The sequence below is a fragment of the Chenopodium quinoa genome, unplaced genomic scaffold (assembly GCF_001683475.1).
Source record: "Chenopodium quinoa cultivar QQ74 unplaced genomic scaffold, ASM168347v1, whole genome shotgun sequence".
Taxonomy (NCBI): domain Eukaryota; kingdom Viridiplantae; phylum Streptophyta; class Magnoliopsida; order Caryophyllales; family Amaranthaceae; genus Chenopodium; species Chenopodium quinoa.
In genome coordinates, this window is record NW_018744593.1 from 4,950,748 (window position 1) to 5,022,836 (window position 72,089).

General features: G+C 35.9%; 2 protein-coding genes and 1 long non-coding RNA gene across 3 annotated transcripts; 1 reads left to right on the forward strand and 2 right to left on the reverse strand.

Annotated features, from left to right (window-relative positions):
- Positions 1 to 20,419: 20,419 nt before the first annotated feature.
- LOC110699713 (peroxidase P7-like) lies at positions 20,420 to 22,972 on the reverse strand. The gene is made up of 3 exons (XM_021877240.1): positions 22,601 to 22,972; positions 22,305 to 22,496; positions 20,420 to 21,189 (listed from the first exon to the last, which is right to left on the reverse strand). Exons 1-3 carry the CDS (start codon positions 22,811 to 22,813, stop codon positions 20,629 to 20,631), a joined length of 966 nt encoding a protein of 321 aa, XP_021732932.1. The 5' UTR covers positions 22,814 to 22,972; the 3' UTR covers positions 20,420 to 20,628.
- Positions 22,973 to 39,870: 16,898 nt separating this feature from the next.
- LOC110699714 (peroxidase P7-like) lies at positions 39,871 to 42,267 on the reverse strand. Its single transcript, XM_021877241.1, has 3 exons — positions 42,001 to 42,267; positions 41,696 to 41,887; positions 39,871 to 40,628 (listed from the first exon to the last, which is right to left on the reverse strand). Exons 1-3 carry the CDS (start codon positions 42,208 to 42,210, stop codon positions 40,068 to 40,070), a joined length of 963 nt encoding a protein of 320 aa, XP_021732933.1. The 5' UTR covers positions 42,211 to 42,267; the 3' UTR covers positions 39,871 to 40,067.
- Positions 42,268 to 60,279: 18,012 nt separating this feature from the next.
- On the forward strand, positions 60,280 to 63,089 carry LOC110699717. Its single transcript, XR_002506970.1, has 2 exons — positions 60,280 to 60,903; positions 61,901 to 63,089. It is a non-coding gene; the product is annotated as an uncharacterized LOC110699717 (long non-coding RNA).
- The last annotated feature ends 9,000 nt before the right edge of the window (positions 63,090 to 72,089 follow it).

The following is a 72,089-nucleotide window of genomic DNA, read 5'->3' on the forward strand; positions in this document are numbered from 1 at the left end:
TAATTTTCGGAAATTACCTATCAATTACCCTATAAAAGCTATCAACAATATTATCTGATAAGCTTTGTCGAAGGGTAATTTAGTAATTCCTTACTTTCATCGCTGGATTTCCAATTAATAAATTGAGCCCTAAAACACTACGTTTAAGGTTGTGAAACTCAATTTTAATTAGGAATTGTCTGCCAAACCACTCGGATTGTTTTGTATCTGAACAAAATCAAACGACATAATTTAACTAACTCTCCAACGCTTGGAAAAAAACCATAAAAACCTTCGAAGAGTCCTTCACCCAACCTCATCACCAATTCACTCTCTAATCTTCAAACTTTTAACCTTCTATTCTTCGAACTTTGTGAAGTACAAAATGACTTCTCTTCCTTAGAAAAAAGTGCTCAAATCATTTATGGTAAAAGATTATTCAATTGAGGCTCATGAATTGTGGGAATTGATAAGAAAATACCCTCAGAACATCATATCTGACTTCCTATGGCATATCTCATCTTCAACCACTAAAGAAGGTGTTTTGAAAGGCACTGCCTCTATAGGCTAGCGTTTCACTTTGACCTTTCATCTTCATATGCTCTACGAGATTTACAAAAGGAAATTCAGCCCAAATTAACCAAGTGTTTTCTTGGTAAAGGTGCGCCTTGCCTTGCTGTATTCAATGAATTGCATCCAAACAACAATTGGGTTTTAAACAAGAATCCAATTAAAGGTTGGGTACAAAACCTGACAGTCAGGGGTTGGTTTATGTGACTTTCCAAGTTCCACTCCTCATGAGAGAAGAAGAGAATTTTTGGCTTCCTCAGACTGGCAACATATGGAAAAATTCCATTTAACGAATCACTGACATGTGCCCTTATATCGCTCTGGGACCCCGTGTTAAATTGTTATCATCCTGCGCCAAGGTTGCATGACTGTTACCCTTGCTGATATGGCTTTCTTTACTGGTTTATCACCTTATGATGATAAAGGTTAGCAAATCAGAGTGTTTAGCCTAATTAAAGGCGCTGGACCCTTATATAACAAAAGTCATAACCTTTTAAAGCAAACGCTGGCGACGTCCAAAAGCAACAAAATTGGCTTTAATGCCTATATTTCATACTTTGCGTCGTCATCATATTCTACCAAAGTATCGTAGAAGGAAGAGGTACTTTTTATTTTATTCGCTCTTACTCGTTTGATGATGTGCAAGTCAGGTGGCATCTCTGCGCTATTATTGCTACTTGCAGTGAACATTTCCTATAGCAAGTCTTTTGTAGCACTAGGTCCAATCTTACTAGGATAATTATACAGATGTCTGTTTAGATGTAGGGAAGCTCTTAACGGAGGTTAGAGCTTAGAGAATATAGGTGGACCTCTATGGTTCGTCACCTGTTAGGGTCATCTCTACACTATTCTATGCATGGAGAAAATCAAGGAAGAGGTAAAGAACGAGATGGCAGCTGATTAAAAAGCTTTGTATGCGTCAAAACTTACTTTAAAAGTGGATTGTTGTTCATATGCAGAAATATGCTTCAACTATTTTGACCTCCAAATAGTTCCTAAACCTAATCTCGTTATGCATTGTCTGTTGGAGTTAGACCCTTTTCCGGTTAGTTGGTACATTATGAGATAGAAGGACAATATGGATCCTAACAATATATTGGTTTTTGATGCAACTCCAAAATGGCTTAAAACAGTAGGTATGAGGGAAACCTTTGAGAAGGATTCCTTATTCTGGTGTTTTGTGTTAACTTCTAGGGATTTGCCTACAGGAGAGCCAGAACACTTTGGTTTTGAAGCCTACAATCCTAAAATGGTAGCCAGAAAATTTGGTTTATGTCAATATCTCGTTATCCCCTTGATCACCACATGTAACGTTCCTTGGGATCTTCGTCCAAAATTTTATGAAGAAGATGTTTGGAAGAGTGACTCCCTTACATAGCCTAAAGTCGTCTTGCATCCCAGGAAGTTAAGAAATATGGTTTCTTTGAGTTACCTTGAATGGTGGTATCATAGACCACTTCAAGCTCATGTTGTTGAAGATGTCAAGGCACACTTTGCTGTGAGTGTTGGCGATTATAAAGGTATGAATCCCTCTAAATGTTTACTTCACTTGCTTCTTATCCTCCACTCACAATCTACTTTTCAGGCAAGAAGAAGACTATTGTATCTTCAATCAAGATGAAAGGCAAATATGCTTATCAACAAATTGATCGCTCAACTGAGATTGCTGCAGAGTTCAATTATGAACCCACGGCCATAGAGGATTCATACAAGAGTATCATTCATTCCCACTATGATAGAGTTGGATTGAGAATGTAATACTCTGTATATTTATAATATTTTTATATTTATAATTTATTTATTTTATTTATTTTTATAAATTAAAATGATTCATTCATTTTTAAAAGAAATTAATTATTAAAATATTATGTAAGTGTGCATAAAATAACATGGGTCATTTGATTGAGGCAATAAAAGTGTTTTGAATTGGGTCTTCTTTGTTTTAATAGTTGGATCAACTTGTTAGGGAATTGAGGGCACTTAAAAACCCAACAAGTTGGCTCCAAAGGAAGAAGTCAAGAGGGAGTAGGATTTAGTAATGACAGTTTTGTAATTATGAATTTTTGTTTTAAAAGGGGAGCATAAATACTTCAAGACCTCAAGATTTTTCACTCTAAATTCATAATTGTCAGATTTCACAAAAATTCCAAGGTTTTCTCTTTATTTTCTCTCTCCTTTCCCCCCCCCCTTTTTCCTCTCTTTTTCTTCTTCTTTTTTCCTCTACTCTCTCTCTCCCTCTTCTCCTCCCCTCACGTCGGCAAACACCGGCGCCACCACCACCACCGACGGCAGCAGCAGCAGCCGACAGCCTGCTGGCCACCTTTTTCTTCTCTCTCTCCTTTGTTTTTCGGTTGTTTTGGTATTATTATAAAAAAAAAAAACTCTTTTCTCTTCCTACTTTAATTCTATTGTTTTTATTAATTTAAAGCATGATTTTGATTATGTTTTGGTATTGATTTTGGGTATTTGATGTTGTTAAATTATTTATATAATTTTCAGATTTTTATTCAATCAAAAACCCCAATTACAAACCCTAGAATTTGGGAATTTAATTTTGATGGTTAGGGTTTGATCCTAGGTTGATGTTGTTGTTTAATTAATTGTTTAAACATGTTTTTAATGAGTTTAAAGCCCTCAAATTAATGCTGAAATTTATTTACACACTACTTTTTAATTATTGAGTTAGGGTTTGATTACCCATAAAGGAAAAAAGGTTTTAATGATTTAATATGATTTCTAGTCTATTAGTGATGTTTTATATTAAATTAGTATGTTGAAATTTTATTTAAGTCATAAAATTTAAGTCTTTTTGAAAGGATTTGAAGTACCACTTAAAGAAAATATTTTATGGCTTTTATGTCATTAAATTGGGTTGATTAGTAAGGTTTAAAGTGTATTATAGTTTCTGGAAATTTGTGAGAATAGTAGATTAATTATAGTTATGTATTCTTATTTGTAGGAAGCTTCAAGCTAGGTGATTTCTAGCGAGCGTGGCCGAGTTTAGGCATTATTCAAGGTACGTATGTACATATGTGCACAAGAATATTTGTGTATGCGTAGTATCATGCTAGGATTGTAAAGTATGATTTAAGTGATGAATTAGTAGCATGTTTGGTTGATTATATGCCTGGAATTGATGTTGGTTGAGCATGAATTGCTATGCAAGCATGTGAATATATTATTTGAGGCATGATACAAGTTGAGTTTGTATGAGTCATGAAAGTATGTTTTATTTTCAAGTATCAAGAAAGCATGTAATTAATAAGCATAGCTTATATATGAGTTAAAGAGCTGAAGTTAGAATTATTATCATGATTCATGAATTTATTTCTCACCCATTTTTTATTGGTGTTGAGTCAAGGAGTTAGTTTATTTATTTACTCACTCAAGTAAGTTGAGTTTGAGTCAAGGATGTTTAGTAGTGCATCTTATGCACGAAGGTAATAATCGTGCAATTTTGTGTACAAAACTAGGCAAGGAACCTTAATTAAAATAAATAGTATGTGCTCACTAATTAATTCAAGAATGAATTGGAAATTTGTGTTGATTGTTATTATGTTTGTTCTTGATTGATTGATTGGAGTCATCACATGTTAAATTGATAAATCACGTAAAGTGTAAGAGGATACGCACCAAAACTCTTATAACGTATATACCTTGAATATGAACATATGGGGGATATTATGGGATTTATATTTAACCATAGCTTCTACACGGGTACAAGACGCTTTACTTTCTTTTATTATTAAGGCGCTGGAATTCCGTCACCAAGTGTGACATAGTAGGTGCCAATTGGGGTAGCTCCCTGATTGGAAGCTCAATATTTAAATGGGCTATTTTCAAGGAAGGAAACCCGTTTGATGCGTAATCCAAAATTATTATCAATAATGATATTGCTAGTTATGAGTCAAAGGTAAATTGATTTGTGATTATGTGGGGAGCATGTTTTAATTATTATTCTTATTTTGATGCTAGGATATTCATGTTAGTGTGGTGCATATGTACTCAGCTTTGCTGATTCGTACTTTTGTGTTTGTGTTTGGCTTTCCTTTGGACTGACCCTACTATGACCCATTTATATGATGAGTAGAGGGTTGAATAAAGACGAAGTAACAGGTGCTTGAAGCATGAAGAGCTTGATGGGATAGAGTGCAGAGAGTTACTTGTTATGTTTCTTAGTTTTAATGTTTTTGAATTATTGGCTATTGTTTATGGACTAAATTATTATGTTTGTTTTTAATTGGTTTTTAAGAAGGGCCATATGTTTAAATTGGTTCCGACTTGTGAATGTTTTATTTTACGTTTATTTTGAGGTTGTGAACTTAAGTTTTATTTTCGAAAGTTAGTTTTTGTTTTTAGACTTCTGCTGTGAGACTTTGAAAACTAGCCTTAGCCGTTATCACGGTGGCGGTAATATTGTGGTTATTTCCTAAAAAGGGTTTTATTTAGAGTAAAAAAAGAGTACTTTAAAGGAAGGAAATTTCCAAGGTATTACAGAGAAAGATGGTTTCTCTTTTGAGTCCTGGTTCCTTACAGAAATCAAGGAGTAATAGGCATAGGAACATCCCCATGTCAAGTCCCAGCACAAGGTCTCAATCTGTGTTCAAAACAAATCCAAAGCTAGAAACTACTGATATCTCTCTTACCAGTAAGTGCATTAGCTATAATTTGTCCAAGCTTCTTGTACCTTGTTACTCACTATGATTTCCTTCATGTCACGTCTGACTCCGAACACTAAAGAGAAACAAAAGTCTCCAGAAAAGACTATGCCTTCCAACCCTGTTTCGATTGATAGTGATGAAGAAGAGTTAGGGAATACAATAAGCATTCCAAATCTCTTAGAGAAAACTGCTACTTCAACCCTGTTGTCACTAGAGAAATAACCACCCCGCGATTCTATACCTTCTCCTCCAACAAGTCAAGGTCCTGATAAGAAGAAGAGAAAAGGTAGTGATGACCGTATTAAGGACCAGAGTGCTGCTTTAGATAAACAGTAATTGGGAAAAAAATTCATCATCTGGTAGTGAACCATAAGCATCTGGTGGTGAATTAAAGGCTTCGTAAATTGAAAATGATGTGGGTGTGCAAGAAAGTCCTGGCCAATCAAATGTCAAGACTTCTGTTTCAAGAACATTTTTGGTTTTTTCTCAACAATCAAAAACCCCTGCCACTTTGTAAACAGACCGGCCTGCTCAGACTATCGATGCTAATGCTAATGCTAATGTTGATGCCCCCCTAGTATTTGACCCATCGCCTGTGACTTCAAAGTCTACACCCAAGCCAAAACAACCTTCTGTTGTAGTTCCTAGAAAGGGCACATCTGTCCAGGATGGTGTTGAACAAGGGAAGATCGACCTTGTATCCATTCCAACTCTCAAATCTTTACCTGGATCAACACAACCTCTCGTGACGATTCAAGATTAGGAAGTGGGGATCCATGATGATATTGCATCAAGAACCATAGGGTCCATTCTTGAAATGGACAATGACACCACAAGTGTCCAAATTAAGGGTGCTGAGCCTCAGATTGATACTATCAAGTCAAATCTTCGTGAAGAGGCCAGGCTTTAGTTGTACAATGTGCATCTCCAGATTTAGGTGAGTAACATATGTCTTCCTTTCATATCTCTTTATTGGTATCTAACATGCCTATTATTTCCAACATTGACAACCATCGACCAAGGACGTCAGGGCAATAAAGTTTCAACCATACAAGCGTCAAATGAAAGTAAGCATCCTAACCTTATAGAGTTAGAGTTATGATGTTTATTAAATCTTTATCAATATTTGATTGTTACACACATGTATCCCGGCATCTACATCTCTAGAAATTAAACTTCTTGAGGAAGTCATAACTCTTTGTGAGAGACTAGAGTTGCAAGAGGCACTAAGCTCACAGATTAAACTATCTTTGGAACTCATGACTTAAGTTCGTCTGTTGAGAAACAATGATCCAGTTAAATGGGAAGATCTATCTGTCGGCTGTCAAGCATGTGCTACTGAATTAGCCAAGAAAAGATCATCTCTTCACCCTTTAATGATTCCTGATATATCTTAGCAAGTGTCCCAAGTCTTCCAACAACGAGATCTTTTAAAGAAGAAATATCTGGAGCTAGATGTTAAAATGGACCACCTGCAGACTAAGATCGACGAGATCATATAGAAAAAGAGAAGAAACTTCAAGCCAAGAGGTCTATGGCTAAAAAAAAACTTCAAGATTGTAGAAAAGAGAAGAAACAATTGAAGCGCCATATTTCTGAGAGTGCTCCAATAATTCAAGAAACTTTGTCTCAATTTGATCGTCACGGTGAACGGATGGCGTTGATGAACAAATGCAAAATCCTTCTTTCTGTGGTTAAACGTAAAACAATGGCTGAAAAGTCCCTTCGCCTATAAATAGTACACTTTATTTGTCAAAAGCCTCTAACGATGGATGGTTTCGTTGTAAATTTTTATACTTCTCCCATATGCTTTGGTTGTACTGTTTTAAGAACTTTCCATTAAGCGCCTTTGGAAACATTTTCCCTTCTAACTCTTGCAACAAATAGGCATTCCCAGACATGACTTTGTGAACTCTAAATGGACCCTCCCATTTAGAAGACCATTTACCAAAGATTTGATCGTTATAGTCATGCTCGGAAAGCTTCATCTTCAACACCAAATCTCCTTCCAAAAATATTCAATGTTTCACTTTTTTGTTGTAAGACTTTGCTACTTGTTTTTTATGAGCTTCGATTTTAGCTAGCGCTTGGAGTCTTTCACCCTCAACGTCCATTAGTTCAATGGACATCGATTACCGGTAGTCTTCTTGGCTTACCCCCATTTGTTTGCTACCTTAGCAGACTTAGAGCTTAGCTTTGCTGGTATAATAGGTTCGTGCCCATATACTAATTGATAAGGGGTAGTCCTTATTGCATCTCTCTTTGATGTTATATATGTCCAAGTAGCATAGTGTAAAAGAACATGCCAATTTTAAGGATTTTCATCCACCATCTTAGCAATTCCTTTAGAGATTACTTTATTACTGGCTTCGACTTGTCCATTGGCCTGAACGAAGAAAGGGGTTGAATGAATCTACTGGATTTCAAATTCCTTGAGATAAGAATTGAACTCGTGTCCTTGCTTGGTCTACAGTTATAGATTCTAGAATCCCGTACCGTATAAAGATTTTCTCTTCCTAGAACAAGATCACCGCCCTTGCATCTAAGTTTTTGAAAGTCTGAACTTCAATCCACTTTGTGAAGTAATCTATAGCTATCAGAATGTATTCATAATGAGCACGTGAGGGAGGTTTAATCGGTCCAATTGCATCCATCGCCCAACTTCTGAAAGGCCAAGGTTTAATAATGGGGTGCAACTCTATTGCCGGTGCCCTACTTATTGGTCTAAAGCGTTGACATTGTTTACAACCCTTTGCATACTGCAAACAATCTTATCTAACTGAAGGCCAATAAAAACCCATGTGATGGATTAACCACCTCATCTTCGTTCTTGCTTGATGAAACCCACAAATTCCATGATGAACCTCTGCTAAAATGGTTAACACTTTCTTTGTGCTAACGCACCTTAGTAAAATACCTTAGGATCCTTTCTGTACAACTTACTTCCCATAAGAAAGTATCTAGTAGCTGCTAGCCTAACTTTTGCTGGCACCTTCCCTTTTAAGGGGTCTTTCAAGTACTCCTTAATCTCCTTTCTCCAGTCTATGTCTTGGGTGAGGATACTATATTTATGTACCTCTGCCTTCACTTTTTCATCTAAAGGTTTCAATTTGTATGTTTTTATGTGAATCACTGATTCATCGAAACCTTCAATATCGGGCAACGAAGCTTGTTGTGCCAAAGAGTCAGCCTCTCTATTTTCTTCTATTGGGATATGAGAGACTTGGATGAATTCAAAAGCATTAACTAGCTCTTGAACGTAGATGAAAAGGTCATCGCCAGAGGTGATATTCCTTTGTATTCTTTGTTTACTCGAATCGCCTAACACCTTAACCCTTGTAACCCCCATGTCTTTCAGAGTCCTCAAACCAATCACCAAGGCTTTAAACTTTGCTTTATTATTTGTGCATTGACTTGAGAAAGTGATCGCCATTTTAGTCACCACACCAGAAGGTGAATAGATCACAATTCCGGCTCCAACTGATTCTTTCCTGCTAGATCCATCAAAGAACATTGTCCATGGTTTTTCCTACTAGACCATGACATACTTCGTGGGTGGATGGTCGGCCAGAAAGTCAACCAAAGCCTGTCTTTTAACAGCCTTCTAAGGCACATAAGTCAGTTCGAATTGTGATAGATGCATACTCCATTTACACAACCTTCCTTTGATGAAAGGGTGATTCAATAAGTATTTGAGTACATTTTTTGGTGAACTAATCTCCACGGGAAAGCCATAAAATAATGATTAAGTTTGATGGAAGCATCATACAAACTCAAACACCATTTTCCAGCATTGGTGTATCTAGTCTCAGTATCATGTAGGATTCTACTTAAATAGAAAATTTCCTGTTCATGACCCTATACGTTCTCTTGGGTTAACATGCTTGCAATTGAATCCTTAGTAGCTGAAAGATATAATCTCAAAGGCTTTCCACTTTGTTTAGGAGGAATTAGTACTGGTGGAGTCACCAGCATCTTCTTGATTTGTTCAAATGCATCCTGATGTTCGAGCTCCCACTTGAACTCTTCTCCTTGTTTAAGTTTAAGAAGAGGAGAAAACACTTTTATTTTCCCAGCTAAGTTAGTGATCTTCGAACATAATTAATTTTCCCTAAAAACTTCTGGAGTTCCTTTTTATTGGTCAGAGGTGATGTTTCAAGAACTTCTTTAGCCTTGTTTTGGTCAACCTCTATGTCGTTCTTGTGAACCAGGAATCCCAGAAAGTTACTAGCTTTAACCCCGAAGGCACATTTAAGGGGTTCATCTTTAGATTGAACTTCCTTATCCTTTCAAATGCTAGAATGAGGTGTTCCAAATGCTTTGATAAGTCATGGAATTTTACCAAAACATCATCTATGTAAACGTCCAAAAAGTCGCTAATCATTTCATTAAATATGAGATTCATAGCTCTCTAATACGTTGCCCTTGCATTCTTAAATCCAAATGGCATCGCCATATTCATAGAGTCCCAAAGAGCCTGGGCACCTAAATGCCGTCTTTGAGCGATCATCTTCAGCGATCCTTATCTAGTGATACACAGTGAAGCCATCTAGTGTTGACACAAACTTGTGTCTTGATGAGGCATCTATTAACATATCTACTACAGGCATGGGGTATTGATCCTTTAGGGATGCACTGTTGATATCTCGATAATCTATGCATATCCTAATTTTGCCATTCTTCTTAATTTCAAGAACAATGTTAGCTATCCACTCTACATATTTGGTGGGTTGTATGAATCCTGCCTCCAATAGTTTGGCAATCTCTTCCTTTATTTTAGGAATCAATTCTGGCGATAAACGTCTCGGATTCTTGACTATAGGATTGTAACCAGGTTTAATAGGGAGGCTTGCTGGATAATAGAAGGATCTATACTAGGCATCTCGTGATGCTCCCATGCGAAACAATCCTTATATTTGTGAAGTATATCAATCAATAATGACTTGTCCTTTATGAGTAATTCCTTACTTATGTAAGTGAATCTAGGACAGTCATTAGTTCCGAGATTGACTTCTTCTAGATGATCATGGACTTCTTGTTTGATATCTTTACTCTTAGCCCATACCTTTTTTCATTCTCTTCTCCACCACAGAACTCTTTGTCCGAGTTTGGCGATGATCGGGTATGGTCATCAGAGTTTGAGTAGTCAAATAAACATTCAGGAGCCTTCATGTTTGTGTTAACCTCTATATTATGTTGCGAGTAATAACTTACATATAAATTTTGAAGAGCTAATAAAGTACCAGATCTAAATTTGCTTTTTATGTAATTATCCATAATATTTATTCAAACTACAAATGTACAAAGAAAAAATACTAAACATATCCAATCCTAAGTACTTCAAACTCAGAACTAGACTCTGTAGGTGAATTGTGTTTATCTTCATCTACATCTGCCTCTTCTATCTTGGCGATCGCACTTGACACTACTTTCAGTTTAGGAACTGACTAGGAATCAAGTTTGAGTACAATCTCATCTGTCTTTGGTGTTAACTTCACAAGAACCCTACAACTTCTGCCTAATCAACTTCTTCTGCCCATGAACTGGTACCAGGCTTCACCACTTGAGCTCTAAACTCCACTAGATGGTAAAGTCACGACATTGCAATCTACCTCGCAATCCTCCTCTGAGTACTTTGACAGAAATTCTAGATTTGATCTTGAAACTTCCAAATCAAGACCTTCTAGGTCATATTCTACTAACTCATATACTGGTTGATCTGTGGCCATCAGATCTTCATCTAATATTTCTTCCTTATGATACTCTAGAGTTAGGTCCTTTTCCGGAATTTTTTCCATCAGCTCCTTCACTATGGGACGATTCTGGATATCATCGCTAGGCAATTCAATAGACTTTCCACCATCCATTGATTGTTCAATCATTGTGTCAACTTCAGGTTAGATAATTTGTGATGGAATGGTTCTAAGGACACCTTTCTTTAAAGCATCTTCATCTAGTTGAACTGCCATCGCTTGAATCTGGCTGCTTAAACTCCTTTTAACTGATTTTACGTTTTTTATGGATTTCCTTTTTTCCTTGAGCTTCAAATTATCATTCTTTGTAACTTTATCCTTCAACACTCCTTCTGTTCTCTTTTTTCACGCTCACATAGTTGTCCCTTTTGGTCGTAGATAAAAGTTTTTCTTTCCTTCATTCACCTTATGGAAACTCAACCTGTTTTTTTATAGAAGGAGTCAGATTGTTAATGTTTGTCTTCTTCTTATGGTGAATTCTTTGGTGTTTGGGTATCTAATTGGGATCATTTGGAATGGCCTCAGTCCTAACCAATTCAAATTGCAACAAATTAGCACAAGAAAGAAAAAGATTGTGTCGCAAATTCTTAAGTCCCTTTACTGCTTTGGTTTGCAAGGGGAATAACTGAATTGCCTCTTTTTAAGACTGTGCCTTTTGTTTATGATTGCTTATCTTGCCAAGTGACTTATTAGTCTTTTGACCATTCCCAATGGGTTAGCTTTGTCCTTCTTCCCTTTAGGATTGAATTCAGCAAGTTTCATGCATTCATTTTGATTTTCTTATTCAGAAACCCTTTGAAGGCCAAACACTCACTGGTAGCATGAGCAGAACTAAAGTGCCATCTATATATCATCATATCTTCATAGTCATCGTCCTGGCATTAAGGTGACACAATTACTCCTTCCTTGACTAGCCTTTCATACAATCTAACTGCAACATTAACCTCTTTCAGTCTTTGTATTTCACCCTGCATAATATTCATGTCAGCACTTACCATAAAACAATTCATTTCATAGACTTCAGACTCTAAGGCATACTCTGACTCTACTTCACAAGAGCTAACTTTTTCATCAGGGAAATTTATGTGTTTTTTTTTATCAATTTCATCATAAATATTATTCTTGAATATTATGCAATCGCTAGTTTTATGAGTAAAAGCAACTTGTCATTTACAGTAATTTTTTCCTTTAACCTCATCAGGACCTCTTGTTTTATGTCTCCTTGTTAATTTGATCTTTTTATGACTTAGAAGCCAATCAAAGATTTCATCGCATCTTCTAATATTGAAGGTGTATTCCCTCTTTTGATCAGACCTCAAATCTTTCTTATAAGTGATCTTTTTGTTAGTTAAAGGAGGACACTTAAATGAAGGACCCTGTACAAACTCAGTTATCGCTACTTCATACATGTCATCTTCTTGATTACACTCTTTAGCCACACTAGCATAGTATTTATGTTTAGACTTGGACTCCTCTTCTAAACACCTTTCATAAGCCATTACAACACTAGATAAAGCAAAAAATCAGAGAAATACTGTCCTTCAAACTTTTTCCTAAAAGGAAAAGACAAACCCTTTTGGACAATAGACACGAATTCTGACTCACGTATATATTTAAGTGACATCTAATCTTAGCGTTCTTAAATCTGTGAATGTAGTCTCCTACGGGTTCTCCGTTTTCCTACACTATCTTGGCTAGATCACCTATAGTGACCCCTGCTTCAATTCTAGTGAATGGCGAAGGAATTGTGTTTGCATATCTTGCCAATTTTTAATTGAATTTGGTGGTAAGTGAGTAAACCAAGAAAAGGTAGTACTAGTAAGAGAATTGGAAAACATTCTAAGCTTAAGGAATTCATTATCAGTTGCCTCCCTACACTGGCAGTTGAATCTGACCAAGTGTTCCTCAATAGACATTATACTATCGCAGAGAAGAGAGGTGAGAATTTAGGAACTTTGAATCCCCTTGGGAAAGGATGCATCCTATCAATCCATTCAGGGTATGGACTGTAGGTTCCCCTTCTAGCATATCCACCATTCTAACCCATAGCCCTCTGGATCATCTCCTCCACTTGTCTGAGCAGGTGTTCCTATCCCATTTGTGGAAGTTGACTTTGCATTGGGTCATTAGGTTGTTGGACTGGTGTATCTTACACGTGAAAAGGATTATATTGGTTCCCTTGAGGATTGTGGAAACCCCTATATCCAACGTTTGTCCCTCCTAAAGTATTAGGATTGGGTTGAGACATCGCTGGAAACCTGTCTCTAAATGGACCACTAGCCTGACCCTGATTCCATGAGGAACTTTGTGTAGGGTGGATAGTGTTTGAGTACCCATATGGATAATGGTTATAATTCCCAGGTTGTGTGGATAATTGTTGACCGTTCATGCCAATAGTGTAACACCCCCAAATCTCCCTCTACGGAAATACCAGTATAATACATATAATTATATCGTAGAGATAGACTTAGGTGCAGTACCACCGCGTGATTACGCAAGGCTACTCAAAACTACTAACTCAAACCAAAAGTTTGCAGTGAAAACTCAACTCTTTCTTTCTTAATAACTAATATAAATAGAAACCATTGTCATGAGTACTCAAAATAGAAACAAAGACCAACATTCCTAGATCTAGGTGAAGCATATCCCAGGACTCCCAAATGCTCATTTATTGACTCTACCGGAAAATAGTCAACACTGCTTACCATTAAGGTAAACAAGGAGAAGCAAAACAAATAGGAAATACGGATTAGTAAAATATGCTAAGTACGATAAGTGCAAGATAAGTAAACTCAATTTAATTGCAAACATGCATTTAAAACCAATTCCAATAATTAATCCAATAATTCCAAACTCATTATTCTTAACCAATTCCAATAACTCAGTAATTCAATAAAACGATTAATAAAACCAACTCCTCACCCAAGTGTGCACACCCCCCAAGTTAGTGTCTTTATATTGAAAGGCTATCTTTGAGGAAAGACTCGGTCGTACAAAGTCTAAAGTCTTATCAACCAAATCCGCATAGTGGGAGCTATAATCATGCTTGTAAAGCTAAATAATAATTCAATAAAACCTCTTTAATTCAATAATTTCAATCTTTATAATAAATAACTCAAAACTCCTTTTTATTTAATTCAACATGCTTTCAAAATCAACCCTTTTAAAACATGATAAATAATTTAATCATTCAAAACATGATATAAAAATTATTCCTTCAACTTATTTATTAAAATAAACAATTATTTAAACATACTTTATTTTATAAATCATAATTTAATTCAATTTAATTCAATCACCAATAAAAATATATATAACTTGTATTCAAACCAATCACTTTCGAAGGTATCTAGCCACTTAAACGTACCTTGATCCTTCCGTAGAAACACACAAAAAGAACTTCAAGAACTCTTGTCAAACACACCCTACAAATAAATATAACCTTAATCAATATAAGGCTAACAAATAATCACAACAATTACAATAAAACCCCCAACTATATGTACATGAACCTCATAAAATTATTTTCATAAACTTGAATAATAAACTAATTTTATTTAATTAAAAAAACTCATAATTTTTACTTTTTTGTTTTTTATAAAACCCCCATAATAATAATATAATTAATTAAGAGAAGAGAAGAAGAGGTAGAAAACCAAGGAAGAGAAAATGAAGAGTGGCTGCAAGGGGTAGCAGCCATTCGGCACGTGGCTGCTGGTGGCCGGAGGTGGTGGCTAGCGTCGGCGGCTGGCCGACGGAGGTGGCAGCCGACGGTGGAGGTGGTGTTTGGTGATGGTGTTCGTGCAAAAACCGGGAGAAAGAGAAGAGAATTAGAGAGAAATTTAAAGAGTTTTGATGTGAGTGTTTAGCTGTGATTCAAGGGGTATTTATAGACTAGCTCATGCAAGAATTACGGTAGGAAAATGTAGAAAGAATAATGGTAAATTGGTTTAAGGAATTACTTGGAGAAGAAAGTTAAAGAATTAAGGAAAGTTTAGTTTTATGGTGACTAACGAATAATTAATTATGGAAAGTATGTTGTCACGAAAAATAATATGGCAAATGGCTTTGCTTGGGGAATAATCAAGAATGGTTTAAGGCAAGGAAATAATATGCTCAAAAATTTAGGTGATAAAAAATAAGAATTAAGGAAAATAATAAAATTAAGGAAGATAGTTAAAATACAAAAATTACCAAAATAAATTGCTCAAATATGTCATATGGTGGCCGAAAATTTGAGCCTTCCTAAGCTCATAATTTCGGACCTCCCTTTCAATATTTAGGCAATTACTTTGCTAGTTTTTAAGGAATAAAAAAGATTGTGTAAATAATATATATTTTATAAAATAATTAATTAAGAAAATACCAATTATTCACTAAATAAATTAACTAAGAAAATTAGATTTTCCACACTAGGAAAATCCGAAATTCATAGCTAACTAATTAGGAACTTTCGGCCCTTTTGATTAAATAATAAAATATAATTTTGCTTAATTAAAATATCCGAAATATATATATATATAATCTGGTTTATAAATAAAATAAATGGATAATAAATCTTATCCAAAATCCAAAAATAATAATTAAGTTTTAAAATGATTTTGGCGCTAAAATTCAAATATCATTTTGGCTCCAAAATTCAAATAGTAAAATAAATTACTAAAATACCCTTTTTAGAAAATAATAATCAATTAATTAATTTATTAGAAATACGTTTCCAAAATACGGGGTATTACAAATAGGTTGAGTGGACATCCTTTGTGCAGATGCAGCAGCTTATGTGTGGCGTGTTGGATCTGGCAGATTTCCAATACCATAGTTGGCATAACTGACACCAATCTCTGCTCCTAAAGGAGGTATGTTACCCATTATAGAGGTTAATGGGTGTGTGGTAACCGGTGGAGGCAAAGAAGAAGAAGATAGACCTTCGCCATTATGGTTATAGCCTGACTCATAACCTGGCCCTGAACCATTAATTCTTCCTTGACTACTATACCCTTCATCAGAACTAATAGGAAGGATGCTTCTTGGAACTGACAAAGGGGGCGGATTTGCATGAGATCTTGTCATATCTACTCTAGGGTATCATAGAGGGACATTATCCCTTTGATTTGCTTCAGTAATCCCACTACCTAAAGCGGTTAGAACATTCATCAACTTCTCATTGAGTTGGTTATGTTTTTCCACTAAAGGTTCAAGCCTTGTAACCACTTCGGTTGCTACACTTTTTAATAATGCCACGTTAGTTGTGTTCAGAGTATCATTAATATCTAGAATAATCCTATCTACCTCTCTGATATTCGCTTTTTGGGTAATGGAGTCAAAGTTTCTCAACTCGACAGTTACCACTTTTGCGGTTTCTTCCACCATCAAATTGCTCTATGTTTTTCCTTTTAGATCCTCCATCAGACCCTTCTTGATTTCCACATATTTCGTGTAAATTGTGTAAAGTAAGTGTCTAGTAGGGGACTGGCTTTCCATTCCTTCTAAAACCGATTCATCTTGCCTTTGCGTATGAGGCTCAAATGGTTTGAAAGAAAGTGTCATGTGTTTTGTTGGCAGCTGATTTTCTAGATCTGTTTGATCCTCTAAAATAGTTTTAGGATTGTGTTCAGATAAATTAACATCTTCCTAAGTATTTCCTTTACGTGCCAAAGGCTTAGGAGCCTTGGGAAAAAAATTCCAAATTAACAAAAGTTAAATGGATTAAGTCTAGTATTCTCCCACTGTGGTCGCAAAAAAACTTGTTGAGGTAAATATTGCTCTTTACCAACAAATTAAATACTCTATCTTGTTCTAGAGTGTTAGGGGGCTGCCCCTCGAGTTATCGGTTTTAAAGATTGATAACCTTGCTAATGTAAAACAAACAAATAAGGAAGCTTTCTTAAAAGAAGTAAAACAAGTTAGATTGCTCAAAGAAACGAGTAGATAAACATATGATCTGAAAAAGATACAAATGCACTCCATTAATGAAGGGATAGTGTCAGATTATACAAGTTGAAGGAGAGGTTAACTCCATGGTCATACAATTGGAAAAGACGAACGATATTCAATACATGCTAGAAGATAAACTACACTATCGCTTGGCTACTAAGCCAAGGGAAAACTACGAAAGATAAGAAGAAAGCTTAAAAGAAATGAAATGCTTGTTGTTGAGTTGTTTGTTGATACCTTCTTTCGGTCCTTGCACTTCATTCTATTTATAGGCAAAAATGGAGCGGTTATGGCTTACTCCCATAATTGTTGTACGGTTATGCTTCTTGGCGCCAACTCTATTTTGAAAATTAAAATCATCCATTAGCCTTCTAATCCGGTCTATATATAATTAGGCCTTAGTATAATATCAGCCAATAGCTGTTATGTTTTAATCAAACTAGCCCAAAGACCATTCACTAGCTCTTGGACTTACCAACTTAGTCAAAGTCAAGAAAGTCAATTAAAAGTCAAAAATCAGATTTTTGGGTGTAACAGGATTTGTAACATAAAATGAACAATTATTAGTATATTTTAAATGAACATTTCGTATATTATAATGAACATAAAAAAAGTTATAATGAATTAAAATGATATATTTTACCTTTTTTTTATTTACAATTATGTAAATAATATTTTAAATTATAGTTCTTAAAAATGAGCATTAATTAAGCGTATAATATATATTGAATGTTCAGTTCATTTTATAATTGTATGATAATTATGTTCATTTCTACTTTTTTAAAGTATATTTTTTTATGTTTTCATATTTTATTATTAAATGTTTATTTTTTTTACGTGTTCATATTATTAAAGTATTTTTTTTTATTTACCTTTTCATATTATTATTATTTTTACTAAATGTTCATTTTATTGGTGTGGTCCACCTATTCTAAGCGCACCAGGGTGCACCATTTTAACTATTGCTAAATATTCCACTCGAAAGGAGATTTGAATCCATAAATTTCTTGTCACGTTGTCTCTTGATATACCATGAGTCCATGACATCATGTTAAAGGATCGGATCAAGTCAAACAAAAGTTTAACTTAATAGTTGATCTTAATTTCTTGATTAGTTTATATATGCTTTATCATATATAAAGAGGAGAGAAGTAAAACCATTTATATACATTCAGGTGCATAAAAAGGTAGGTGCACTTAAGGGTATTTTTTTTGCTCATTTGGTAATTATTTTGCTCATTTTAAATTCTTTAAATAAACAAAAATATGTTAAATGTGTATAAATAAAAAATACTTTTGGATGCACCTTGCTCGTGGATGTATATCAAAAAAACTTAGCTGGAGAGAAAAGAGAAAGATCGAGCCAAGTATGTTTGGATAATATAGGTATGAAATGTTGTACAAAGTAATAATTATCATAAAATTTTTTGAAATTATTTTGAAACATCCTAAATAGGCAAGTTCCAATATTGGAATAATGTAACTACTAATGTAATATGAATATTAAAATAATGAAGGCCCTTATATTGCACTAGTAAGCCATGTTATCTTCACCTTATATTTGTCGAATTAAATTAATTATTAATTAAAATTAAATTAATTTTTATTAATTAGAAATGATTGTAACTTATTATTATTGATTCTCTATTATACGTGTTTTAAAACATTACTAATTTTTACTATTTAATTTTTTTTTTAAATGAAATTATTCTTGTTGAAGTGAACACATTTTTACTACGGAGTAAACAAGGTTTTACCCGAGCCATGCTCGAATTTTTAATTAATACATATAATAAATAAAATTTTAGCAATTTACTCAATATAATTAAGTTATTGGTGTTTATTGCTATTTGATAAAAAATTCAGCTTAGGAAATAACACACAATACCTTTTCTATATATATATATATATATATATATATATATATATATATATATATATATATATATATATATATATATATATATATATATATATATATATATATATAATAAGGAGAAATAAAATTTAAGAAAAACAATTTGGTGTTTTAAATTATTTTTGGGAAATAATGAAATATACAAAAAAAAAAAAAAAAAAAAAAGAAAGAATTTCATAGGATATAGTGCTGTCATAAATATTTTTGGGAAAAATATTAAGTAGATTCATTATTTTCAAAGTAGATTAAAAACATGGGTTTAATATGTACACCTTAGTATTGGATCAATTGTGAATGAGTTGCACAGTTTTTTTTATTCTTAGTAGTTGTACGCGTGTATGGGGTGATTTAAATTTATACTTCCTCCATTTTTTTATAGTTGCAACACACTATAATAGGAAGGTTTTATGGTGAAATTTGTACTATTACCTTTATTTAAAGCTCATGGCTCACTTGATTATACTCCTAAGTCCTAACAACCTTTTAACTCCATTTTAAGTGTCTTATATCATGTAAGGTCCACTTTTCTCAAATACCATGATAAACTGTGTGTTGCAACTATAAAGAAACGGATAAAGTACTATTTTTGTATAGATAGATTAATAAATTGTGAATTGTATAGATAAAGAAAAGCAGTTACTTATTTTTAGGAGCAATAGTAGGATAATTTTTTTCATAGCAATTTCTCAAAAAAATAATAATAAAATAAAAGCATTTGGAGGGATAATAAATGATTTTTTGGGGGGGGAGTTCTGATTTAGTATAGGTACTAGATTAGTCTCGTGCGATGCACGATTTTGACAAATAAATTTGTTATATTGTCACAATTGCAAAGTCGTTGGACTAAATTTGGATATTAATTAATACATGAAAATTATTTTTAAAAAATGAATAATGAAATAGATGAGAAAAAATTTAAACTTAAAAAAATATAAAAGAAAGTGATGACATCACATATATTTAGGCTGGAAAAATTTCTACCACAGCTTGACATGTGTACAATTAGGAAGAAGGATGACATCATCGGTTGCTATTTTAGTAATAGTTATAGATTATATTAAACTAAAAAAATTTCTATTTTTTACTACACAATATAATTTCAAGGTGAAGAGAACATGGCCTAAGAATATTTGCTTTATCTAATTGTAGCAATGAAAAAAACATTTTTTTGCATGTACATTGCTGAAGATACATTCGAATTCTGTATGTGAGAACGTGTAGGTATTATGAACCATATATACTATTCAGATCTCACAATCCCAAATGACTGCATAATTAGAGCGAGCTATTTTCCTTCAAGTGTTACTAATAAAGATTATACTTCAGCCATTTATTTTTATATATGCTAGGTTAAAGTTTGGAAACTTTACCATACTTCGTATTTTTCATCTGTAACGACTAATTAAAGTACATCTACAAAAACATTATTATGTGGTTGGAGTTTCGTAACCACATTTTAATGTATAGTGAGTTTTGTAACACCATTTTAATGTATAGTACGTAGAACAATTTTTACATAAAATATATATTAATGTTGAAACTTATATATGCATCGGAGAGACCATAAGAATTTAATAAATAGGCGAAGCTAATGTAATATTTCACGAACAAATTCTAATTTATTAAGATGTTTATGTTTGATTGATGAACATGTGTAGTTGCGTACGACCGCATAGATAATTCAAGGTTACAAATCGTAAGCAAATATCTACCTTTAATTTGATGACATACATGATAATAACTTCCTACAGTCTACGTACTGGTCCATTTTGAACCTTATTATTATTAACTATCAATTTAAAAGAATAATTAATTAATTAATAACTCTACAATTTGTCCTAATCTCTCCATTTGATCCAGTAAGAGGACTAATATTCCCCATCTTAACCATTGCATTAGCAAAATCGTTAACAAAAGCTCGAAAATTGGTGCTATATAACCTAACCAATGCATCTTGTGATCCACCATTGAACAACTCCTGGTCCGAGTGCATAAGCCCACGCCTAACCAAAAGGTCTTGGAAGTAACCATTGTCGAATCGATTAGGTGATAGGATGTCAAGTGGAGCTAGGTTGTTGTCGCCTGTACCGGAGGCAGGGCCTGGACATGTTCTCTTGCGCAAGGTGGCAAAGTTAGGGTTAATGTTGGTTTCGTTGTAGATGTGTGTCCGGAAGCTGGAGCATCGAGCCTGGCCGATAGTGTGGGCCCCGGAGAGGGCGGTCATGTCACGGGCGTTTAAGCCTTGGGCGGCGAATAGGGAGATCAACGTACTGAGGCTGGCTGTGGGTGGTGGGAGGTTGGAATTGGCGGTACTTTGGCTAGCTGTTGTTGCATCCCTTCTTCCTAATGGTACTGTCCATGAAGGGCCTCCTAACTGCATGATCAATCATATATAATTATATATTTTTAATCATACATAATTATTATTGCATGATTTAAAAAATAGTGTTACAATAAATTATTAATCATATATAACGGTAATGTACTGCCTCCGTTTCTGAAAGTTCGACTCACTTACAATTCAAGAGGAAAAAATAAAATAACTTTGACCAAATTTAATGACTTATACAATATATATAAATTAGCATATGGGATCTTGTTAGATTCCCCTTATTATAAACTTTTCAAATATTAACTTTTTATAATTTTCACTTATACATAGCCAAAGGTATTCATGGTCAAAGATGTTTATTGGAGACCGAACAAATGCAAAGTGAGTCGAACTTTCAGGAAAGTGGGGAGTATTTTTTTCTCACATTAAATTCTAGTGCGATTATATATATACTTAATTATTGGACTACTATCGCTAGGTTTGATTAATAATTGGATTTATAATTCGTAGTTTGTCATATATGAACAATAATTAAAAACTTTGATATAATTGATGTATTGAGTATGTGATTGATCGGACATATGTGTATTGGTGGGTCATTATATATTAATATGGTGTAATGTGACTAATTTGTTAAGTAAAGAGACTTTGATTTGAAGCTTAGCTTGAGTGTCGGTTAAATGGGAAAATGGTTTGTATTCTTAAATGTGCCTTCATAATCATAAGAAAAATGTTTACTAAGTAAAAAAAAATGCAAGAATTAAGTGGTTCATAATGGTTATTAATATACGCCAAGATGATGCAAATCTCAATCCAAAACGTAAGGAAATACAAGGATAGTTGTCTAAGCTCAATTTCTTAAGGCTAAGCCACCAAGATATCACAAAGGCTAGATTAATTAACCTTGTTTAAAGAGTTACACTTATCCACAAGAGTTATTAATCAAACAAAGATTGATCTGATAATGTGTATGCTTATGAAAAAATAAATAATTTAACAGCCGTAAACATTAAGCTTTTCATGTAAATTAAAGAGGTTACTTCTCAATGTATGATACTTAAATTATTGTATATACTACGTATATTTCTTGTATCCTTACCTTTTTACTAGGTAATTTTAATTTTTCAATAATATTAACAGTAATAATTATTACTTACCAAGAGCACCCCCTCCCGAGCTGCAAGTGCTAAGATGTCAGCACATGAAACTGTTCCACTACAAGCTGCTTCTACATTTGATTTTATAGTATCAATAACCTCGAAACCTCTAATTGAATTTTGATTCGGAAATGCATTCTTTTCTCCGGTGAAGGAATTCGTATCATCAAGAAGTACAGATGCATCACAACCCTAATTACCAAGAGAAAAACAAATTAGAAATATATACATAAAACGATAATTTTGAAATTAAATCTAAATAACTACCCTTCTTAGATAATTTGTTAAATACTCACGTTTACAAAACAATCATGAAAGAACAATCGAAGTATAGAGGCTCCCATACGCGGTTCTTTAGATATAGCTTGTCTCATTGCATTACGTACTATACCTTGGAGATTAGGGCATGTACTAGAGTAAAAAGAAGGCGAAAGTTGCGCATTAGTAGCACATGCAAACAGAAAAATGACAGATAAAATCGCAAAAATTTGGAACACTGCAGAAGCCATGAGTAGCTTAATAATAAAAAATGAGCCAAAGAGATCAAAATTGAAATCTTTGTTATAAATTGCAAGGTAAGTTTTGATGCAAAATAGATGATGGTAAGCTTAGTATATATAGTAGATCGAGCTTGGTGTATAGCCATGAACTAACGTGCATGGGAGAATAATAGTAGTGTTAAGCTATTGACGTAACGTCAAAGATTTCAGCTAAACGCGTTTACTTTGAAATTTAAGAGATTATTTCTTCGGTCAGTTGACGTGGATGGAATTTTTGAATAATGATGTAATACAATTGATAAGAAGACAAATTCAGTTTCTGGCTTAAATTGACTATTATAAAATCGTATAATATATCTTTCTTTTTAGAAAATAATATGCATATTATTACATAATAATTATATAAAGATAAGGGTTTAAAGTGTCGTTTAGTTAGTAGTATAGGAGATAAGATTTAGAGAAAGCTAGATTGACTTTGTCTCTGTATCAAAACAATGAAGTTTTCATTCATGTCTTGCTGTTTTTCAAGTGGCAATAGTAAGTGGTCCATATAAGGGTGAGACACCATGTGTTGTAATTCTTGTAAACTATTAACATAATCACAATATTTGTGTATGAACGTCAAGTACAATAAACATTATTTTAAACTCGAATGTACCATGCATACAAAAAATATACAAGTAGTATACTTACACTAATATATAAAGATCAACCTACTAAAAAAACATTACAGTATAATAGTGGCATACAATTCTTTGTTAGAGTATGATTAATAACCTTAATTATAAAAATTACTTCGATAAACTTTAATTAAATTTATTATTTTTGTATGAAATGCAAGGTAATAGTACAATTTAATACTTAGTCATTATAGAACTTTCGTGATCAATATGAGAGTTTCTCATAAAAAATGGGTAAGAAAGAGAGTATTGTAAGAGGGATTTCATAAAATAATTTGGTCTAGGTAAAAAAAAATGGACGAAATTAAGAAGTGTAAATTACAAAATCAAGAGAGGAAGCATTAATATTAGGTGTAAATAATTGCCCATTTGATAACTTGATAGCTATAGGTGTGTCGATTCATTAATACACACAAATTAGATGTATTAGTATAATTTCGTTGCAAGTGTATATACTTTTATGATATATTCTCCGTTATGTCTTTCATTTAGTTTGACAAATTAGTGATATATATCGATCAAAAACCAAATTGTACATGTTGTATACATTTTCCTTTATTAATTGGGGCTGCAAGAAAAAGATTCATTAATAATTAATGAATGACATTACGAACTACTAACCAATTAAATGATAATGTGTCGTCCACCGAAGGGAAGAAAATAACACTGATCTAGGCACCAAGTGTCTACATTTGACAAAGTGATAAGAAAATGAGTTTGTGTTCATCATGTTTATTTTAATTTAGGTATAAAGAGTTGAGAAATATAAGTTTATCATCTCGCATGATAGACGATCCATGTTTACGAAGATGACAAACTTGTAAATAGACAGTAAAAATGTGCACAGTTTAATAAGCGGTTCTATCATGAATATTGCTCATTTTTGGTAAAATCACTAACGGTGTAGCGATACTACTATGAATAGAGCAAATTTTTGGCCATTCATTTACAAGTTTTCCATTTTATAAACATTACATGTTTATCAAAAAGATCAATGGGTCACCCTCGAATTGAGTTTGTTATTATTTGTTTTTGTTGGGCACAACTAAAGTGAAAATTCTAACTATTCAAAAAAAAAAAAATCTAAAAAAAAATCTACAGTAATTATCCATACATTAAAATAGGTGGTGCGTAGTGGACAAATTATATGTCCCCTCTCCTCTCCTCTCATCTCATCTTCTATTCTAGGGTTTTATTAATTTTTGGTCGTTTAAGCTAGAAACATATGTTAGGGCTTATTAAAAGAAGTAATTATCTATATTATGTCATGTTATCGGTTTGTTGGAGCTAGAAGATATGTTTGAGGTTGCAATGGTTGTCAAATTTTCAAATACCTTCAAGAAAATGAGATAAAAATCATCCTTACGGCTACAGATCGTTAGGCGTCTTTCCGAAAAGGCTACATATTCTAGTAATGTGTGCGAGGGAGGGATGTACCACAATGCAAGATCTGATCAATAGTCGTGACTTTGATGAAAGAAACCTTTGTTTGAAGCTAGTTTATGTATTTGTTACTTTAGATTTCAATTCATTTGCAAATGACGTAAGACTTTTTTTTTATTATTAATACTACGTATATTGATTTTGTCAAAAAAAACAAAAAAAAAAAGGTGGCGCGCAATGATTGATTCAATATCCATGCAAGCATTTCTTTCAAATTTATTTTTTGATGTCAAAATTAATTAAAAGTTATTTTTTATTTCTAAAATTCATTTTTTAATTTCGAAAATTAATTATTATAATTTTCGTAAGGAAATATTAGTTTTAATAATCCCAACTTTAATTAGGCCGTTTACTTTAAATAATCCCAATTTTCAATTATCCTGGAATAATCCCAACTTTGGGGGGCGTTTTCTTTCAACGGGCCAAATGACCGGTGACGTAATAAAAAAGTTACCTTTTATTTTTTTTGGTTAAATGCCACGTGTTGCAATTAAATTGAGAAAAAAAAGAAAAGAAAAAAAAAACCGAAACCATTCCCAGTCCCCCACCCCTCCCTTTCCCCCCACTGGAAAACCCCCAGCTCTGCCACCGCCTCCCCTTAAGAGGACCAATGTGATAGGAGCTAGAGAGGTAGAGAAATCGGCAAATTTTTAGGCGGACCATGGTGCACCTATTTCTATGTGAACCACCAAGTAAAAATATATTCTCTCTCTTCTCTTCTTCTCCTCTTAGGCCTTGTTTAGTTCAACTTACTTTTACATATTTCAGAAAATATAAGTTCAGATCAGAAAAAATAAGTTTAGGTCAGATTAGATCACAAAAAATAAATTTAGATCACATCATCGTTTTACCTGCAGTTTTAATTGATAAATATCTTGTAATTTCGCAATGAAAAATATTATGAAAATTACATATTAATAAAATACACATTATTATGAATCTAACAAGACCCTATTTGATATTTTTTTCCTCTAGATTATCATACATTTAAGGTCAAAGTTTGGTCAGATCAGACGATCTGATCAGGTCATATTAGATAAGATAAGATCAGATCAGACCAGATCAGATCAGACCAGGTCAGATCAATTCTGAAAAGCAAGAATAAGGTGAACTAAACAAGCCCTTACACTTTCCTAATTTCTGATTTCTCTCTCCTCTATTTTCTCTCTCCTCTATTTTTCTCTTTCTTGAAGTCTTGAATTCGTTCATTATTCTGTTTTTGATTTAATTCCTTCATCACCATTGTTGATCATCATAGATTGAATTCCTTCATCAACATTGTTGATCATCATAGATTGAATTCCTTCATCACCATTGATTAAATTCAAATTTCGTTTTCTTCAACCTTCAATTTGGAGCTTTGTTAATGGAGTTTCTGCAATGAAGTAAAGCTGAAAATGACGGCTTCGACAAGGTGAAGATTGTTAAGACAATGGAGATGATTAGTTTCCGATGATATTCCATTATCTAAATCACCATAACTAGGTTTGAGTTTCAGAATATGTAGTTTCATATTCTTTTGATTTATTTGTTAGTGATATTTGTGTATTTTATTATGAACAGTTTTGTATTTAGTTATATTTTTGTATTTTGAACATTTTAAGTTAAAAATATGAACGTATGATACGTTTCTTATAAATATACTTTTTCACCAATATATATTTTTGGAATTATGAATATCTTAATTATAATTCTGAACATGTAATATATTACTTATGAGCTTTTTTTTTTCTTTTTTTTTAATAACTATCTATGTATTTTTAATCATTTTAAGAAATTTGACATCCTGTACTTTATAATTTATATATCTGAACATTTGATTCTTTGCATATGAAAATTTATTTTGTTTTCGATTTATGTATTTTTAAAACCTGTTTAAGTTTTGTAATTATGAACATATTATATTATGTTAGATATCTTATCATGTATATGTTTTTTATGAAAATTTGAGTTAGATCGATATATGAACATAAGTTAATTTGGGTTAAAGAATTATGAACCTCAATTGGGATTTGATATATAAAATGAACGTTTTGTAATATTTCAAATGAACATTTATATAAGTACATTATAATGAACATAAAAGAATTTATAATGAATTAATATGATCTATTTTTCATTAAAAATTATATAAATAAAGTTTTAAACTATACTTTTTGAAAATGAACATATAAAATATGAACATGATACTATTAGAATTTGAAAATATAATTTTTGAAAATAAACATTCAAATTCTTAAATATAATCATTACACTATTTTATAATAATGAGCATCAATAAATATGAACATGATACTACTCGAATTCGAACATTACTATTTAAAAATGAACGTTGAAATTTTAATTATGAACACAATTATAGACACCTGATTGTGTCTCCCCAAAAACCAAATCCAGTGATGAGTACCTTTCACGTCTTTGATTTACGAGTTCGGTAAGGAGTTGAGTCTCGTGAAGTTTTCTTAATCCTTGATCATATTTCTAACCTTATCTAAAATATTTCAACCCAAAAGCATTCATTTCCTGTCCTTAAACCCAAAATCATTCATTTCGTGTCCTAAAAATCATTCATTTTGTGTCTAACTCATAAAAACGTTCAAACCTGATTATTTTGGTCCATAATCCTGGTCCAATTATTGTTTAGTTGGATGGGGTTTGAAAAGAGCTTTCCAGTGATATATTATAAGCCCAAATCCGACTTAAAACGGATAAGTTATGGCTAAAATACTAAACTAAGCCCAAACCGGACCTAAGTCCACCTTACCTACGACCCAATGATCATGTGAGGGTTCAAATACCTTATTCCCAATCCTAAATCAATTAGGATTCATTAGGAGCTTCTAGAACCCTCTAGAAGGTTCTAATTTATCCTTTCTAAAAAGATAAAGATCAAAAGAGTTCAAACCCGAATAAAACTTCTTATATGATAGTCCTTATCCCGTCCATATTAAAAGGCGTACAGATAAATTTTGTTAACCCAATTCCATTGGAAATCAAATTCCGTACACCTGTTTATCTTTAAGAAATCATCAAAGGACGACAGGACCATCGTGTCGCGATAGTCCTACCGCACTGCGATGGACTCTGTCGCACCGTGATAGTCGTGTCACGCCGCGATAAGCCGGTCGCCCCGCGATAGGAGCTGTTGGACCATCACGCCGCGATGGACTCTGTCGCGCCACGATACACCTATTGCCCCGCGATAAAACCTATTTTATTCTGATTCAAATTCTGATCTTTTTTTATCGCTTCGACTCTTTTTTTTCCTTATAAATAGAGGTCGTTTCTCCTTGTTTCAGATCATGGACAATAGTCATCAACAACCTTGATCGACAAGCATCAACAATCATCTTAATCATCAATTCTCTTTCTCGATCCCCATGTTCTTAGGCTTAGCCTAATCACATCCTTGATACTCTTCCAAATTAAATCACAATGCCTCCTTCGCCAGATTTGAATACTCCTAGCCATCCTCGACGTTGCCTTCGACCTCGATATGAAAGGTTGATAATTCTGAGGGTTTGGTCCCAAATATATATTTCAATTCATATTTGATTTATTTACTTTATTGATTTAACTTTCTTGAAGTTTACTAACCTGTGTATTGTTTTAATAGCAAGAAGGTTGAGGCATCAAAGTGAGTAATTCAATTATCTCTTCTTTGATTTTGGAGTAGAAATCATGCTTATAATATTATTATAATTCGTAGTATCATGTTAGGATGTCTTTATGATTTCTAGTATCATGTTTGGGATGTTGATTATGATTTCTAGTATCATGTTTAGGAATGCTTTGATTTCATTATTAGTGACATGCTAGGGTTTATTATTAATTCGTTTAGTATCATGCCTAGGATCTTACTATTAACGATGTTTTGATGATATTGTTATGATGATGATTGTTATATCAATCATATGTTGCTTGATTATTCATGATTTATTGTTATTGCTTAATCACGCCCCTTTTTGCAGGTTTAAAGGGAATTTGTATTTGAAATCACGCCTAATAAGATAATTAATAATTTGAATTTAGGCTTAATTTGATTTTAATTTAAATGATCACCAATAATAGATTTAATTGTGCATTAATAATCAACCAACATAGATTAAACATGTTTAGGATTAATTCGATGTATGTATGTTGATCGAAAAGCGCATATGAATATCATAAGAATTAAGGAAAGGCCTATTTAGGGTAGGTTCAATCTCTTTTAGGTTGGATTCGTACCATCATCCTCAAATATCCAGTCATGGTTCCTGACCACTATGGAGTTAGCGATCTCTGTGATCGTGAATGGGGTGTAACCTTCACACCCGTGAACGGTTTACAAGTTTCTAAAACTTGTTGGCGACTCTTTTTCTCTAGCTTCTTTTCCTTGGAACGCCGCCATACATGTCTAAAAGCATGAACCACAGTAGGGCTCAAAGATTGAGTTTGAAAAATTCCCTACAACAACACTATTTTATAATTAACATAGATTTTTTGAAAGAAGTTTGTATGACTCGAGATAATTTAATAGTTTTGTAATATAAACTGAACATTTAGTGCATATAAAATGAACATTTCCTTATAAAATAGGAACATATAGAATTGGAAGTTTATGTTCATTTTTATAATTATAATGTGTAATGTTCATTGTCTTTACATTCTCATTATTTTATTACTAAATGTTCATTATTTTTTTTACTAAATGTTCATTTTATAGGGTGTGATCTAGCTATTCTATGATAATCACATTCATTTTTAATTTACTAATTGTTTAGTTTTTGTTACTAAATTTAAGTGTTCATATTTTATTACTAAATGTTCATTTTTTGTTACGTGTTAATATTTTTTTTACTAAATGTTCATTTTTGTAAAGTGTTCATATTTTTTTTTTTACTAAATGTTCATATTATAAACGTGGTGCACCTATTTCTAGGTGCACTAGGGTGTAAGGAAAAAAGGAAACTAATAATCCCACCATTTTAACTTCTGCTCTAAATTATTCAACCTTTTTGAAATCTGGAAACAATCTCACCTTTGAGCTCCATCTACTCAAAATAGTCCCTTAACCAGTTTGTGTAATGGTAACCTGTTTTAGAAGGTGACTTCCCACATGTAACCTTCTAATTGGTTTTTTTACAATAATTTTTACAAAATAAATGATAATAAAAAATAAAACAAATAAAAAATAATAATTCTTTTCCCCGATTCCCTTCCCTACCAGAGCCCTCCTCCCCCTGCCGGACCTAGGAGCCTGCCGTGTTGAATAATTTAGAGTATTGTAGAAAATAATCATGTTGTTTGGTTAATTAGCTTAGGTTAAGGTGTTGCTATTAACATAAACAAGGATTAGAAGGAATGATATTCTCGGTTTAGAGAAGTGGTCCTCCGCCCTATAGGCCGCCTGGTGGCACGCCCGGTAGGGCACGCCACCGCCCGGCAAGGTAAGCCTCCACCCGGTAAGGCGCGAGAATGAAGAAAATTATCGCTGGGTAATTGCCCGGCAGGGCGCGAGAGCACTCAAATTTATCTGGGTTGCTTGTTTTCTCTCGCTCGGCAGGGTGAGTGCTCGCCCGGCAAGGCGCGGGCTTGGGGTGACAGTTTGTGACGGTTTTCTTCTTGTTTTACTTGGAAACTTTGCTTTATATATACATGATTATTTATATGATGATATATTCAAGAAAATCAGTTTATCTATTTCTCTTGAACCTTATTGCAATACCATTGTTCATCATCATAATTATCTCAAATTTTGATCACATTAGATCACAAACATACTACACTGTTATGATTGTCTTCGTTATACCTCCTAGTAATTTCGTGATACTCGGTGTGTATATTAGGGTCGAAATATTACTTAACTTTATGAAAGTGATTTTGCTCACTCCTCGAAGTGTTAAATTTGTCCATTTTTGTTCCATTTTTGTGACCCGTTAAACCAATTTTCCCAACAATTAAAAGTAATAATTTCCTACAAAGGTGACAACGGTGAAAGAATTGACATCAAACTTTCAAAAGTTGGACTAGTTTGAAGGAGCAGACCTTCAAAGATGGCAGAAAAAGATGCATTTTCTGTTAACCTCTCTTGGAGTGGCATATATTCTTACATCTCCGAAGCCAATGGAGGAGGAAATTGAGACATTGGAGGCTACTAGGAAACCCAACAAGTGGGAGAATGACGATTACATTTGTCGTGGACACATCTTGAATGGTATGTCAAATGAATTGTTTGATATTTATTTGTTTCATGATTCTGCTAAAATGCTTTGGGAAGACTTAGAATTGAAGTATATGGCCGAGGATGCATTTAGCAAAAAATTTCTTGTTAGTAAATTTAACAATTATAAGTTTGTTGATAGTAGGTCGGTCATGGAACAATTTCATGAGGTACAAAGGATTTTAGGGAGTCTTAGGAAACATGAAATTAATTTTTATGAGACCTTTATAGTGTCATCTATAATAGACAAATTTCCTTCCTCTTGGAAAGACTTTAAGAATGGTTTAAAGCAAAGAAAAGATGATATAAATCTTGAGGGATTAAGTTCCCACATTTGGATTGAAGAAGAAATTCGTGTTCAAGAAGGACAAAAGGAGGTAAATCCTAGTTCTACCACCGTTAACATGGTGGAGGATGGAAAGTCTAATGAGAGGAAGAGGGGATATGACTCAAACAAAAATAAGGGCAAGAAGCCTAAAGTAAGTGGTGATGGTACAAAATCACGTGCTTGTTGGGTTTGTGGAAAACCCGGTCATTTTAAGAGGATTGTACAATCTGGAAGAAGAAATTGAGCAAGAAAAAGTCTCAAGGTGGGAAAGGCGATGCTAGCCAATCCCAAGACAAACAAGGTAACTCTTGTGCACAAATTTCATTTAATTCATTTATGCATTATGTGTGTATGATTTCTGAAATCAATTATGTACAGGTTGATTGTTCGTGGTATATCGATTCGGGCGCATCGAGGCATGTGTGCAAAGATAGATCATTGTTCAAGACCTTCATGGAGGTTGATGATGGAGAGATTCTCTATATGGGCAATGACTCTACCGCTAAAGTGCTAGGCAAAGGATAAGTTAAGCTAGTTTTAGTTCGGGCAAATCTCTTATTTTAAGAAATGTGTTGTATGCTCTCGAACTTAGCAGAAATCTTGTATCCGGTGCGATCTTGAATCCATTAGGTTTTAAAATGGTGTTTGAATCTGATAAGTTTATTTTGTCTAAAGGTGGTCAATTTGTAGGACTTGGATATTTGTGTAATGGTATATTTAAGCTTAGTATTTCTAATGCTTTGAAAGACAATGTGTATGTTGTTAATGATAATTCTTCTCTATGGCATTTAAGACTTGATCATGTTTATTATAAAAAGTTGTATTTTATATCTAAGCATGATTTGATTCCCATGTTTGATCCCAGGATATAGAAGTGCAAGACATGCATGTTAACAAAAATCACAAGGAAACCATTTCCTAATGTTTGTTGAGAAAACTAATTCATTGCTTGACTTAGTGCATTGTGACTTATGTGATTTTCACAACACACCTTCTTTAGGGAATAAGAAATATTTGGTAACATTTATTGATGATTTTTCAAGGTTTTGTTATGTCTATTTATTATTCTTTAAAGATGAAGCCCTTGACAAATTTAAAATCTACAAAAGTGAAGTAGAATTGTAAACTAATGGAAAGATTAAAAAAATTGAGAACCGATAAAGGAAGTGAATATTATGACCCAAGTTATTTCCAATCTATAGGTTTAGTACATGAAACTACTGCGGCATATACACCACAACAAAATGGTATAGCGAAAAGGAAGAATAGGACAATAGAAGAAAGGAAAAATTGCTTTGAATAATACCACCTTTCACCCGTCCGCTAAAAACAAGTCGACCTTTTGATTATCTCTAAATAATACCACCTTTGGGGGGTGTTCGCTTTAAACAGGATTATTTACCTGCAACCTTAATGACCGGTTAACCTTTTGATTTTTTTATAATAACTTCGTTTAACACTTTAATTAACTCTTAATTAGAACTTTAATTATGGTTAACAATTAATATAATTAAAATAATTTTTTATTTAAGAAAAAAAACCCCACCGGCTGCCACCTATTTCCCTTTCTCCGGCACGCCCCACTCCCTGCCCACCGGTGTCGGCCACACCCAGATTCCCCCTCCGGCGCCGGTGCCGATCTTTCCCCTCTTTCCCTCTTCCCTCTTCCCCCGAACTAGCAAACCCCTACCCGAAATCCATCTCCCTTACCCACGGAAACCCCCTAAAATCCATCATTCACCCTCGAAAAACCCCAACCGGACCTCCCCAACCGTCGGCAACGGTTTCGATTAGGGTGTTTTAGGGTGGGTGATGGATTTAAGGGATTCAATTTGGATTAGGAGAGGAGCGGCATCAACGGCGGTACGGCGGTGAGAGATGAGTTGGGCGGCGATAGGTGGAGTGCGGTCTTTTAGGCTACGGAGGTGGAGGTTGTTGCGAGGTGTTAGAGGTTTGACTGCTGCTTTTTGTTGTTGGTGTTACTAGAGGGAGAAGGTGCAGCGTTTGGTGGGGCTGTTGTATAGGGGTTCGGTGCTAGTGGTGGTGGAGCTTGGCGCCGGCTGTACTGTCGCCGGCGGAGTCGTTGCGTGTGGGGGAGGGGGAGAGGAGGTGGCTGAAAGGTGGGAGATGTGGCGGCTGGGTGTTTTTTTTAAAAAAAAAAAATTAAATTAATAATAATAATAATTTTAAGAAGTTAAAAACATTAAAAACAAATTATATTTTCAGACCAATAAAATGATTGACACGTGTCCATATAACCTATTAATTAGGTTACCAACAGGTTACAACTTGTTTAAGGCGGACACCCCCCAAAGGTGGTATTATTTAAAGTTAATCAAAAGGTCTACTTGTTTTTAGCGGACGGGTGAAAGGTGGTATTATTTAAAGTAATTTTTGGTCAATTCTATGTTGTCATATTCGGGTTTGAGTGAAGGATTTTGGGGTGAAGCCATTTTACGGCTTGTTACATGTTAAATCGTGTTCCCATGAAAGGGAAGGATGTTACCCATATGAGTTATGGTATAAAAGGAAACCAAACTTGAGTCATTTAATTCAAAGTTTGGGGTTGTAGGGAAATTGTAAAAGTGTCGTAACCTAAACGTAAAAAGTTAGGTGAAAGAGGAGTGTAATGCATTTTTATAGGATATGCAGAACATAGAAAATCCTATAGGTTCTATGTAATAGAGCAAAATGACTTTTGGTTGGTTCACACCACCATTAAGTCTAGGGATGCATTGTTTGATGAAAATAGATTTTCTTCTATTCCTAGACCAAAGGATATTACTCCAAATACCGATACTCAAAGTTTTGATCAGGTTTTAATTGATCAAGAGGTAGATGACTAAACTATTTAGAGGAGGCTTCTACATCATCATCACAACCTAGGGGAAGTAAGAGGGCAAGGAAAGAAAAATCTTTTGGCCCGAATTTTCATGTGTACTTAGTTGAAGGATCAAGGGATGAAGTTTCAATACAACATCCATACATTTTTAATGCGGACGATGATCCTTTAACTTATGATGAGGTTATGAAGTCTTAGGATGCTCCATTTTGGAAGGAAGCAATTAATGATGAAATGGATTCCATCATGGGAAACAACACTTGTGTGTTAGATAATTTACCGCCTAATTTTAAACCAACAAGATGCAAGTGTTTCTTCAAAAAGAAATTAAGGATTGATGGAACTGTTGAAACGTTAAAGGCCCGGTTAGTGGCACAAGGTTTTACACAAAAATCTGGTATCGATTATTTTGATACATATGCACCGGTAGCTGGAATCTCAACTATTAGGTTGTTGATTGTACTTGAGGAAATTAAGAATCTAGTGATCCATCAAATGGATGTTAAGACAGCGTTCTTGAATGGAGATTTGGAAGAGGAGGTTTATATGCGACAACCGGAAGGGTTTGTTGTAGAAGGCCAAGAGGCAAAAGTTTGCAAGTAAATTAAATCACTGTATGGGGTAAAACAAGCACCTAAGAAATGGCACCAAAAGTTTGATGAAGTTGTGTTGTCTAATGGTTTTAAATTGAATAATTCTGACACATATGTGTATAGCTAATTTGATGACAACAGTCAAGGTGTCATAATTTTCCTATATGTAGATGATATGTTGATCTTTGGAACGAATTTGTCACATGTTGAAATGACAAAATCCTTCCTTAGTTCTCAATTTTCCATGAAAGCCATGGGAGAAGCGGATGTCATCTTGGGCATAAGAATAAAGAGAGAAAAAGGAAAATTGATCTTGTCACAATCACATTACATTGAGAAAGTGCTCAAGAAATTCAATGTTAGTGAAAGTTCAACCTTTCTTTATTCAACACCTATGGATCCTTGTATAAAGTTGATACCTAACGAAGGTAATGCAATTTCACAACTGCAATATGCTAGAGTTATAGGATGTTTGATGTATGCCATGACAATTACTAGGCCGGATATCGCTTATGCAGTTGGTCAATTGAGTAGGTTCACTAGTAATCCTAATATGCTACATTGGCAAGCGATTCGTCGTTTGTTGAAGTACTTGAAAAAAACCATGGATTATGGTTTGTGCTATAGTGGGTATTATTCGGTTGTTGAAGGATAATCGGATGCAAGTTGGATCTCAATAGAGATCATTCACCCAAAAGTGGATGGGTATTCCTATACGGGGAAGGTGCCATTTCATGGGCATCAAAGAAACAAACTTGCATTGTAGATTCTACAATGATATTGGAGATTATTGCATTACATTCTGCTGGTAAAGAAGCGGAATGGTTAAGGGATTTAATGCATGAGATTCCTTCGTTACAAAAGCCAATATCGCCAATTGTGATACATTGCGATAATAATGCTACTTTGGCTAAGGCATATAGCCAAGTGTATAATGGTAAGTCAAGGCATATTGGAGTGAGGCATAGTTACATCCAAGGGCTTATCAAGAATAGTGTAATCGCTATTGAATATATTCAAACGAATTTCAATCTAGCCGATTGTTTCACTAAGGCATTGGCTAGAGATTTGAATAATAGGATAGCAATCAATTTGGGATTGGAGCCCTAAGTAATTACCAATGAGGGAGTCTTAAATTAATGCCTAATAAGACGTTGGGTATTAAGTTCAATAAGATTAACTTTCTTATTTGGTAATTGGGAACTTGTTTAATCATCCAAGGTAAAGTTCTGGTTTATTGTGATGAAAAGAGGTTGTTTTAACTTAATAGATTTCCTGATATAGTGCTTTGTCATAGGATCATGTTTTGGAAATCTACCTATATAAGTACGAAGTTTAGCCGCTTCAAGAAGCTATTGGGGCATAGTTTTGATGTACTTACGAAAATATAAGGACACATGGCTTTACGTGTCAAGTATTGATGTAATCAAGTAATTGATCTTGTGTGTGTAATATCTTCATGAATTCAATATGTATTACTTTTGGTTCAAAAGTTTTAGGATACCGAATAAATAAGAATTCTTGAAATGTATATTGCACTAAGTGGGAGTTCAAATCTTTGTACAGTTTCATTTATGCATAAGATTGTTTTTATGATGATGGTTTGCAATGAGTCTAATTTAATACTCTAAATGGGGGAGGATTATATTGTTGAATAATTTAGAGTATTGTAAACAATAATCATGTTGTTTGTTTAATTAGCTTAGGTTAAGGTGCTGCTATTAACATAAACAAGGATTAGAAACAAAGATATTCTTGCTTTAGAGAAGTGGTCCTCCGCCCTGTAGGCCGCCTATCCGCCCAATAGGGCGTGAGAATGAAGAAGATTATCACTGGGAATCGCCCGGCAGGGCGCGAGAGCACTCAAATTTATCTGGGGTTGCTTGTTTCCTCTCGCCCGGCAGGGCACGAGCTTGGGGTGACAGTTTGTGACGGTTTTCTTCTTATTTTACTTGGAAACTTTGCTTCATATATATATGATTATTCATATGATGATATACTTCAAGAAAATCAGTTTATCTATTTCTCTTGAACCCTACTGCAATACCATCGTTCATCATCATAATTATCTCCTATTTTGATTTCATTAGATCACAAATATGCTACACATTGTTTTGATTGTTTTCGTTGTATCTCCTAGTAATTTCGTGATACTCGGTGTGTATATTAGGGTTGAAATATTACTTTATGAAAGTGATTTTGTTCACGCCTCGAAATGTTAAATTTGTCCATTTTCGTTCCATTTTTGTGACACCATAAACCAATTTCCCCAACACGCCGGACCCAGCCGCCCTCCATTGGCGGACCCGCTCTTCCCCATTCCCCTTCCCTCTTCCCCGATTTGAGCAGATGGGGTTTCGGGTTTCCATTTCGGGTGGGATTTCACCTCCATTTTCTCTCTATAAATGGCTTCCTCTCCACCACAAAACAACCACATTGTTCCAGAAAATATCAGCAAGCTACTGTGTTCTCAACATTCTCTGCCTTTTTCCACCATTGCAGAAAAGGAATCCACTCCACCGGCGATTGACGTCAAAATCAACTGTTGTACTCTTTCCACCATTGCTGAAAAGGAATTTATTTCGTCGGAGATTGACGTCGGTCATCAACTACATGAAAAGGAATCTATTCCGCCGGAGATTGATGTAGGCATCAACTGCACTCAAGTCTAATTTCTAACTTTTGTTTATTATAATAAAATTCTTGTCTAATTTCCAATGAGATAATCTAAAAATTAATTAGTTAACTAATTAAGATGCTCATCCAGTTTGATACTTCGTGATATGTATTGCCATTGTTCTTGATAATACTTGCCCAGATTGAACTAATCAACTCCTCAGTTTCTTGATAATCAAAATTTTGGGCGGTGGGGTTCGGATTTTGGGTGGTGATGTGGTGGTGGATCAGGTTGTGGTTATGGATGGATGGGTGGTGGTCAACTGGTCATGTTGGGTTGACATTGAAGAAAGGGGTTAGGTGGGAGATGAGAGATTAAAATATAATAAAAAAAAATTTAAAATTTTAACCTGTAAAATAGGTTGGAGGTAAAAAGACTGTTTTGAGTGAATGGGGATCAAATGTGGGATTGGTTTTAAATTTCAAAAAGGTGAGATTATTTTTAATGGAAGTGGTAAATGTGGGATTATTAATTTTCATTTATCCTAATAACTATTCAAGAGAATTTATTTATTAAGTAAAAGTGAAATTGATGCATTTAAATTGAAAGTTTCATTTATAAAAAGTGATGTATCTAATAAAAAATGAAGAAATAAAAAAAGTATAATAATAGATTGAGGAATCACAAAAAACTAGGACCAGGTTTGGCCCGTGGCCCATTCCTAACACTAACAAGCCGAGCTAGGCTTATCACGAGCCTGGCAGGCTAGGTTTTTAAAGGCTGGGATGAGCTGGGTGATGGGCAAGCCTAGCTCTCTAGCTCAAGGTATATAATTAAAAAAAAAACCTAAATTATTATAAAAACAAACAAACGAAGTCCCTTTGTGGCCAAGTTATTTATTTGAGATAAATGTAGAATATATTTAGAGGTCATTTGGTTAAATGTAGAAATTACAAATTTTTTTGAAAATTCAATTTTCCATGTACTACCTCCGTTTCATATTAGTTGTAACTTTGGAATATTTTATATCTCACAAAAAATACCCTAAAGTTGCAACTAATATGAAATGGAGGTAGTAATTGAATTTTCCTAGAAATGCTAAATAGCATTTGGTCAGTCATATAAAGTTCCAATAATTACCTAGGTATCTCTAGGTGATTAAGTTTCTTCAAATGTGAAAAGTAAAATTTTCTAGCAATTTCTACTTTTCACGAATTTGTTAACTAAAGACTACTTCCTCCGTTCTTTTTTACTTGACCTGTTTCTTTTACCACACTTGTCAATGCAAAACTTTAACGATCAATAACTTTAATTCTCCATAAGTAAAAATTATAAAAGTTATATATTATGATAGTATTTATTGAGACGAATTTAAAAATATCTCACACGAATATGTTTTTCGTTATATATCATTTACAAAAGATGGTCAAAGGAGGGGTGGTGAATAGTGTAAAAGTCAAAGCGGGTCAAGTAAAAAAGAATGGAGAAAGTATAAAAGAATTTCAATTCGTAAGAAATTCAATTTCGATTATTTTTTGTCAGCCAAACAACATTTTAGATACAATAGTTGGATTTCTAACATGCGATAGTAACTATACTCCATCGGTTTCGTAATAATTGCAATAGTAGGTCTTGTATAAAGTTATAGGAAATTTATAGGGTAGGGTTTATAGGGTGAATTTTATAATATAGAGTATAATTAGTGGGGATATAATCAATTGTTAGTAAAAGAGATAAATAATAATAATAATAATAATAATAATAATAATAATAATAATAATAATAATTAAAAAAAAAGGAGTTTAAGTAGGGTTAGTATTAGAGAAAGACAATAAAATGTTTATGCATGTGGAATTAGGGGGAGAGAGAAATAATAAAATACTTTATTGTATTGAGTTCTTCCAAATTAGAAAGTATTACTATTATTATTAAACGAATGTAAAAAAAAAAAATATTGTGATTATTACAAAATGGAAAAGGTATTGTATTTTATATCTTATCCACATTTTGACGAAATGCGTCATTGATCGCCTACATCTCACATGATAATAAGACCCGCCTCTGTAGCTCTATGATGAAAATCCAAAGTTGTAGGTACATGTGGGGTGTCCATTATTTTTACCCTCCATACTCGTTCATTTGTTGGGTCTTTTGTAAACAACAGAGATCTAATTGTCTAGAAAAATAAATTATTTTTTTTTATTAATATATTTCATCATTGCAACATGCAGGATATGATGTACGGATTATAAAATGCGTATTAAATAGAGATTGGAATAGAAGTAAATGAAAAAAAAAACCCATAAAGATGTGATTATGAGAGAGAAATTATAGATTAATAAGAAATGTTGTAATAAATATGAAATTTTTATAAACTATAGATGGAGTATAAAATTTATAAAACAGAAGTACATTAAATTCAACAATATGTTACATTTTTTTCCCCTAAAGAAAAGGGCAAAGTTATTTTACAACGAACCCAATCCTTCCTATAACAGTAGAACTCAATATAGAAGTCATAGTATTAACAAATCAATATTGAATTTTAACTACATTAATCAATTTATAATCCTACAATTTTTCCTAATCTCTCCACTTGATCCAGTAAGGGGACTAATATTCCCCATTTTCACCATTGCATTAGCAAAATCAATAGCAAAAGCAGCAAAGTTCAAGCTGTAAAGCCTAACCAACCTATCTTGTGATCCACCATTGAACAACTCCTGATCCGAGTGGAAAAGCCCACGTCTATTCACGAGGTCTTGAAAGTAAGCATTATCGAAACGATTAGGCGATAGGATGTCAATTGGAGCGAGGTTGTCATCCCCTGTACCGGAGGCGGGACCGGGACATGTTGACTTGCGGAGGGTGGCAAAGCTGGGGTCGATGTTGGTATCGTTGTAGATGTGGTCTCGGAAGGTGGTGCATCGTGCCTGACCGATAGTGTGTGCTCCTGAGAGGGCGGTCATGTCACGAGCGTTTAGGCCTTGGGCGGCGAAGGAAGAGATCAATGTACTTAGGTTGGCAAAGGGTGGTGGGAGATTAGTGTTGGCTGCATTTTGGCTTGCTATTTTTGCATCCATTCTTCCCAATGGTACTATCCATGAGGGGCCTCCCAACTGCATGAAAAAATTGCCACATTACTTAGTTTTGTAATGTATTATATATTTATACTGACAAATTTTCTTGTACTAAAAAGATTAGATAAATTTTTTTGAATTATTAAGCATTTTCAATTTTATCTAATTACATTCCAACTATGAAATCATAAAATTATCTTTAGTGGAGTTGTGCATTAGGCATTTAATTATAAGACTAATTATAAAGTACAAAAAGTGAAATGAAAATAGTACTCCCTCCTTTTCTATATGACAATCCCACATGGAATCAATCGCATAAATAAGAAGAGATAAATATTTGGATCTAACATTAAAGTATAAAAACAATTCATAATTAGTTTTTCCTTATTAAATTTTTTTTATTTTTTTTGGGAAAGCATCAGTCATAATTGCATAATTCAAGGGAGAAATTTCCTTATTTAGAGCCATGTCATCAATCAACAATTAATTAATTTAATCAATCAGAATTTAATATGTATAAAATAGGAAAGAAAAATTTGCAAATTGCAGCCATTTAAAGTTAGTATTTTGCAAATTACAACCATTTAAAAAAAAATTGCAAATTGCAGCCCAAAAGTTGTTATAAATTGTAAATTTCAACCTACTTCAATTTTTCATCGGTTTGCGTGTCGAAAAATATTCGGTTAAGGATTTAGCGGCCATTTTAAGTCCTTAAGGATCCAAATTGAGCTCGGAATTGATAAAAAAAAAAACATAAGTGCTTCATTTTGCAATCGATGAAAAAGTTGAATTTTAATTTGCAATTTTTTTTTTTTAAATGGTTGCATTTTGCAAATTTCCAATAGGAAATAAAAACCAAGTTAAAAAAGAAATACATTCAATATGGGTAGATCTATTTTAAAACGCCCAAAATAATATATGGGACTAACACGTAAAAACGAGGGAGTACATGTTACAAGCTTACAACAAATCACATGTTAATATTAAATATACATACCAGATTACCTGCCATATTTGTCATCTAATGTTGCGTTTCGAATTTTTGAGCTATAAAAACAGAGTATTTGTTTTAGATTTTAACTAATAGGTGTTGTAGATCTACTTACCAAGAAAACTGAAGTTCGCGCTGCAAGTGCGAGTATGTCAGCACATGAAACCGTACCACTACAAGCTGCTTCTACATTAGACTTGATTGTGTCAATAACATCAAAGCCTCTAGCTGAATTTTGATTAGGTAACGCATTCTTTTCTCCAGTGAAGGTGGGTGTATCGTCGAGGAGGACAGAAGCATCACATCCCTAACGACACAAACATGTCAATAATACTAGATTATTAGTTAAAATGATAGAAAAAAGAAAAAAAAAAAAAAAAAAACTTTAAGATTTTTTTTTTACAATATTTCAAAGCTTACATTAACAAAACAATCATGAAAGAACAATCGAAGGATAGAAGCTCCCATTCGCGGCTCCTTTACTAACGCCTGCCTCATAGTATTAGTTACAATAAATTGAAGCGTAGGACATGTCCTAGCATAAAAAAACGGTGTAAGTTGCGCATTTGTAGAGCTTGCAATAAGCAAAACGAGGGAGAGTAAAATCGAAAAACGGATTGTAGAAGCCATGAAACAGGTGCACTAATTTGTATGTAGACAAGAATTGAAGATGTATTATCAATTATTGTAAGTTGTGAGATGAAGTAGAGAATGAAGGGAAGTAACACTAGTATATATATTGCCATAATATGCAAAGCATGGTGCATATGAAGCCAAAAACAACGTGCATGGCCAAGCTACATACATTGTTTTGACTTTATGTCAAAGATTACAACTTAAACGCGTTTCCTTGAATTATTTCAAACCAAGATATATAATTTTTAGTTGACTTAAATTATACATAAGATGTCAATCAAGTGATATGGTGAAGCCAATTTAAAAATTAAATTGGATTTTTACATAATTTGCTCCATTACTCTTTTACATAATGTTACAATAATTAGCAATAACGAATAATAAATAAACACTATATAAAATCATCAATTAAATCCCTACATATTATGTATTTATGGCGTAATCAATTTCTTTCAACCATTAAATTTTTAATGCTTTGACATATTCAAATGGTTCCAATTGATCTATGAAGTAATTGCATCATTAACATAATTTTTTTTTCCATTTCATAGCATGTATGTATGTTATTTTAACTATACATGGTGATTTACACTTAAAGGAGAAAATATATAATCATATGTAGAGGGGAGCAATACAGGATAATTTGCATATGAAAATTTAAAATTAAAAGCAAAACCTGTTGCAACAATTAATTTCTTAAAATTGGAACCTAATTGCTTAAACAAGTTTCTGCATATGAGAACCAGAGGTGGAACCAATGAGTACCAGTGTCATTTTATAGACGATAAATTGAAGTCAATTTATTTTAAAACAAATGGTTTAAAAAATATATGATTTGATTTTAGATTTGTTTTAATAGTTTGAATTTTAATTGTTATTCCAAAATGGGCTTGAATTGTTGTAAGGTGTTGATAGGGTACACAATAACAAGTTCCAATTACAAAAAATTAAGTACCGAAACCATCTGATTGCAACAAGTTTCCATTATTACCAAAAAATAGAGTGGGTGGTTCATGTTAATTAAAAAAAAAGAAGAGACAGAGATGATGTAAAAATGGGTAAATAGTGTCGGGGTAAGAGAAGCAAGCTTAAAAAATATAAGCTTTTCAAAAAGATAAAGTAAAAGTGAATCGAACTTTTTAAAACACTTCAAAATAGAGAGCGAGTTGAATTTCTTGAAACAAATGGAGTTCTAGTTCAAATTAGTTGGTGTATAGTGCTCAGGTTGCCCTTAGTCAAAATAACCACTTGTGCACTTTGGGGTTGCGCAATGTTCTTTTTGTCTAAAACTATTTTGTATATGTTCTTCTAATCATACTGGTATTAGTTTGAATGTGCCCCATCTACAATACTATACTAAAGCTTCTTTTTTTTTTCTTTTTTTTTTCTTTTTTTTTTCGCTCTAAAAGACCTTAAAATCCCGCTGATTTTCTTCTTGTGTGTTTTTTTAAATTTTTTTGTTTTATTGTTACCTACTTATTTTTTTGGTTAAGAGATTATTATTATTATTATTATTATTATTTTATTAAAAAAAATATAACCTTTATCACCTACCTATTATTTTTTGGTTAAGAGATGTTTATTGTTGTTTTGCTAAGTACAATATGTTTTGAAATAATACATTAATATACATTAAATATTTAATTAATTAATTAATTTATTTATTTTCTTTACCTTTATCACCTATCTATTTTTTTGGTTAATAGATATTTATGGTTTTTATTTTATTTTATTATTTTTTTAACCTAATTATTTTTTGGTTAATAGATATTTATTGTTATTTGGCATCTATTATAATGCTAAAAATATTACTAATATATCGTACCAGCCAAAACTACAATATTTCGTCGATAGTATTTTCAAGTAGGTTCTTTTTTTTTTTGGTCGCATATGTTCTAATAACAACTAATATAAATATGTTAACACTAACTTTTTTATGACACAGATGTACTAATTTAACATCTTGGGCATCGCACGGGTACTATCTAGTGTTCTTTTAATTTATATTGATTTCAATATGCCCGTTGTTCATTTATCTTTTGAAAAAAATTGAGCATGTTTTTTTGGGCTTAAGGTACATGTTCTTTGCGTTTGGGTATATAGATTAGAAAAGTTCTTTGGATTTAAATTCTACAAAATATGTGGTTTTTTTTTTCATTAGGATTCATTTTTTTTTACAACTCATGTGTTCATGTATGATTCAATTCATGTTCATTTGTTTTAGGTTTATATTGTTTGAATTTAATTTTTTTGTTCATCAGGTGCACAATGTCACACAAATCAATAATTACTTCATCAGATTGTTATGTTAGTTTTGCAATTTGGTACTCCCTCCATCCCATAATACATGAGATGTTGGACTTTTTTCACTAGTCATCCATTAGCTTTGACCATGATTTTTTACTAGCATAATAAATATATTTTATCATAAAATATGTTGTTAGATAGGTATTAATATAAAGTTTCATAATATAAATTTTTTTTTTAAAAAAATTTATTAATATTTAATTATATAAAATAAAGTCAAATTAGTGCATTGGCATGTGTGCACTATTGAATGTGTTTTGCATTCTGGGACAAAGGGAGTATAACATATTGTTGTGCCTAAAATACTGTTACAGATTCATAAGTCTGAAGTTTTCTCAGGTTGCAGCTTATAGATTGCCACGAAGTCAATCACCTGATTTCAAGAAGTCAAAGATAGCTATGTGAAAGTCTTTCCAAGGAATATTCTAAGAGATTCAAGTTTGAATAAGTCAAAAGGAGTGCCCAAAAGAATCGGGACCAGTTAGCCATACCTAATCAGCATAAAGAATGGGTCAAATAGCTACATATAGAAAATATGGAGTGTGACATATATCTCGGAGCATAATCTAGCAACTAACCCCGAATTCCACGAAATCAGGAAGATAACTGTTGCAGAGCTTCAAGGGGTCTTTTGATTATAAATATAGGAGAATATCTTGTAAAGAAAATCATACAACCTCTAAGATTTTGAAATTTATATTGTACACCAAGGTGTACCATGCCCATGTACTAGTAGAAAAAACTAAATAGGCACCCCCCCTTAGCACCGGTTCTTGAAAACCGGTGCCAAAATAAATGGGTGGGACTTAAAAATTCAGAGTTGGCACCGGTTCTAACCAAAACCGGTGCCAAGCATTTAATTAGCACCGGTTCAAACCGGTGCCAACTTATGAAAAAAAAAGTATGGGAAGGAGTTGGCACCGGTTCTCCTTAAACCGGTGCCTACTATGGTATTTAGCACCGGTTTAAACCGGTGCCATTTTTGGAAAAAAAAACCGGGCGAAATAAAAAAATATCGGGGTATTCATTTCTCTGCTTCTTCTTCTTTCTTTCTTTCCCCCCTGCATTTCATTTTCGTTATTCCTAACTCTCGTTTTCACCCTTCTCTTAGCTTCGACCACCTTTCTCCATATTTCTCCTTCATTACGCGTGCTCGTAGTTCTCCATTGAAGCGCATTCTGAGCTTTGTCCATATCACTCCTCCACTACGCGTACTGTTAATTCTCCATTGAAGCGGAGTCGAGCTTTCTCACCTTCATTGAAGCAGCTTCGAGGTAAAAATTTATTTTTGTCCTTTTGTTTTCGCAATCTAGGGTTTGTCGTTTTTTTATTTTCGATTTTAGGGTTAGTTCTTGTAAATTAGGGTTAGTTTACTACTGCAACCCTCTTAATTTTGATTTGGGTTCTCTGGGTTTGGGTTTCACTTTGGGGTTTTTCTAGATTTGACTTTCTTTTAGGTAGTCAATGGGGAGGCAGTTTCGTGGGGGTTTAGGGGTTTCTTGGGTGGTCAGGGTGGCTGCGGTGGTCGATTTTGACTGTTCAGATTACATTGATTATGGCACATCTGGTAAAATAGCAGGCTTCATTGCTGAAACAATTCAGGTTTACCTGTCTCTTTGTTTCGTGCTACAAAAGTTACTTGCTTTTAGTTATTGTAACTCAATGGTACTTGTTATTTATGTTTAGGGTGTTGGAGGAGCAGTTGAATTAGCTCTTGGATATTTGTAGCTGGTGTATGATATGGTACGTAAGGCTTGTTTCGGGGTTTTTTTGATGTGTCCTGCGGGAGAGTTACAATTCCGAGAATGCCCTTCGCCGCCTGTACCTGCAAAACCACGAAGACTCCGGTTGGTTGGAGCTCCGCCTCCGACGATCAAGTCAGTTACGTACAGGAGGAAGATAGTGCGTAAAATAATGAAATTACTTCTCGCGTAATGGGAGAATTCTGCAATTAATATCGCTCGGTTTTTGTGTAAGTCTCAATGAATGTATTGAATATTCTGAATTGAATTCCCCATTAATGAGGATTCTCCCACTATTTATAGTGGGGAGACTTGGTTCCCCATTTAGGATTCCTGGGACACGTGTCAGCAGGGGATTGGAGCCCTGCTAACCAATGGCGGGGTGCCACGTGTCGCTCTGCCATAGGGCCACGTGGATGGGGTATTTCTACCCCAAACATTTGCCCCTCTCAGCTGCTGACGTGGCAGAGTGCCACGGGGCGCCTGAGAAGAGAGCTGACGTATGCAACTTTTCTTTTCTTTCTTTCTTTTTTTTTTTTTTTTGAAACCTCTTCAAATTCTAACTGAAAGAGGAGGGAAAAGCAGAAGGGGAAGGGTCGCGTCCCTTCGCCTTCTGAGGCAACCCTTATAAAAGGGGGGAGACACACACGAGAGCTCATTTACAAACTTCGTGAATTTTCTTGAATTTTGAGAGCATCCGGCATTTGAGAGCATCCGGTACTTGAAATTCAGAGCAGACAGAGATTTGAAAATTTAGAGCAGCCGGTTTTCAGACCGTCTGTAAGGTAGCAAGCAAGCAAAGGTTTTTCGTGAGGGTACCCAAGAGAACCCAGCCGGTCTTCAAACCGTCTGTGTCTTTGCAAGCATCCCCAAGAAATTTCTTGAGGTTTCAGCAATCTCTTATACTCTAGGTACCGTCTCTATTCCTTCTCGCTTTTCCATGTATTTCCGTTTGCGTATTTTGCTTGCATTTTTGTTTATTAGTCCCATAGGTAGATGGACCCTTTATACCCATACCCGGAACATAGTTGTGAACTCAGCCGGTCAATTAGTTCGGCTGAGTCTAGAACTGGATCTGCCGCCTCTGGTCTTTAGAATTTCCCCTTTTCAACGCCTGTATCGACCGACTCCGTGTCTGTGCAGGACACGATGGCCAGAATTAGGGGAACAGCTATGGACCCCCTATTACAGAGGCGGAGACTCAAATGAGTTATCACCTAAGAGACAAGGCCCAGACGAGGCGGCTAGAGAACCATCTGGCGGCACTCCCGCCACCCCAAGCGATAGCATTTTAGGCTCCTACAACGAGGAGACCTCTCCTGCTCAGGAGGCTGAGCAGCCGGGAACCGCCAACGAGGGTCCCAACTCCCCATCCGGCTCTAATGACGGTCGCGTTGAAAGCAGTAGCTCCAGCAACTTGACCATGTCAGAGGATAGCGAGGAGGCGGAGAGGCCTTCATGGCAAAGCAGAAATGACCCTCTCATGATCGACGTCTCCCTCAAGGACCGGGCCCTCATGCGGTCTTCTCTAACAGACTTCATTACCAAGCGACCGCTTGGAGGAGGGTACAAGATGACCGTACCGGGGGAGTTTGGGACGGTTGTATGGGAAGATGACCAACCCAATGCTAACAGTTGGTTTGGGTGCTATGAGGCGGCTTTCCTAGCCGGTGTCCGCTTCCCTCTTCACAACACGATTAAGGCCATACTTAGGGGATATGGCCTAGGCGTTTGGCAACTCACCCCTAATTCTTGGGTGAACATTCTAGGGTACATCGCCGCCTGTGAGATGCAGGATCTCAACCCCGGGTGGGAGGCGTTTTCCCATATGCATTATTTGAGCCGGAGCCGAGGCGGCTGGAGAGCCTGGTACACCTTGACGACTCATCTTCAATATATGATGACCTTGGATAAGCCGTCTAAATGGTCGGACTGGAAGAACCGGTTCTACCTGGTCAAAGCTCTGACTGAGGAGGAGAACAAGGAGTACCGGACCTACAACTCAAAACCCGAGCTTTTGGGGCAGAAGTGTCGGCTGCCCCCAGTGCCTGATAATTATAGGGAGGCCATTTTGGACTCCGGATTTTTTGAGCTGACCTCTTCCTCTCTCTCAACCGGGGAGATAATAAGGGTACCCAAGAACTGGATGCCCAAACACGAATTTTTTAGAGACGAGTGCTTTTTATCCGCCTGTGGGCTTAGCAGCATGTTTGAAAGATGTAGGTTACAAACCTTAGCCGGTTAATTTTATGTCGGCTGACCTTTTTCTTTTGATTGCAATGCAAAATTATCATGATTCTGACCGGATGTATTTGCGTTTTGTAGAAGAAGCTAAAAGCATGCTGCCACCGCCAAGACACCCGCAAAGAAAGCTTCAGATATCCGCAAGGAGAATCTGGAGAAAAAACTTGCCGCTCAGGCGGCTAAAAAGGTTAGCCCGCCTGACCCTCTTTATTTGTTTGCCTTGATGCTATTTTAACCATTTCTTCATCTGACCGTTTGTGATCTTGTTTCAGGATGGGGGCGTTATCCCTCGCTCTTTACAAAAACAGATCCGGCAACGGCCGTCTGTTGAAGAACCTGCACTTAAGGTGCAGAGAACCGCTTCTACCGCCCGGGCTACTACCGGCGGTAAAACAATAAAGACCCCAGGCGGGTCTAACACTGAAACGGCCTCGAAAGAGGTCACCCCAATAAGGACCGCAACCGGTCCATCTGCTGCCGGAGGCCAAAGAGCTTCCCAAAAAGGTACAAACCCCTTCAACCTCACGCTGCTTGACCTACCCATGCGGGTTAAGTCATATTCCGCATCTCAGCCGGGAGATTCTCCGATCAGCCGGCTGTCCGTAGGCGGAGCATACGCAGCTTTCTCACCGTCTGTTTCTGGTGCAGATAATTCTCCACGCTGGCCGGACGCTGCTCAATACGCCCGGGCCATGCTGAAAGCCGTCCCCCGGGACGAGAAGGACGCGATTCCTGGAATCAATACCTTCAATGCCGACCGTGTGATGGTCGACCTGGCCGATGTAAGTCAATGAGTACCCACCCGACATTTAATTTGTAGTATACCCATCCGTTTTTTTACTAATACCGGCTGTGTTGTTGCAGGCACTGCTCCGCGTGGAGAGGTTCAAGAAGGCCTACATCCGCAAACAGGAGGAGGTAAGAAGAGCCAAACGTTCTGCGGATGACGCATATAGCGTTGCCCACTATTCAATGAATGTGCATGACTTAGAAACTAAATCTATAATCATGCAACAGGCGGATCAGGTCAAGTCCCTCCAAAATGCCCTCAAAGAGTCGAAGACAAAAATAGACAACCTCCAGGCGGCCCTAGACAATGCTGAAGATGAGCTCAAGAAGCACGAGGAGCCCCTCAAGCGGCTTGACCAGGCGGAGAAGAGCAGCAAACGACTGCAACTAGAGAATGACCGCCTGGTCAAGGAGGTTGCTGATGCTTAGCGCAACTTCCAGGCCACTCTTGAAGCTGATCAGAGCCGGCTCATTGAGGAGAATGAGCAGGACTGCGAAAACCGAATGAAGAGGGCGTTCTCCATTATCCATCCGGGTACAGACTACAACGTCTGGGAGCTCGCCTACAAGTACGCAGACCTTTCCATTCTAGCTGAGGAGGAGGGCAAACCGGGGCCTGAACCCTATGCGCAATGGGTTGAGGCGGAGTTTAAGCGGATGCAGGAGGAGGCGGCTGGCAACGAAGAGGCAGTCAAGGATGAGGTTGCTCTCGGCTCCGTTCCCACCACCGACCCATCTCATCCGGAAGGGAACCAGGCTCAGGCTGACCGAGAGACTGTGCAGCTAGAGTAGCAACGACCTCCCGCCCTGCGCGCCGTGCATTATTTTGTAATAGCGCCGGAAGGGTCGTCTTACTCTGCTGTTGTCTTTTATTTTGAATACTGATATATTTTCGCCGCCTGTGCCGGTTTATTCTGTAAACAATTTTATATTTTCACCGGCTGTGCTGGTTTATTCTGCTACATTTCTACCGGCTGAGCCGGTTTTGAATGAATTTGTGTCTTCCTCTTTGCTGCTTATTTTTTGCTTTTTGGATGAATGTGTTTCCGCATGACTGGTTGGGGTTAGGGTAACTAATTTCCCCTGGATAGGAGGCTGGCATAGGTGAGATGATGCCAGGCGGCTATCCATATGCTATAGCGCAAATGTTAACAATTTAGCCAAGTGCTAAGTGCTAACCGTAAAAACGAAAAGCAGCCGGTTTTTAGTGATTTGCCGGTTGAGGCCTCTGGGAAATGCCTTTTTGTAGGATTTAGGGTGTCAATTTGCCGGTTAGGCTGTTGCAAGAACACCCCTTCATAGATTATTGGCCTAAACCAAATGCTTGAGGCCTGCCTTCTCTTAGTCAATTAGGCGGCACTTTAAGTACTCGCTGTCTGTTTTGGGATCTGCCTTTAGTGGCACTTGGTCCAAAGAGTGGGCCGGCTGCATGTTTGGGAATGCTAGCCCACGATTCTTTGGTGCCATGGATCATTCAGACGGGTAGGACCGCCCAGAACAATTTTCCACCCGAATGGGAGATATTCTCTTCGATGAATTCACCCGAATGGGTGTCACCGGTTGATTCGTTAGTTTTCAGGGCCTCTTGTGTTGGGCACAAGACATGGCGCATGGAAAATTGGTAAATGGGGCCGCTTGTGTTAAACACAAGACATGGCGCATGTAAGCATAATATGTAGTGAATCTTCTCGTTAATTATACAGAAGTCTACAAAAGCTATACAATTTCTAGAAGTAGTACTTTTTAAGATTATCTACATTCCAGGTTCTAGGCAGCTTTCTACCGTCTGGGGTTTCCAGGCGGTATGTGCCGTCTCGTACTTATTCAAAGATCCGGTAGGGTCCCTCCCAATTTGGGGTCAATTTGCCTTGTTCATTGGCCCTACCGGTTGCTTCAAGGGCCGTTTGTGAACCCGCTTGTTGTAGGCTCTTGTCATTCTCAGGCGGTAAATCTCATGACGCAAGGCTGCGTTGCCCCTTCGCTCTGGGAGAGCATCCAGTGCAAGTCGTATGGCTTCCCAGTTGGTCGCCTCATCATATAGCATGATGCGAAGTGTTGGCTCATAATGTTCAATAGGGAGCACCGCCTCAGTGCCATATGTCATAAGAAATGGGGTTTCACCGGTTGCCCCTTTTTCAGTGGTCCTGATGGCCCAAAGGACATGAGGTAATTCCTCTGCCCATAGTCCACCGGCTCTTTCCACCTTCTTCTTTATACCGTCTGAGATCAACTTATTGAAAGCCTCAACTTGTCCGTTTCCCTGAGGACGGCCAACGGATGCAAAACAATGGGAGATTTCTTGGTCCCCCAACCAGCTCTTGAGGACAAGCGTTTCAAATTGTGGTCCATTGTAAAAAACCATAGACATTGGAACCCCAAACCGGGTGATGACATTTCTCCAAATGAAGGAGATAACGTCCTTTGTTTTTATGCCTTTGACCGCCTCTGCTTCAACCCATTTAGTGAAGTAATCCACTGCCACCAAAATATAGCGGCGACCGCCTGATGCAGGAGCATACGGACCCAGAATGTCCATGCCCCATTTTGCGAACGGAACCGGACTATGGATGGCTATCAAGTCAGTTGTCGGTCGATGTATCAACCGGGCGAACTTTTGGCATTTGTCACACCGTTTCACCAAATCCATGGCGTCTGCCTCAAGAGTGGGCCAAAAGTAGCCCTGCCGTCTGGTTCTTCTTGCCAAGGACCTGCCGCCTATGTGTGAGGCACAAAAACCCTCGTGCAGATCCTCTAGAACCTCTCTTCCCCTTTCAGGGGTTACACACTTTAGAAACGGATGTAGGTATCCCTTCCGGAGAAGTTCTCCATGATGCATAACGAAGCTCAGAGCACGCTTCTTGAGCGCCATTGCTTCAGAAGGGTCATCCGGTAAAGTGCCGTCTGCCAAGTAATCCCGGATGGGGTCCATCCAGGTGGCACTTCGGTCTAGGATACCAATGGGGTCATGATCAATGCTTCTTTTCTCAATGACCTCCTAAAAAACCGTCCTAGGCGCATCGCAGGAGGCGGATGATGCCAATTTGGAAAGGGCATCCGCCTGATTATTCTCGGACCGGGGCACCTGACTTAGGTGAAATTCATCAAGTGACACGGCCTCTTCTCTGACCGCCTGCAGATATTTGATTATAGCCGGATGGGTGGCCTCGTAGTCACCATTGTACTGGCTAACAAACAACTGAGAGTCTGAGCAGGCGCTGACTTTTCTTGCCCCTGCTGCCTTACACATGCGTATACCGGCTAGCAGGGCTTCATACTCTGCCTCATTATTTGAGGGTTGGAACTGGAACCGTAGTGCATATTCAAACTTATCCCCTTCCGGAGAATGGCATATAACGCTTGCACCACAACCGTTCACTGTAGAGCTACCGTCCACAAATAACTTCCAAACCTGATGGACCTCCCACTTGATCATTCTGCCGGATGACTCAATGGTGGTCATTGGGCGCTTGAGCGGCTGGTCTGTATATACAATCACCGGGTGATTCAAAAATTAGGGCTTCAACCGTTTGACTGCGACGAACAGGGCCAACCCAAAATTTTCGATCATAGGGCACCGGAGTTCAGCGTTCTTAAGTACATGGCTGATGAAATACACCGGGAGATGATTACCATCTCTCTCAGCGAGGAGAACGGCACTAAGGGCATGATCAGAGACGGCTAGATACATATAGAGGACCTCTCGGGGCAGGGGGCTCACTAGCCTTGTCAAAGAATGCAAATGTTGCTTTAGCTTCTGGAATGCCATTTCCGCCTCTTCACCCCACTCGAATCTGGACCTCTTCCGGATGGCTTGGAAGAAATAGAGGCACTTGTCACCTGACCGGCTGAGAAATCTTCCCAACGCCGCCAAGCAACCGGTCAATTTCTGGACTTCTTTTACAGTGCGGGGAGAACGCATGTCAATGACCGCCTGTACTTTTTCCGGATTAGCCTCTATGCCCCTTTGGTCAATCAGAAATCCGAGGAACTTCCCAGACTCAACACCAAATACAAACTTCTTTGGGTTAAGCATGACCCGGTGCCGCCTGAGTGTGGTGAATGTTTCTCGGAGGTCCAATAGGTGATCTGTCTGAAGCTTGGATTTGACTATCATGTCATCAATGTACGCTTCTACATTCCTGCCAATCTGATTGATGAAAACGGTGTTTATCATGCGTTGGAATGTAGCCGGTGCATTCTTTAACCTTAACGACATCACCTTGTAACAAAATAACCCCTGATCAGTGACGAAGGCCGTCTTTTCTTGATCTTTTTTCCATAGGGGTATTTGATGGAAACCTGAGTAGGCATCCATGAAACTCATTAGAGCATGACCGGCTGTAGAGTCGACCAGACTGTCGATCTTTGGAAGCGGGTAACTGTCCTTTGGACATGCTCTGTTCAGATCTGTGTAGTCTACACACATCCGCCAGGTACCATTCGGCTTTTTCACGAGGACAACGTTTGCTACCCAATCCGGGTAGTAGCATTGCCGGATGAACCCAGCATCTAACAATTTTTTTACCTCAACCGCTGCCGCCTGAGATCTCTCTTCACCGTGATCCCTCTTTTTCTGCCTGACCGGCTTCTTTTGAGGGTCCACGGCGAGCTTGTGGACAGCTAGATCCGGGCTGACGCATGGCATCTCTTCCACTTCAAAGGAAAAGATGTCTTTGAATTCTTTTAGACGTTGGAGCAGGTCTGCTCCCAACCGTTCATAAGCAACCGTCCCAACCTTGACAATTCTGTCAGGACGGCTGTCGTCTAAGACGACATCAAGGCAGTCACCAGCCAGCTGGGGTCGTTGATCATCTAACCTTTCCCCGGCTAGTGATTGCTATTTTTCTTGTTTGACGGGATCCGCTTGGTCCGCCTTTCTTTTCTTACCGGCTGCCCTTGGAGTCGGAACCGCTGTATCGCAGTTATCAAGGTCTATGGGCTTGTCGTCTCCGGCTGCCCCCATAGTAGGTCTGACGTCAGAGAGATAGCACTCCCTAGACGTCCTCTGGTCCCCCTTCAGGGAACCGACTGTACCATCGTCCTTTTCAAATTTGACAAGCATGAGTGAAGGAACGATGACAGCCTTGGACTCATTGAGGGTCGGACAGCCAAAAATCATGTTGTAGGCGGCGAGCTCTTCTACAACCAGGAATTTTATCACCATGTGGCGTCCTTCCCCCTTTTCACCCAGCCGGATGGGAAGATCTATGCTTCCTACCGGATGCACTACGCCTCCCCCTAAACCAACAAGCGGGTGAGGCGCCTGGTGCATGTTACTGGATTTGTACTTGAGCTTGGTCAAGCACTGATAGCTGATTAGGTCAGACGAGCTCCTGGTATCTATTAGGATCCGGCCAACCCTCTGATTGGCAACTTTACATTCGATGACTATGGGGTCATCGTGAGGCCGCCTGACCTTGCCTCGATCCTTTTCAGAGATAAGGACCTTAGGAAAGGTGTCTTTCAACGCCTGGCTCTCCTCAACTGAGTTGACCAGCTTCCTGATGTTGTCTTTGGTGCCCCTAATAGTGGGACCCCCTCCGGCAAAGCCGCCTTCTATGGTGAAGATTGTCTCTTCATCCGTCTCAGAGTTGGCAAGCACAGCTTTTGCCGTCTGCCCCTTCTTGGCCAGGGTGTTACTCTTGGCTTTGGGCAGGTAGGACTTCAGGGCCCCCTCATCAGCAAGACGGTCTAATAGCCGCCTGAGGCTATAGCAACCATTAGTGTCATGGCCAACATCCTCATGGCACTGGCAGTATTTGCTTTTGTCCCGACTGCTCACGGGACTTTTCATCACATCCGGTTTGTCGAGAGACATCCGGTCCTTGATCTCCATGAGGATGGAGGAGCAGTCCTTTGTGAACTCGTATTTGGGAACATACCATTCTGATTTCCGTCTGAGCTTCTGAGCCGGCTGACCAGATCGGTCTGCCGCCCAGACTTCTTTTCTCTTCTTTTCTTCTTTCTTAGCCGGTTGTTGCTGTTGCCGGCTGTCTCTTCTGTCAGATTTTTGGAATCCGACGGCTGTTTTACAGCACAAAGCTTCGTCGCCTGTATATAGGCTTCAACTTCCATTAACGCCTCTTGGAGGGTGGTTACCCTTTTCCGGACGAGGTTGAACTTGAAGGTTGACCCATCCTTCAGACCCTTAAAGAAGTCTGTGTAAGCAACTTAGTCCGACAGTCCTTGAATCTGAATTCTCATCAGATTGAACCGCTTGACATAGGACCGGAGCCATTCTCTGTCACCCTGCTGTATTGCCCCCAGGTCGAGGCTAGTCTTTTTGGCCGGGATGTTCATTGAGAAGTTTGACGTAAATAAGTACGCCAAAGTCTTGAAGTTGTTGATGTAGCCGGCTGGTAAATTTCCAGACCACCGTTGGGCAATGCCCTTCAGGGTAGCCGGGAAGCATCGGCACCAGACGGCATCATCCAACCCCTGTAAGTACATGAGGTTGGAATAGGCCATTAGATGATCTTCTGGGTTGGAGGTACCATCATAGGCCCCTATCAACACGTTTTTAACCTTAGCCGGCTGTGTCGCCTGGGTTCTCTCAGGGGAGAACGCCGTGGGATGTTCTCCTAAGTTCAGCAGGCGCTGCTGCCAGTCCATGAGCTGGAACGGCTGCTGCACATTCTTGCCAAACGGACCCGTTTGGGTAAAAGGGGATCCACCCAGCCCATTTGGCGAACCAAATAGACCAGGTTGGATCACTTGGGGTCCAGACCGGGCGGATGGTTCGCCCGTCTGACTCCCTAGGCTTGTTCCCGTGCGCTTGTTAGAGGTGTCACGGAAACTGTCTGGCAAGGTCGACGTTGAAGCCGACGCAGACGCCAGACTTCTCTTTTCTTGGAGAAACGTCCGGGCATCAGAGAATATGTTTTTTGAACCATCCGGCTGCAAGTGTTGGATGGGTTTTCTAGGTTCCGCTTGTGGGAAGCGGAGCCGGTTTTGATCAAACCTGAGGCCCTCCCCCTCCTTCGGCTTTGGATGAGGGGTAGGGACCCGGTCTTTAATCGCCTTCTTGCTAGAAGAAGGCTTCTTGGCCGGCTGACTCTTCTTGGGAGTAGCTGATCGAATAAGGTTCTGGATATCGCCTTTGAAACTCTTCATGAAGGTCATGAGCTCATTCCTAGTGACGGGAGCAGAACCTTCTGCCGCCTGAGCAGCTCTAACTGGGTTGCCGGCTGGGTTGCCTGGAGCAGCTTGGATGTTATCCCGTTCCTTCTTATCCCTGGAACGGGTGTGCTTTGTTCTGAAGGACCCGTCTGGGGCCACATAGGTGTCGAGTCCGTAATCATCACCGCTTTCATGGTCCGGCTGGACTTCAGGCTCGGCCGATGGCCGCTTGTCCTGATCCGGTGGTACAGGATTAGAAGTCATCTCAGAAGTACTCTCCCCACAGACGGCGCCAAATATTTCGGGGTTTTTTTGATGTGTCCTGCTTTAGAGTTACAATTCCGAGAATGCCCTTCGCCGCCTGTACCTGCAAAACCACGAAGACTCCGGTTGGTTGGAGCTCCGCCTCCGACGATCAAGTCAGTTACGTACAGGAGGAAGATAGTGCGTAAAATAGTGAAATTACTTCTCGCGTAATGGGAGAATTCCGCAATTAATATTGCTCGGTTTTTGTGTTAGTCTCAATGAATGTATTGAATATTCTGAATTGAATGCCCCATTAATGAGGATTCTCCCACTATTTATAATGGGAAGACTTGGTTCCTCATTTAGGGTTCCTGGGACACGTGTCAGCAGGGGATTGGAGCCCTGCTGACCAATGGCGGGGTGCCACGTGTCGCTCTGCCATAGGGCCATGTGGATGGGGTATTTCTACCCCAAACAAGGCTGGAGGAGTCTGCATTGTTGATGAAGTTCAAACTGAATTTGGTATAACAGGGAGCAAGTATTGGGGCTTTGAAAAACAAGGCGTTATTCCTTATATAGTGACAATGGCAAAGGTCTTTTAGTATACTCTAGCTGTAGTACTTATTTTGATTTAACATGATGTCTTTTATCTGACCAGAACTTAACATAATGCTGCAGGGAATCGGCAATGGCCTACCCCTTGGAGCAGTGGTGATTACACCTGAGATTGCTAGCGTATTGGCTCAGAAAATTCAATTTAATACTTACGGATGAAACCCGGTGTGCTCTGCACGTGGTCTTGCAGTCCTGAGGGTAATTGACAAGGAAAAACGTCAACAACATTGTTCAGATGTAGGGACCCACTTGATTGATCGATTGAAACTTCTGCAGCAGAGGCATGATAGTATGTGTTCCTATTATTAATTATATGAAGATATTTGGTGAATTTTTGTTTATATGACTGGCTAGTTCTGTTTATTTATATTTTGAATGTGCTGAAGTTTGTGACAACATCATTAGTCATTTAAACTTCTGCATTGAGTCCATTAGCTTGGCCATAAATAGTTACACTAGGATAATCCATATGATGAAGGGACTCACTTTCATTGTACAAGCATCTCATTGTGATTTGCTCCTAGTTTGTCCGTTGGTTGAAAATTCGTCCTAAAACCCCTACATTGCTCTTTTCTTGTAATTTCAAGCCTCAAACACCTATAAATAAGTGATAATGACATGTTATGAGTTAGTATGAGTTCACTTGTTAAGAAATGTAGGAAATAGGCATCATAGTAGTCAAATAGGCCTCAGTTGGGCCATTTTGGTTGAAAATTCGTCCTAAAACCCCTACATTGCTCTTTTTTTGTAATTTCAAGCCTTAACCACCTATAAATAAGTGATAACCACATGTTATGAGTTAGTATGAGTTCACTAGTTAAGAAGTGTAGGAAATAGGCATCATAGTAGTCAAATAGGCCTTAGTTGGGCCATTTTGGTTGAAAATTCGTCCTACAACCCCTATATTGCACTTTTCTTGTAATTTCAAGCCTTAATCACCTATAAATAAGTGATAATGACATGTTATGAGTTAGTATGAGTTCCCTTGTTAAGAAATGTAGGATATAGGCATCATATAGTAGTCAACTAGGCCTCACTTGGGCCATTTTGGTTGAAAATTCGTCCTAAAACCCCTATATTGCTCTTTTCTTGTAATTTCAACTCTTATCCACCTGTAAATAAGTGATAAAGACATGTTATGTGTTAGTATGAGTTCACTAGACAAGAAACGTGGGAAATAGGCTTCAAGTAGTCAATGTATTTTTACATGCATATATAACCTAAGTAATTCACTCATAACTTACGTTTTGTTTATTCCAAGTTTTGCAAGGAACAAACGGGACGTCCGTTCACGAGCGAAGAACTTCATGAAGTTCGAGATTTGTTGGCGTCCTTCATCACATTTCATTTGTAAATTTCATTTTAGTTTGAACTTGTGTACTACATTATTGATTAATATTATTTGTAATTATGACACTTTTTTCTAATTAGTATTATATTTTGGGATTGTTATCAATTTTTATGTATTGTTATTATTTCAATTATTATTATTAATATTATTATAATAGTAATAATTATTATTAATATAATAATAATAATAATAATAATTATTATTAATATAATATCCTAATGTTATAATTAATATAATTATATTATATTGCCGAAAAAAAAAAATTCTAGTTAAAGGCACCGGTACTTGCTTAAAACCGGTGCCAATAGTGTTGATAAAAAAAAATAAAAATCGCGCCATTGAAGTTGGCACCGGTTAACCGGTGCCAAAGCCTAACCGGTGCCAAAGCCTAACCGGTGCCAAAGCCTTTAGTTGGCACCGGTTAATCGGTGCCAAAGCCCTTTGTTGGCACCGGTTAACCGGTGCCAATGCCTTTAGTTGGCACCGGTTTTGAACCGGTGCCAAATTTTTGGGGATTTGGCATCCTTCAAATCCCCAACGGTTCAAAATCGGTGCCTTAGTGGGGGTTTGAACCGGTGCCAAATTACCTTTTTCATCTAGTGATGGTACACTTGGATGAAAATTATCATTCAAAAAAAATAAAAGTCAGCTTCCTAAATTTATGCTCCTTAATTGAATTTTTTTTGTTATTTCCTTTCCATAATTTTAACTTCCCATGTTCATATAATTGTTCATAATCATTTTTTGAAAAAATAGAGAATTTTTATAAAGAAAATAATATTTCAAGAGAAATAAATAAATTTTTTAGAGAGAAAATAATGGCTCATGGTGAATTTCGTCATGATCTATGATTGTCGATTTGCAGTTGATGATCAACAATGTTTTTGACAATTGATATTTAATTTTAGATTTTGTCACCAAATGAGAAGGTAGTTTTTAATTAATTTTTTCAATTTATATTTCATTTTGTTGTTGATGATGATGTTTTAGATTATTATATTTGTTCATGGATCATTGTTACGAATTCATCACTGAAAGAAATATAATATATTTTTTTTATTATTTAGTTTTTTGTTGTTTAAATTTGTGTTTTTTTTGTCTTTTATTAAATTTGTGTTATTTTCGGAGGTTGAAGATGAAGTTCATTTGGATTAGGATAAATGTTCTTTTATCAATTTTTTTGATCCATATTCATTGGAATGAATATGTTCATTGAGTTTAATTAATATGCTCTTTGGGTCTAAACTATATGTTCATTATAGTCACAAACTATGTTCTTTGGATTTAAAGTATGTGTTCTTTACGTTACAAACTATTTTCATCTAATTGCGTATTTTTTTCAAAAAAAAAAAAAAAATTCCATCTAATTGTGATATGTATATTTTTTGAAATCAGGATCATAAAGGTTGATGAAGACGACACACTTTTGGGACCTCTTCTATTGATGATTGATTTTCCGATAGATCTAAAGAACATTTACTATATTAATAAAGAACATGATAATATTATTTAAAGAACATTATTTATATTATTTACCCAACATGTTAAAACATAATTCAGAAAATATTTCACAATAAGTAAAGAACATTATGTGACAATAAAGGTACATTAAAATTACTATCAAAGAACATGGACATTTATAAATCATATAATGAACATCACAATAGATACACATGAGCAAGATGAATTTTATAACAAAATATAGAAATGTAAAATTTGTTATGAAATATTTTGTGGATATCCATTATCCTCCTTTTATCATTTCGGAATATTCTAGATCTAGGGTTTATTGTTATCTAAGCAAACCCTTGTTATATTGTATGTATATATATACCCCACTCTATGGAATAAGAGAGATTGATTGATTCTCTCCCCAATTTCTCTCCTATCTTTCTTTATTTCTTCTTCCATATTTAACACGTTATCAACACCATTGCTCTAAATTGATTTCAATATCAATTGAAGCATCATAAATTGGCTGATCTCAAATGACAATCAAAGTAACTCCCAACATATAGTCAAACTTCTCCCTAATACTACTACCTCTTGATTTCACGAACATCAACCAGAAAAATAATTTCCCAAACCCCTCTGCCGAAACCAATCGTTGCTCTGCCGATACCACTGATCCCTGCTGCCACCGTTGGTCAGCTGTAATTCGGAGAGGACTCAAGCCCGTAAGCTGCTTGTTGCCGCCATTCACCGCTCCGGCCTCTCGTGCTCGGTGCTCCACTGCTCCGTCATCCACCCATAAAATATTCCGTGACTTTATAGGTGAATCACTAAATTTTTACCTCTTAATTTCTTATATTTTACATACTATTTGTTTTGTTAATTTGTATATAGATTTATATCTTGAATTCTTGATAATAAATTATGATGTATTGAGTTCATATTGATTGATTAAGTCGAATTAGATACTTTAGTAGTTGAAATCAAGATCTTAGTTTCTGGGTTTGCTGTAATTCAGGAAAAATAATGCTGAAATTAGAAATAAAATTTGATAATCAATGAAATTTGACTTATGTAAATATTGCGAAAATAGTCTATTTCTTTCTCGTATCCATTAATCGTTGAAACTAATGAAATTCGAGTATTACTTACCTTATTAACAATGGACTCCTTTTGGAGGATTAGCTTTGTACTCAATGGGTCAATGTTTAAGATAGAGGAGAGAGAAAATGGAGGAAGATAAACATAGTCACAGGCTCCTAAGAGAAGCAAAACAAATAGTACCTGCTCTTTTAGAACAGCAACATAAAAACGCGAGGTGATTAAGAAATGAGGCTGCTTTCGAATAGATACAATTGAGAGTGTGCTTTTCAACGATGTTTTTGGGTTCTCAAATTATTGATGTGTGGTTAGTATTTTGTTTGATAAGAGAATAGTATTATGTTGAGTTTAGAAGAAAGAAACACACTTTGAAATTTTAGTTGTTATTGTTGGCCTATACGAAAATAGTGTCTAGAATTCGGCTGAAAAGAATTAATTATGTTGTTGAGTTAGTCTTCATTGGACTTTTATGATGAACTTACTTGTCCCAAGATAACGTCTTTGTTTTTGTTTAAGGTTTATATTTATTAAGGTTTATGTTTTGTTAAGATAATTGATTAGTGGACTTAATTGTGGTCTCATGAACAATAACCTTCTCAAGGTTCAATACGCAAATCTTGTTATAATTAATTACTTGAAATTAGTCGTCTCACTTGAAACATAGAATATTTATTATATCATTTTAGTTCCTAATTTATAATATTATTTTATTTATCAGTGAATCATGTCAAACCTTGCAAAACTCGAATTTGTTGCTCTTGATATTACTGGAAACAACTATCTGTCTTAGGTGTTAGATGCTGAAATACATTTAGATGCAAAGGGACTTGGTGATACTATTAAAGAAAACAACACTGCAACAAGCCAAGATAAGGCTAAAGCTATGATATTCCTTCGCCATCACCTTCATGAAGGCCTTAAGACTGAGTACTTGACTGTTAAAGACCCACAAGTCCTTTGGAGTAATCTAAAGGAAAGGTATGACCACCAGAAAACTGTGATATTACCAAAAGTCCGTTATGATTGGTTACATTTAAGATTACAAGACTTTAAGTCTGTGAGTGAATACAACTCAGCCATGTTTAGAATTACATCACAATTGAAATTGTGTGGAGAGAAAATCATGGATGCAGAAATGTTAGAAAAAACATATTCTACTTTTCATGCAAACAATGTTGTCCTGCAGACACAATACTGTGAAAAGGTTTTACAAAATATTCTGAATTAATATCTTGTCTCCTTGTGGCTGAGCAAAATAATGAACTATTAATGAAAAATCATGAATCACGCCCAACTGGCTCTACTCCATTCCCTGAAGCAAATGCGACATCCCATAGTGGGAAAGAGCAAAAGGTTAGAGATCACGCCAGCAGTCGTGGTCGAGGCCGTGGTCGTGGACGCGGACGTGGACATGATCATGGTCGAGGTGGTCATTTTAGGAACTCATACTCTCACAAGAAGTGGGACGATAAAGATGGAAATAAGAATGAGAAGGATAAAAATGAAAATATATGCTACCGTTGGCCATTGGTCTCGTGTGTGTCACACACCAAAACGTCTAGTAGACCTCTTTTAACAATCAATCAAACAGAAAGGAAAGAAAGTAGAAACAAATTTGGTGTATGAGGATGGCGAAGGTGGTTTTGATTATGGTGATAAAACTCACCTGGAAGCAGCTGATTTCTTTCCTAATCCTGAAGAAAATAATTGAATAAATTATGATCCATTGGCGAATAAACTCTATTAATTAGCTTACATTTATTATAGAATTTTATCATAGTACTATGATTTTATGTTTTATGGGACATTTGTTTTTGGATAATTTTATGTTTTTGGATATTTTTATGTTTTCAGATATTTCATCATTATTATTATCAGTCGTTTATTAATTTAAGTTATTTGGTTTAGTGAATCTTATTTTAGTTCCTTTAATTCTATTAGAATATTAATTTGAGAATTTTTAGTATAAAGGTTCATATAATTGGGCAAGAGGAACGAATATGAGTTTTATAAGAATCATTTTACTTTGTTTGATACATGCATTGATAAGAGAATTTATGGCTTAAAAGGTGTAAGAGATTTAAAGGTAGTTGGAGTAATTTAATGCCCCCACATGCAAGGATTAAGGGGAGATAGTATTTATTTCATTTTTTTTAATGTCATCCTTGCACATAAATAATAAAAAATCTATTAATGGTCAGTTTGGTACATACATTAACTTAAATATTAACGTTTTATCTAATAAAAGTGGCCACATGTTAATTAATATATTTCAAAATGATATCATCCTGAAGATGGATATGAATAGATGTCATTAACTATATACCAACTGTAAATGCTATAATTAAAATTAATGTCCCAGAAGGACAACATCAATTACTGATGAACCTAAAGCACGCCTAAAGCGTGGTAGCCGTAGCCGAGCCCAATAGATTTCAAAGATAAGAATCTTCAAACAGGATAAGAGCAATTATTGACAATAGCAAATTTGAGGAAGTAATACATTTTGATATATCTTTATAAGAGATTATATTTAGTAAAATGGATATGTACCATGATTATATAGAGTACTCTAAAAGAGTATAGAATGTCCAACAAGTTTAGCATGCATCAAGATTATAGTCAAAGCTCCAGCAGAGTATAAAATTTTGGATCAAGTATTAGTTGATTGTCTTGCCAATTATATAAAGAAACAATTTTGGTGTTCTAATATCACATCATATTCATGGCCATGCATAAAGTAATTTTAATAAAGTGATCACTAGTGTTGGAATACTGACCAGAGTTCGAATTTAGTGAAGTGACTGGATGTGATAATTAAATTAGGCCATCGGGGTTTAATAATTACCCGTTATGGAAATTTGAAGTTTTATTTGATAATGTGCTGATGCTCTCTCAATGTTGCATATATGAAATGAGTTAAATGGCAAGACATAATATTGAGATTGAGCTATTATTGAATAGTGATTTATAATAATTTGTATTGATGAAAATGTCAAGAGTAATGGGTGACCAGAAGTTCACCAGAATAACAAATATGTTATTGTCAACTATTAGGTGACCAGAATCTCACCAAATACTCTATTTAAATCTTTAAAGATCTCGAAGATCACTACCTAGTAGAATTCCAAGCAAGTGATTTATGCTTGTATAATAATTCTTTTGATTGGGGCTATTATATGTCAGCACATAAGAAATTGGAAAAGAAAGAAAAACATACAACTGCACAGCACATGTCTCCCCATTGACATTGATCTCCAGAAGAGAACATATTATGGAAAGTGTAACAATAACTACACATGCAATGTAAAGTTAATGAAGAAATGATTCTTCGTTGAAATTGTTATCTAGAAGAGATAAAACTTGTTTAATACAAATCTTCTGAGATAATTATTTTGATTGTGATCCTCCCGATGAAAAGAATTTTAATGTAAATCTGTATACTAAGTTGGTATAGAATTAGACACCCCTATAAATGAGATATTTTACCAACTTAGGGGGAGAAGAATTAGCAAAAGTTGGAAAAAAATCGGAAAATATATTTGATGATTCCTATAAAGGTAGTTTGAAAAGTTATATGCCAACTTTTGTCTATATAATATCAAGATATGTTTCACATTTATGATTTGATTTGTATTTAGTTATGACTCATGTTGCATAGTGTTGAAGATACTTTTTGGTCATATTATGTGTATACATTGAGATAAAATCTTGCAAATTATACTTGAATCACTACACCTGAAGTGTAAGTTGTATGATCGGTTCCAAAATAAAGATATCTCTAATGGATATGATATATGGCAAGATAGTGCAATTAATACTAATAGCGTAATAGTATATAAATACCATAGTGTATGAAATACCCTAAAAGTGGTATAGATATCTGAATTATTACAATATATGGCCTATGATGTAAGGAAGTTATGATGGTACCAATAAGAAATGTATTACGATATCATAGTAAAATAGCATGTGAAATATACGTTAAAGGAATATTATGATACCGGTACACAAGGGAACCGATAAATAATATGCATATGCATGATAGAATGGACTAGTGAATAAGGGATCCGAAATACATATGTCCATTTTGATGTCGACATAATAATAATGATCAAAAGTTTATCATGGACCAGAAGTCCAATGAAATATGGATTTTTAAATCCATACTATATAGTGTCTTGCATTATTTTGAGTCCTGTGTATGTTTATATGCATGTATAAACCTGGGCACGGGCCGGGTTGGCCCGCGTGCCGCCCGGCACGGCCCGCCGTTCGGAGCAGCCCGGCACGGCCCGAAGTCAAGCACGGCACGGCACGAAGTTCGACTTCCGTGCCACGGGCCGTGCCACGGACACGGTGGAGAATTCCCAGGCACGGCCCGGCACGAGCACGGGCAAGGCCCGCCGTGCTGGCCCGCAGGCACGGCCCGCGGGCCAACGGCTAGTTAAACGGCTAGTTTTTTGCCAAAAATTCTATAAATACTCACCTCCATTTCATTCCCAAATCACAAAATCACAATCTCTTCTTCTTATCTCTTATATTCTCTAAATCTCTAATAATCCTTATTTTCTTAAATTCTCTAATTATTCTCTTAAATTCTCTAATTATTTTCCTAATATCGGAAAAAATTAAAAAGTTCGTAATCGTAATTAGTGGAGCGTTGAAACACGGTTGTAAGATCTAAACTAATCTTAAATTTATTATTGTTTTATTGTTATTATTAGAATAATCTTGTTTAATTATTATTGTTGTTAATTGTTATTGTTGTTGTTATAATTGTTGTTATTAATTATTATTATTGTTACAATTGTTGTTATTATTTATTTTTGTTGTTATTGTTATTGTTATAGTTGTTGTTATTAATTATTATTATTGATATTTTTATTGTTAAAATTGTTGTTATTAATTATTATTATTATAGTTAACCACTTTTTATTAAAAAATTAATTGTTAATTATGGCATCGAATAACCCATCATCTAGGTCTAGGGGGAAAGGCCGACTTATCCGTAGTAGTAGTTCTAGGGAACCACCAAATACAACGAGCCCCCAAATTACGAGTCAAACCAATGACCCCATTTACTTCCCCCCGGGCTATGAGCCATATAATACGTCGGGATTTCCAGCACCACCACTAAACCAATTTTCACTACCACCATACCAATTTCCACCTAATTATATCGGTAATCAACAAAACTATTGTTCTAGCCAAGGTAGCCAAGAAAGTACCCGAATTCCCTCCGGTTCTACTACCCCTTCTACTGCCACTCCCACTAGTCCCCCTACTAACCAATACACACATCATGAATGGTTAACCGAAACTGAGATGCTACTTTTGAAAAACCGAAGGAGTGAGGTATGGCGTTATTTTGTCCTAAGTAAAGATGGTGAACAATGGGCAAAATGTAAAACATGTAATAGTGTATTCACGGCAGTTACCAAAAACGGGACGGGACACTTATCTAGACACATGAAAGCTTGTGCAAAACCAGCTAGTGATCCAACCCAGCCCAAAATTTCCCAATTTCATCCATACGGCTTTACATACAACTATGAGAGGGATAGGGATGAACTAGGAAAAATGATAGTACACGTCGAACAACCTTTTCTTTTCTCGAAAAGTGACGCATTCAACACCTACATTAACAAAGCACTACAACCCCAACATAAAAGAATCTCTAGGAAAACCGTTCGTTCCGCAGCAATGAAAAATTTCCTAGAGTACAAAGTCCGGTTACAAGCCGAATTGAGTAACCTTAACTGTAGAGTATCTTTAACAGCCGATTCTTGGGATAGTGGTTATAAATATCACTATTTATGTGTGACTTGCCATTGGGTAGATGATCAATGGATGTTACAAAAAAGAATAATACATTTCAAAATGCTGGAATACCCACACACCGTCATTAACATTGCTCACCATTTAATGCAAGCAATAGACGAATACAACCTTCGAGATAAAATGATGTCTATGACTTTTGATAATGCAACCTCTATGACATACACAGCTAATCTTATCAAACAAAACTTAACCGATGTACTATTAGACGGTGAAGCTCTTCATACTAGATGTGTTTGCCATGTACTTAACTTATGTGTACAGGATGGAGTTCGGGCAATTGGCCCATACTACAGCAAAATCAGAGATGCTATTATGTCTATTAATAGCTCTAACATGTGATACCAAGAATGGAAGAGTTTTCTAAAACAACAAAAGATAAGGGTAATAAAAATTAGAACCGATTGCCCAACTAGGTGGAATTCCACCTATGACATGTTAACAAAGGCAATTGAGTACAAGGGCCCGTTAACATTATTTTACAACCAAAAATTTCCACAAAATGCTTTGTATGATGATGATTGGAATAACTGTGAAAGATATATGCAATTTTTACAGTTATTATATAACATGACGTATTGTTTTTCTACTGTTTACAATCCTTGTGCTCAAAACTTTCTTTCTAATGCATGCTTACTCGCCCAACTTTTCGCTGATCATCGCGATCAAAGTGATTATGATCAGTATCTTCCAGCAATGGAAAAAAAGTGGCGTAAATATTATAGTCAGATTCCTTTGATTTATATTTTTGCTTCCATATTAGATCCTAGGCAAAAGTATGAAAACACATTTATGTTAGTTGACATTTACTTTCAATGCATGTTTCTTGACGATGATGTAGAAAACTATAAGACTAATGTGAAGGATCAGTTTTTTGCTTTATATAGAGTCTATGAAGCCAAATATGGCACCGTTCCTCGCTCAGGGCCTTCCCAACCATCTAAAAACGTAAGTAAGAAGGCCAAACATTTATTTTCACAAGCTACTAACTTGATTTCAAGGTTTTCAGGTGATTCATCAATCAGGAGAACGCAAAGCGACGTCTCGGAGTTGCAGATGTACCTGAGTTACGACTTCACCAAAGGCATGGACGACGATGAGATAAACAGCCTCGACCTCCTTGCATGGTGGAAACAACAAAGCTCGAAGCATCCAACTTTGGCGGCAATGGCACGAGACATTCTTGCTATCCAAGTTTCCTCCGTCGCCTCCGAACGAGCTTTCAGCGCATCCGGAAGGGTTTTAGACGATAGAAGAACAAGTCTAAAACCCGAAACACTAGAAATGTGCGTGTGTTTCAAAGATTGGTTGGATGCGGAAAATCGCTCACAAGACCGTTCTTACGACCACAACGATAACGAAGAAGGAACCTCCGCTTCCGGTTCGGGTTCGGCTAGTTCCCAATCTATGCAACTAGCCGATGACCTTGAAGGCGAAGGCGAAGACGAAGACGAAGACGAAGACGAAGACGAAGACGAAGACGAAGACGAGCAAGAAGAAGGAGAAGAAGAATAGACAATTATTGTATATTGTACGATTTTAAAAATATCAATTTTATCATTTTCCAATTTTTGTTTAATACCATCATTGTATGATTTTTATCATTGTTATCATTGTACAATTTTCTCAACTCAAGTAATAATAATATAAAGTACGCATTATTCACATCCAAAGTCCAATTTGCCTTTTTTCCCCGTTTTGTTACAATTTGTAAATTCATATTAAAAAAAATAAAATTATACCAATTACTAATAAATCATAAACATTAAATTTTAAAGTAATAGTATAAAGTAAATATATAAATATAAATATTGAATATACAAATTATAAAACATAAATATTCAACTTATAATTATAAAATTTATAACTTAATAACTTATAACTTATAAGTTATAAACTTATAAGTTACCTTATAAAACTTATAATTATAATTTTATAACTTATATACATTATAAACTTATTAATTAATAATGTTGTCATTTAAAAAAAAAAAAAAAAAAAAGAAAAAAAAAAAAAAAAAATTGAAAACTGCACCAGCCCGCGCGGGCCAGCCCGCAGCCCAGCACGTGGCCGGCACGGCACGAGCCCGCCAGGCACGAGGGCCGTGCCGTGCCGTGGGCTGGCCTGTGAAAATGGCCGGCACGGCACGGCACGAAATCCTGGGCCCGCCGGCACGACCGGCACGGCACGAACCAGCCCGCGGCCCGGCACGGCACGGTGCCCAGGATTATGCATGTATGAGTCATAGGTTAACGGATTGTTCATTGCATATGTCAGTACTTGTTAGATGCATTACTTATTGTATTTTTTGCTTAATATGTTTTCATGTTTTATCTATCTCATATTGCATGCATTAGTTTCTATACAATATTTGTGGTGTATGTGCATGTTCATTCAAAGTATAGTAAAACATATTTACAACTTTGATGGAAAATTAGAAAGACATATTCCAACAGGCTTATAATTATGATGAAATTATATATGACGTTGATCTAATATTATTTATGAATCATGTAAGAGAAGTTCCCAAAGAGCTTATATGCAACGTATTTATAGCCCTACAAATTTTATATCTTGAATATTGCAATTATTATCAAACTCTTGAAAAGTCTATGTGACTACATCATTGACATCTCAACCTGAAGTTTAAGCATATGAAAGTTAGTGAGATTTGCTTTTGTATTTGCAAGAGACCTATCGTGTCAATTATGAAACGTCTAAGGAATATCAATGGAATACTTATGCGTGAGAATGTTTCTTATGGTCCAGAAGAACCATGATTAGCGTATCTAATTACATGTGTTATACTATAATTCAGATGAGATTGAAGAACGACATTAACAATATCAATTTTTTCATCAAATTATTATTAACGAATGTTTGAACAAATAATAATCATCAATTTCTATTATTCACGACCTCCAGAAGAAGGCCTAACCGCATAAGTTTAACTTTTAAAATAACTTTATTCAAACAGAGGTTTGGAATGATGTAGAGATAAATACATGTGTGGTGAAATGAAGACACTTCACATGTTCACTTGAAGACTTGAAGATGCATTTTCAGTTTAGGAGGATCGAAGACCAATGAATGATATTTTACTACATATTAGAAGATATCCAACTATATTGGATTCATTATTGCGGCACTAGAAGATCTCAGGTTATATATTCATCAGGGGGATAAAATACGCGCTGCACTCTTTTTCCCTTGACCATGGTTTTGTCCCACATTGGGTTTTCCTTGTAAGGTTTTTAATGACGCGGCATCTCGAGTGTATTACGAAGAATGTTGTACTCTTTTTCCTTCATTAGGTTTTTATCCCACAGGGTTTTTCCTAATAAGGTTTTAACGAGGCACACTCTTCGATAATGGACATCCAAGGGGGAGTGTTATGAAATATTGTGTGGATATCCATTATCCGCCTTTTATCATTCCGGAATATTCTAGATCTAGGGTTTATTGTTATCTAAGCAAACCCTTGTTATATTGTATGTATATATATACCCCACTCTATGGAATAAGAGAGACTGATTGATTTTCTCCCCAATTTCTCTCCAATCTCTTTTTATTTCTTCTTCCATATTTAACATAATTGGTTATTTAGAGAATTTCTTTTAAAAAGAAAGAGAACAAAATAAAAAATATTGGAATTTGAAATTTTGAAAATGAATTTTCAAACTTTAAAATTTGAAATTTGAAAATGAAATCTTGATAAAAATAATTTTAGAGAGAGAAATTATAGAAAACTGAATATTTTGAAATGATTTGACATTAAATACATGGTAAAAATCAATTGACAATTATCTTTTACCTTTTTAAAAACCTGTTTCACCAAAATTATCACGTTCTTTATATTTCAATGGTGTGTTCTTTTATAAAGTCGTGATGTTCATTACAAATATAAGTTATGTTCTTTCCGCTTTTTTTTAAAACTAGTTTTGATCCGGGTGTACCATGCGCATGGTACCCCTAGGTGTACCAACCAACGTTTACTAAGATTTTTATTTGATAGCAATTAGCAATTCAAAATTGCATTACAAAGCTCATATTGTACTTGTACTCAACTCTTAAACTAGTGAATTGGTGGACACATAGCTACCCGCAATTTTTACCCTTATTCCTGGGGATTTCTACGTCATCATATCACCTCATTTTCTCCCTTTCCCCTTTGTTATTTTTCCTTTAAGTATTTCGTCCTCATTCTTCGAACCTGCATCATCATTTGCATATTCATTAGTCTAACTGTTGTCTAATTGAATTTGATCTTATCTGATAATCAGATTTTGATCTAAACACATATTAGGTTTTACTAATGTTGGCAACTAGTAGATATATATAAAACTAAAAGTAGTTACAAAGTATTGATTGAAAATTAGACATTTAAGCGGCTGCCACTCCACTAGAAAACCATCGTGATGTTTCAACCCAAGATAACGAAATCAACTCACAACAATCTTATGAACGAGGTAAGTGCTTCAAGAGTTCAAGATATGTCTGTATTAATTATCACAAAGCTATTTAATTACAGACAAATTTTTATATGTAGTGGGCCACACTGTGTGACAGGAGTTACTTATTCTTGAATTACTGATTCATGAGTTACTCGGTCAGTCAGTGATACAACTAACACGCAAACCAACACTCAAACCAACTAACACTCAAAAATATGTCTATACCAGAATCATAATTTGAGATGATTCTAATGTAATATTATAACTTTTGACTACCACAAATTTTTAAAATGAACGTCTAAGATTATTTGTTTTTGAATTAATTTTTAATTAGTATTTTTAATTAAAAATAATTTTTTATTTCTTTTAAATATATTTTTGTCTTCTAGAAATTAAATGTAGTTTTTTATATTTTTGAAATTCTGGAAATAAAATATATATATATATATAAAATAAATTAAAAAGTAATTTTTAATTACAATTACTAATAAAAAATAAAACATTAAACAAATAATTTACCCATTGCGCCACGTAAACTGACTTTAAGCCAAGCGTACAACTAACCCTCAAACCAACACGGAATTTAAAATGCAAAGTCGGCTCTTAAAATAT

Coding starts and splice junctions, on each gene's coding strand:
- LOC110699714 (XM_021877241.1), bottom strand. CDS start 42,210: ATGGCTTCTACAATCCGTTTTTCGATTTTACTCTCCCTCGTTTTGCTT. Junction 41,888..42,000: donor TTCATGATTGTTTTGTTAAT/GTAAGCTTTGAA, acceptor TTGTGTCGTTAG/GGATGTGATGCTTCTGTCCT. Junction 40,629..41,695: donor CGCGAACTTCAGTTTTCTTG/GTAAGTAGATCT, acceptor TTTTTCATGCAG/TTGGGAGGCCCCTCATGGAT.
- LOC110699713 (XM_021877240.1), bottom strand. CDS start 22,813: ATGGCTTCTGCAGTGTTCCAAATTTTTGCGATTTTATCTGTCATTTTT. Junction 22,497..22,600: donor TTCATGATTGTTTTGTAAAC/GTGAGTATTTAA, acceptor CTTGGTAATTAG/GGTTGTGATGCATCTGTACT. Junction 21,190..22,304: donor CTCGGGAGGGGGTGCTCTTG/GTAAGTAATAAT, acceptor TTGATCATGCAG/TTAGGAGGCCCTTCATGGAC.